Source organism: Phaseolus vulgaris, chromosome 4, assembly GCF_000499845.2.
Source record: "Phaseolus vulgaris cultivar G19833 chromosome 4, P. vulgaris v2.0, whole genome shotgun sequence".
Classification (NCBI taxonomy): Eukaryota; Viridiplantae; Streptophyta; class Magnoliopsida; order Fabales; family Fabaceae; genus Phaseolus; species Phaseolus vulgaris.
This window is the reverse complement of record NC_023756.2, coordinates 10,974,435-11,046,523: the sequence shown is the minus strand read 5'-3', so window position 1 is coordinate 11,046,523 and position 72,089 is coordinate 10,974,435. Positions and strand designations below refer to the sequence as shown.

The 72,089-nt window shown below is 34.8% G+C and overlaps 3 protein-coding genes across 12 annotated transcripts; 2 read left to right on the top strand and 1 right to left on the bottom strand.

Moving 5' to 3' along the window:
- The first annotated feature begins 1,738 nt into the window (after window positions 1-1,738).
- Window positions 1,739-12,821, top strand: LOC137837256 (transcription factor ICE1-like). Of its 9 annotated transcripts, none has more exons than XM_068646210.1 (5): window positions 1,739-2,518; window positions 3,107-3,331; window positions 11,372-11,573; window positions 12,090-12,156; window positions 12,333-12,821. In XM_068646210.1, exons 1-3 carry the CDS (start codon window positions 2,423-2,425, stop codon window positions 11,570-11,572), a joined length of 522 nt encoding a protein of 173 aa, XP_068502311.1. In that variant the 5' UTR covers window positions 1,739-2,422; the 3' UTR covers window position 11,573; window positions 12,090-12,156; window positions 12,333-12,821. The 9 variants fall into 9 exon arrangements, 6 of the variants coding, with proteins under 6 accessions (XP_068502311.1, XP_068502310.1, XP_068502308.1 ...); XM_068646209.1 differs by having other exon boundaries at window positions 11,372-11,916; XM_068646207.1 differs by having other exon boundaries at window positions 11,372-12,156.
- Window positions 12,822-38,452: 25,631 nt separating this feature from the next.
- LOC137837254 (aspartokinase 2, chloroplastic-like) lies at window positions 38,453-49,455 on the top strand. Of its 2 annotated transcripts, none has more exons than XM_068646206.1 (14): window positions 38,453-38,677; window positions 38,851-39,325; window positions 39,437-39,519; window positions 39,643-39,683; window positions 40,763-40,917; window positions 41,074-41,223; window positions 41,343-41,438; window positions 41,519-41,635; window positions 43,735-43,854; window positions 43,946-44,038; window positions 44,116-44,232; window positions 44,430-44,546; window positions 48,572-48,634; window positions 49,039-49,455. In XM_068646206.1, the coding sequence occupies exons 2-14, from the start codon at window positions 38,948-38,950 to the stop codon at window positions 49,138-49,140; spliced, it is 1,632 nt and encodes a 543-aa protein (XP_068502307.1). In that variant the 5' UTR covers window positions 38,453-38,677; window positions 38,851-38,947; the 3' UTR covers window positions 49,141-49,455. The 2 variants fall into 2 exon arrangements, with proteins under 2 accessions (XP_068502307.1, XP_068502306.1); XM_068646205.1 differs by having other exon boundaries at window positions 38,496-38,677; window positions 44,116-44,238.
- Window positions 49,456-60,647: 11,192 nt separating this feature from the next.
- Window positions 60,648-65,089, bottom strand: LOC137838286 (uncharacterized). Its single transcript, XM_068647536.1, has 5 exons — window positions 64,881-65,089; window positions 64,087-64,833; window positions 63,495-63,980; window positions 62,537-62,777; window positions 60,648-60,662 (listed from the first exon to the last, which is right to left on the bottom strand). The coding sequence occupies exons 1-5, from the start codon at window positions 65,087-65,089 to the stop codon at window positions 60,648-60,650; spliced, it is 1,698 nt and encodes a 565-aa protein (XP_068503637.1).
- Between the last annotated feature and the right edge of the window lie 7,000 nt (window positions 65,090-72,089).

Below are 72,089 nucleotides of genomic sequence, written 5' to 3'. Positions count from 1 at the left end.
ATTTTAACTGAATATTTCATATTACTGATGTTTCAAACATTTATATACAACTTTTTTTTGGACTCCATATCGAGTGGATTATGTTAGGCGCTTGATCACTATTGAGGTTTCCCCAACTGCACGGGTTGTAGTTCCTCTCATATGTTTTGCAACTGTTGAATTTCATCAGGTTGATAGGATTATGCGTCAATTTGGATTTCGACAGAGTATTCCAAGTAACCCATTCAACCTTGATCAACTTCACAAAGAGGATATGAGAGGACGAACTGATCGATACTGGCCACAATATCATGTCGCATGGATAACTATGTGGAATGACCGTCATAATCATCTAATTCACGAAAATCAGTTTAACGGAAATGGCCATTTGCATGACAAGTCAACATACATGCAATGGTACATCAATCATACTATCCGCTACATCATGCCTATACGGTCATCGTCCGATGACGATGTAAGTTCAATTACAAAATTATTTATTATTCTTCATTCACTCATCCAAAATTAACACATATTTTCAAAACAGTATGATATGCCACAGGAGACTACACAACCTCACCATCAACATCATGTCGAGTCTTCTTCTCAAGTTCAATCATTTGAACAACAATCTTTTCGTCCACCAGGTGTTCAACCGAATTAGTTGTTCGGATATAGGGATCAATCTCACATGTCATTCCAATCATCATTCCATCAACCACCTTTCAACTACTCAACATTTCCATCTCAACAACAATTTTTTGTTGCCCTATCAAATCCCTTTGCAACCTCTACCATGACCCCCCATTTGCCTACAATCCAATGTCATTTATGCATTATTATCGACCAACAATTCCTTCATAAGTGTCCGCAAATCAGAGTGATGACAATGAAATCGAAGGCACTGACAATGATATTTCACCTCCGCCCCCTCCTACCCTTCCATCCGAACAACAACCACAAGGACGACCACGAAGACAACGAAGAAGACCACCATGTAGCACAACTTCTCATAGATGACAACTTTTCCTATATTTCTATTTTCTAATCATGTATAATATCATTTTATAAATATTGTTTAAACGCTATCTTTTTTATTTATAATTGTATCAACTATAAACGTTACTTCACGAACATAATTTCAATTTTTTAAAAACAATAAAAATATTTTTAATTTTAATAATATTTAAAAAGTACTAAATATTTTACATTTATTACACCACCTATTTTAAATCCAATTTAATTTTAGGTAACTTTGTTTTTTTAAAACAAAATTTAGTTCAATTTTTTAATATTAATTATCTATAAAAATACAAATTTTCTCAATATTCTTATTCACTTCATGTAATTTGAAATAATTTTTAAATTATTATTATATACATCTTTTAATTTTAAAAAATATTAATTATTTAAAAAAATCAACAAAACTTGCCAACATAATTGAAAATTTCAATTGAGATAAAATATACCTAAGTTGTGAATCCAATATATAATCTAATTGAAAATTCTAATTAAAAAAAATAAATAAGAAATTAATGAATTTAATTGATATTGATCTATTCTTATAATTTTTTTTCTGTATTCCATTTAAGTAAATATAAAAAAAATACCCCATTTTAGTAAATCTAAAAAAAAAGTGCACAATTTTAGTAAAAAAACCGGAAGACAAACATTTTATTTTATGCCAGGTGAAGATTGTTTCTGAAAAGTAAAAACTGCAATTATATATTGAAAACAAAACAGGTACATAGATAAACCTTCAAATTTCTCATAATTTTGTTTCTGTGACCTTTCACCTTCTCCAAATGCTTCCAACTAAAACTTTAACTCGTACTTTCCGCGTTCCATGGTTGGAACCCCAACAAAGCGACGTCGTTACGGGGACGGGCGTTCTCTTTCATTGCAAAACAATGCTGGATAGTGACTGGTATGTGGATCAGTCTCACCACGAGTTTCTCCAAAACGACGCGTTTTTGTTAAACTCTTTGGACTCTTCTTCGTCTTCTTCATTGCCGCAGCAGCACCATATGGTGCCGCAGAAGCCGAGTTTCTCCTCCTTCTTCGAGGCCAACGGGAACGGTTTTCTCGACGGTGGGTTTGATTTCGGTGAGGAGAGCTGTTTCTTAGCAAGTTTTTCGGGGAACGTGCCGAGTTTGAATGCCAAGTTTGCGGAGAGGCGTGACAGGGCAGCGGTGCGGTCTCTTTACGAGCTTTCTCCGCCCACTCTGTATCGGAAGCGGATGGAGCGGTGGCGGGAGGCCGGGAATTTGGAGGAATTGGAGCTTCAGCCTCCGGCAGCGGAGGTGGCCGAGAGGAGGAGGAAGGGTTGAATTATGAGTCTGATGAGTATGGGAAGTTGTTGGAGAATGTTTTTGATGCAAATGATAACGATGATAATGAGAACAGAGTTGGTGGTGGAGACCACAAGGGAAAGAAGAAGGGGATGCCGGCAAAGAATCTCATGGGTGAGAGAAGGCGGAGGAAGAAACTGAATGATAGGTTGTACATGCTTAGGTCTATTGTGCCCAAGATTAGCAAGGTTTGAAAATTTTGGATTGTAACTTTTTTTTTATTGTGAACTAATTTAATGACAGTTTATGTTTTTAGGATTGGTTGGTTGTGTGTAACGATGGCAAAGTGGACCATCTGGTTCGAAATTATTACACTAGACAAGGCTTCAGCTTTAAATCCCAAGTCTGAATTAAACCTGGATAATTTTGGCCCCAATCCAATTAAACTTGATCTGAGTTTTGGCCGAAAAATTGAGCTTTCACTGGACTTAGGGATGTTTTAGAAGCTCAAATTAAATTGAGTCTTATATTTTTGTGTCCTTGGTCACTATAACCCACTGCTTGCAATGAGCCCCATAATCAATTTTGCCACCTCTAGTTATTTAGAATTATTAGATGTATTTCAGACATTTTAAGTATCTTGTGATGTGAGGTGATTCATGGTTGTTTATGTTTGAATAATCTTATATGATGGTGGTTTTTATGAATCTGAAATTTAAGCTGTGTGTATGTGTTGGCTTGGCTTGGTTGTTGTTGATTTGGTTAATGACATCAATAGTTTTCTCCCTTGATGTGTTTGGGATGGTAGAAGCTGATTTCCCTTTTTCTTTTGGTAGATGGATAGGGCTTCAATACTTGGGGATGCCATTGACTACCTGAGGGAGTTACTACAGCGGATTAATGATCTTCATAATGAACTAGAGACAAGCAAGCTTGACTCATCCCTTCCACCTTCTGCTAGTTTTCACCCTGTGACACCCACAGTGCCTACCCTTCCCTGCCGGGTGAAGGAAGAACTATGTGCTACCACTCTGCCAAGTCCTAAACATCAATCAACGAAGGTATTTGTTTGTCACAGTGCAAAATTGTATTTCTTCCCTGTCAGTTGATGTGCCAGACCCAAAAAATATTCCGTAGTGCTTTTCATTATTTGGATATTTGTCAATTTACTTAGTGGCTTATTAAGTATCTGAATTATTTAATGATTCTGTCGCCACCCCCTTAAAGTTTATTTTTAATTTAGGAGGGTTAACTCGTTTAGATTAGACTGTAAGCCAAATGATAGTTCTGACCCTTCTGAATCCCTTGTTAGATTCAGATTCTTTAACCTGCAGACTAGATAGACCAAATGGCCCTGATAGCTCCACTGAATTTAGTCGCTTGTTGCTTCTTCCAATACCATGATATTCTGTCACTGCTATGATTGTGACTTCTCACATGTTCAATAACTATAAAGAGCATTGAATTTGAATAAATACCCCCTTTGTTTCTGGATGAATTGCATCATATAGTGTGTCGACCGGCCAAAAATATTGATTTTCTGATTCTGCGTATTTCATGCATATGGACTGCTTACAACCTTATTGTAGGCCGAACATAGAAATTACACAATTTACGCTCTTTTGCTAGTCTTGTGCTACATATTACATTTTGGAAACATGTTTTTAACACTGATAATGGGTCCTATGTTTCATCTGTCATTGTTTTGATGGCTTCATTTTTTCTTTTGAAACCCATCATCATTGTTTTTTATGGTTTCAGTGTTTTTTTTTTTTTCGAAATCCATCATTGTTTTCATTTCTTTCTGTTATTGATTTGATGGGCTTCAGTTTTTTGGCACCTGTTAGGCTTTTGCTACTGTTAATCTAAAACTAGGGTTACCAAAAACTTCTCTGCCCTCTTTTTTACTATTGCTTAGTCCCCTATAAGGGTAAAAAAGGGTCATGGGCCTTATAAAAACCTTTCAATAATAAAATGGCAGACATTTACTAAGGACACATGAGTCTATCCTATTATAAAGTCCTTCATCCAGTTGGGCTGTCTTTTTGGTCTTGTGCTTGTGTATGGGCCCAGTCTAACATTACTATCCGCGCCACTAGACACTCTGTCCTCAAAGTGGGATCTTGGAATTAGTTGGGCCGTTGGACGGTGACTGGGTTGTTGTGGGTTCTCGTGGGTTTGGATATGGGGTGGGGTGTATGCAATCTGGCGCGGGGGTGCAGGAATTGGATGGGCCATTAAGGGTGAGTTGGGTTGGGTATTGGTTGTTGAGTCATTAGGGTTTGTAGGGAGTGGTGCTAAGGTTTTAGGGTTTTGAGGGGGTGGCGCCGTTTAAGGTGCTTTAGAATTAGGGTTTGTATTGCGTGGAGTGCTAGCGTTGGGCTCGAGGCGTGGGGAAGCTGCACCAGCAGTGAGTGGGACGCGCGGCTCGAGGTGTGGGGAAGCTGCACCATCAGTTAGTGGGACACGCGGCACACTCTTGTTGGCTCCGTCAGGAAGCGCGTTCAGCCCATTAATGGGCGTGGGAAGGGTTTGCTGGTGCGCGTGGGGCTCGAGGCGTGGGAAAACCGCGTCACCAGTGAGTGGGACACGTGGCGCTCTGTTGTTGATTCTATCAGAACGCGTGTTGAGGTGATTATGAGGCGTGGAGATGGCTTGTTGGTGGGGCACGTGAGCGTGAGGCTCGATGCCAGCTAAGTCGGTGTGATTTGTGAGTGTAACACATGGCGTGTTGTCATTGGGTTCCTGATACGGTGAGTTCAGAGCGTTCTGATTTGGGTTGGGAGATGAGTTAAGTGGTGTTGGAAGTGCCAAGTTCTTGGATTTGGTAGGAAGACCCTGATGTTCTCCCACAGGTCCTTTGAAAGGTCTGAGCAGCGAAACGTGAAAAACCGGGTGGACCCGCGTCGACGGTGGCAGTTGAAGCTCATATGCGACGGCACCGATGCGGCGTAGTACCTGGTATGGGTCTGAAAAACGCGGGCCAAGCTTTTGGTGTGTTCACCGTTCCAATGAGTGTTGCCGGTAGGGTTGGAGTCGTACCCACACCCATTCTCCTGGTTCGAAACTACGATCTGTGCGGTGGCGATTAGCTTGGTCACACATGCGCTGGCGTGTGCGACGCAAGTGCTCCTTGAGGTCGTGGAGGATGACGGTGTGTGCCGACAGTGTCTCGTGGATGGAGGTTCCAGCGTTTGGGACGCTTAAGAAGTCAACTACTGTGGGTGGTTGTCGACTGTACAACGCATGGAACGGGGAGGTTCCAATAGCCGAATGGTACGTTGTATTATGCCAAAGTTCTGCCAAGTGAAGATATTTGTACCACTTGTTTGGTTGGTTTCCCACAAAACATCTCAGGTAGGCCTCTAAGCCGCGGTTCAATACCTCTGTTTGACCGTCCGTTTGGGGATGGTATGACGAGCTAAATTTTAACGTTGTTCCTTGTGCTTTGAACAGGTGCTGCCAGGAAGTGCTAACAAACAAGGGGTCGCGATCTGAGACAATGGTTTTTGGTAGTCCGTGGAGGCGACAAATTTCTACTGAGAAACGCTTGGCTAGTTGCTGGGCCGTGAAGTGTGTGGGCAGAGCGATGAAGTGCGCATATTTTGTGAGTCTGTCGCACAATACCCAAATGACCGAGTGTCCGGATGAGACTGGAAGGTGAGTAATAAAATCCATTGATATGTCCTCCCATACTTGTTTTGGAATTGGTAATGGTTGCAGTAAACCCTGAGTTTTGGTTGGCATATACTTATTTGTTTGGCATGTGGAGCATTGTTGGACAAAACGATGGACGTCTCTGGTCCATTTCGGCCAATAGAATGAAGCGGCTATGTGCTTGAGAGTTGGTTTGATGCTGGAATGGCCGCCATAAGGGGAAGCATGGAACTCTGTCATAATGCGCTGGCGGAAATCAGATGATGCTGACACGAATATCTGATGGCGAAAAAACAGTAAACCGTGGCTAGTGAAGAACAAGCTTGGCTGTTGTTGACTGCTTGTGCACGCCTGGACCACTCCCTGACCTTCTGTGGTGGCAAAGAAAGTTTGGAGTTCTTGAATAAGCTGCGGGATTGGGGACGACACTGCAAGCAGTATGGTAGAGGAATCATGACCTTGCCTTGAAAGGGCATCAACCACAACATTTTCCTTCCCAGGTCGGTAAATAATTTGAAAATCATATCCCTGCAATTTAGCAATCCATTTCTGTTGTTCTGGGGTCTGAATGGTTTGGGAGAGGAGGGTGTTTAGGCTCTTTTGATCTGTTATGATTCTGAAATGTTGTCCTATGAGGTATTGACGCCATTTTTTTACTGACTCTGTTATGGCATACATCTCTCGGACATATACGGAGGAAGCTTGGAGCTTGGGATTCATCTTTTTGCTGAAAAAAACTAGTGGTTGCCCAGATTGGCTGAGGACGACTCCTATGGCCATTGCAGAGGCATCTGTTTCGACCACAAAGGGCAGCTTAAAATCTGGAAGGTGTAGTGTGGGCATTGTCTTCATGTGTAATTTTAATTTTTCGAATGCTTTCTGCGCGAGCTCAGTCCATGAAAATTTGTGGTGTTGTAATAAGTCGGTGAGAGGAGCGGCAAGAGTGGCGTAATGCTTTATGAATTTCCTGTAAAATCCGGTGAGGTCGAGGAACCCCCGTAATTCCGTGAGTGATCGTGGTTGCGGCCAGTCGTGTATGGCTTTGACTTTCTCTGGGTCTGGTTGGACTCCCTGTGCAGAAATAATGTGACCCAAGTAACTAACTTCCGCAGTTGCGAAACTGCACTTTGAAAGCTTGGCAAAAAATTGCTGAGTGTGTAGCACTTCCAATATAGTTTGTAGGTGAGCAATATGATCCTGCAAACTTGGACTATAAATCAAAATATCATCAAAAAAAACTAAGACAAACCGGCGGAGGTATGGTCTGAGAAGATCATTCATGGCTGCTTGAAAAGTAGAAGGAGCGTTAGTTAAACCAAATGGCATCACTAAGAATTCATAGTGGCCGTCTATAGTGCGAAACGCTGTTTTGTGAGTGTCTTCTGGGAGAAGCAGTATTTGGTGGTACCCTGAGTGTAGGTCTATTTTAGTAAAAACAGTAGCTGAGCCTAACTCATCGAGCAGTTCATCAATGGTGGGAATGGGGAAGTGGTCACGAATGGTGGCTGCATTTAAGGCTTTGTAATCCACACAGAAATGCCATGTTCCATCTTTTTTTTTATTAAGAGCACCGGTGAAGAGAATGGGCTTGTACTAGGTTGAATAATGCCCTCTTGCAGCATTTCTGATATCGGTGTTGTAATAACTTCCTTGTGGTGATGTGGGTACCGGTATGGTTTCACTTTGATTGGTGGGGTATGAGGTAAAAGAGGAATATGGTGGTCATGTGGTCTCTGTGGAGGTAACCCTCTTGGTTTTTGAAAAATACCTTGGTATTCCTGAAGGAGGGATTGGATGGGTGAGGGTAGGTGAGATAACGGGGATGTGAGATTATTAATGGTAGTGGCTAAGGTTGTATGGGGGCAGTGTTGGGTGTCCACCGATAGAAGGTGTAAAGAGGCAATAGAGTTATTGGATAGATAGTGGCAAAATTGGTGATAAGTGGTAGCTGATGGGTTGGGTGAGTGGGGGGCTTGCAATGTAATATGTTGGTTGTTGTGGGTAAATTGTATGCTGGGGATTGAGAAATCTGCTTAGATGGACCCTAACGTGCTCAACCATTCCACACCCAAAACAACATCCGCACCTTCAATCGGAAGAAGGTAAAAGGGAACAATGAAGGTAGAGTTCTGGAGAGATATGTCCACCAATGGACAAATACCCTGGCACTTAATGAACGCCCCATTTCCAACCATTACCGAGAGGGGTGGGCTAGGGGATATGGCTAGGTTTAAGTGATGGGCAATACGTGGTTGAAGAATGTTGTGGGAGCTTCCCGAGTCAATGAGGACGGTAACAGGGAGGTGATGAATTAGACCTGTGAATTTGAGGGTTTTTGGGGAAATAGTACCTGATATGGCTTGAGGTGAAAGGTGAAAGTGGATAGTGTTGGCGTGGTCATGTGTGGGGGAAATCTCCTCATTGGGTTCAGCTAGGAGTTCTAGGTAAGCAAAAATCGAGAGGAAGTGCATTTATGCTAGGGAAGAATTTTTCGTCACAGTTGTAGCATAACCCTAGGGCTCGTCTCTCTTGCATTTGTGAGGAGGATAAACGTTTGATGGACATATGGGCTGGGGGTGTTGTGGGTGTGCTGGTTCTGTTAGTGAATGAGGGAGTGGGGTTAGGGTGGGGATAGGTAGGTGCTGGAAATCGAATTTGTTTAGGTTTAGAATCTCTGAGTTTGTCTTCAATAAGCTTAGCTAGACCTATGGCTTGGGCAATAGAATATGGGTTCAATATAGTAAGTTCTCTGCGGATTTCAACATTCAGACCAGATATGAAACAATTAAGTATAGTTTCAGGAGTGAGACCCACCACACAATTGCATAAGCGTTCAAACCTGCCTTGGTATTCAGTGACCGACGTGGTTTGCTGGAGTTTGAACAACTCCACTTGATGATTGATATAGGTGGAGGGGCCAAAACGAAGCTCCAAAGCCCTTGTGAAGAAGTGCCAATCTGTGAGTAGGTGGTTATTGTGCAGCCATTTAAACCATGAGAGAGCGTCTCCCTGCATATGAAACCCCACCATAGGAATGCGTTGGTCCAACGGTATTTGATAGAAAGAGAAATATTGGTCCGCTTGAAAAAGCCAATCTAGTGGATTTGTACCGTCAAAGAAGGATAGGTTGAGTGTGGGTGGTCGTATGGAAGGGGTGTTGGGTGGTTGCTGGTTTGAGTGATTGGAATGATGGCTACTTTGCTGGTTTATGTGTGGAATTTTAGTCTCCGTTGGAGTCAATAGAGCAACCTGGTCCAGGATGGACGTGAATGTAGAGTGAAGGTGGTCATTTTGAGCCTCTAAGGTAGATTGTCTGCTAGTGTGTTCGGCCAGTTGGCTTTGGATGTTGGTGAGATTTGTTTGGATGTTGGCTAAGGCCTCGTTCAGATCTGTTGATGGAGGTTGGGGAGCCATGGTAGGAGCAATGAAAGCACCAAATTGTTAGGCTTTTGCTACTGTTAATCTAAAACTAGGGTTACCAAAAACTTCTCTGCCCTCTTTTCCTATTGCTTAGTCCCCTATAAGGGTAAAAAAGGGTCATGGGCCTTACAAAAACCTTTCAATAATAAAATGGCAGACATTTACTAAGGACACATGAGTCTATCCTATTATAAAGTCCTTCATCCAGTTGGGCTGTCTTTTTGGTGTATGGGCCCAGTCTAACAGCACCCATCATTGTTTTTATTTCTTTCTGGAATTGTTCTTAGAGTACCCATCATTGTTTTTATTTCTTTCTGGAATTGTTCTTAGAGTGTTTCTTTCTGCACCCATCACAATTCTTCCTGTACTCCATTAATTTTCAGAAAGACTGTTTTACCCTTTTTTTAATGACTTTCAGATTATCTTTTTCGAAAGTTTTTCAAAACATTTTTTGGAATAAACTTTCTGGATTGTATATAATATATTCTAGAATGTATTTTTTAGAATAACTTTTTTGGAGTATGTTCTGGAAAGAACTTTCCAAAATGAGGGTGAATTAGATGGAACATTTAGTTATTTCACCAATTTGATGGGTGCAGAAAGAATTTTGATGGGGTGCATAAAGAAACACCCTTGTTTTGATGGCTTAAGTGTTTTGAAACCCATCATTATTTTATTTCTTTCTATTATTATTTTGATGGTTTAGGTTTTTTAGACATCATCATTATCCTCGTCTCTTTTTGTTATATTGTGTTTGGACGAGGAATTTAAAAGGTTTCAGAGAATTTGAAGTGATTTAAATTCCCTGTATCTTTAAATACTTTGTTTAAATAAATCAAATTAAAATTTTTAATTTCAAATTCTCACATTCTCACGTTAGACAGGGCAATTTATTTTCTGCTACATGTAATATTTTCTGATATATATATATATATATATATATATATATATAAATTGAAATTTTAATATCAAACATTAGTTAATTTAAATATTTAATATAAGAGAAGAGTATGAAGAATTTAAAATTTTTACTTTTTAGATGAAATTTAAAATTCTACAATTTTAAATAATCAAATATTTCTAAAATTTTAATTTCTTTTAAAATTCTCGATTTAAACAATTGCTAGAAAACATTTTAAATTAGGTTTTTTGACACCTGCCTCGATTTTCTTTCTTTCTATCATTGTTTTGATTTTTTTTACACCCATTAAGTATGTGATGTATCAAAGATTTATGTGACCATGGGAACCGAAAAGTATTGGTTTTATGATTGATTTTTTTTAATACACAAACATTTGACCTGTGAATGTATTAATAATTAAAATAGTTGAAATATGTTTTTTAATTTTTTTGACATAAAGTTGAAATAGGTTAGGCTTATTTTTACCATTTTGTTCTATTGCCTGTTCAGCTACCAATAATAGTATTTCATTGACCATTAAAACAAACCAATAAGAATTCAGGTCGTACTTATTGATTCGCAGAACTTAATGATAGTGGTGAAACGGATGAAATTGTTTTGACTGGACTTAAGTTTTTCTGAAACTTATGTAGGTGGATGTTAGGCTAAGGGAAGAGAATGTATGAAACTCATACACTTATTTTAAATGGCGTGTCGGTGTCAGATACAGTAAGATGTGAAGCTGTTCACTCTGCTTTCCCTGGTTCAGATAGATTACCAAGCTAACTCATATCGGATACTCGTATGACACTTGTAGGATACGTATCCGTGAAGTGTACAATTCAAAAAGTATTTGTTGGATTTCTGACACTTATAGTATGGTTCTAACATAATTTTAAAAAGGAAAAATACATTAATTTTCTAAAAACGCAAACTTATTATATAAATTTTTATTATGATTACAAAAACAAAAAACAAACATTTTTGAACCAATCATGAAAAACATCTTTCTGCTCAAAAAAATAATCCGGAACATATTTGTGTACATAAATCTTTATTGTTAATTTATATAATTCATAATTATATAATATATTGATCCGTGTTCTCGTGTCCTATATTTTAGATATTATACATATCTTCGTCTTCGTGTCCGTATTGTATCAGTGTCCGTGTCAGTATCCGTGTCAGTGTCTGTGCTACATTTGTGCTCGAGACCAAGTTTTTTACTTTCTACCATGAGGGCATTGGACAACCTTGGATTGGATGCTCAGCAGGCAGTTATCAGCGGTTTCAATGGTTTTGTTTTAGATGTGTTCAGAGCTGAGGTATGTAGCTTTATTTTTTGATGGAAGTGTTTTACACAAATGTTTCCTTTTTAATTTCCCTGTTTATTGTTGTGCTTGCCATTGTTTTTGTTCGGGCAATAGCACATTGTACCATAAACATAATATTGTTAGTAGAGATATGCATGATGTCACACTTTGAGTACTAACTCCCACTTCTCAAAACTATTATTATTTATGAACTCATACTCCTGGTACAATAACATAATAGCGGTCTCAGCCCTATCTTCCTCTCCCTCTGTTTGATTGATCTATGTACAATATGCATGAAGCTTGTCAGTTATGAGAGGTGACCACTGGATAAACTTGAGCTGGAGAATTTAAGGTTCTGTCCTTTTTTATTCAATTGTTGAAACTTTTTAAGCATGTGTTATTTATGTGAGTGGTTGTCACAAGTGTTTCATCTTTAAAATTTGGCCTCAGTCTTTCTTGTTGCTGTCTTATGTTTTGCTTCTGATATCTAGTCTTTTCCTGTTTCTTGCCAACAATACCGAGAAGGCCAGGATGTCCTCCCAGAGCAAATTAAAGCGGTACTGTTGGAGACAGCAGGTTCCCATAGTATGATGTGAGTGAAGTTCTTGACAAACGCTATCCCAATAGTGGCAGTAAATGCAGTTGTTATGGCATGCAGATTAGAAATGCCATTGCTTATTCTTGTATATATAGCTTTGCCTAGGCTAATGATGACTAATGATGGATTGTGTCTTTATGAACGAATTGATTTTTTTTTAATTTTGGAAGGATTTGCGAACGCACAAGGATGACTCTCATGGAGCAATGGATTCCTTGAAGGTGCATGATAAGTAGGGAGAGTGATTGGTTGGGTCATATCACTTGAGCTAGGTGAAGAAGAAGATTAAAGTGTTTATCATAGAGAGGCAAGACAAGAGAGTGAGATGGCTAGCAATTTTGGCAGCAGTTCACTCATTCATTAATCTTACAAAAAATTAGCCAAGCACATCAATTTATAGGAGAGAGGGCTGAACATTTTGAAACCAAAGTTTAAAAATTCAAAATAAAACTCTCTAGTAAGGAGTCATATGAAGTCATGCTTTTCATATTTAGCTCACACCTTCCATGCTAAATTCTCTTCATTTCTAGGTTGTCATAAGCTAAGATCAAGGGTTTACTATAATATCTGTGTTGGGAGGAGTTAGCCCCTTTATTTTCTGAATTTTAGCTAACTTTTAGTGTTAATTATAGTCATGGAATAAATTGTTTTTTTAGCTACTTTTCCGTTCCTAGAATAGTTCTTTAATTTCTTTCTTGCCTAATTAATTTTTTTGACACTTATATATAATTGTAGTCTCAGATTCGGAGACTTCATAACCATTATGATGCAATTATGAGGAAAGTGGTTTTGAGAGCATTCAGAACATTTTCAAAGGTTGATGGTTGCCACGTTAAAGGTTCTTCTTAGCGCAGTAGCATGAGGGGTGACCGGGATTGTTTTTGCCGATCCGTGAATCTATTTAATTAATATTACTTTTTAAATAATAAAAATATAAGGAAGAATAATAAGATTGAATTATACTTTAATATTTTAATAAAAAAAATTTAATGTTTAATAAAATAAAGTGAATATCAACAATACTTTAATAAATAAAATAATGTATTAAAATATAAATGTAAATAAAGTTTTATATAAACATTAATTATCATTAATTTTAATTTTAAAAGTATGAGAATCTTTTTTAAAATGTCAAAAATAAAAAAAGAATGAGTTGGTGGGTTGGCTCGTCTCGTTCCACCCGTGATTTGTTACGTTGACTAATTAGGCGGATGATCCGTTTTGCCATCTCCTAAGTAACGTTAGATGGAAACAATAAGTTGGACATGCTTCTTACAACTTTTTAGGAAAATGATTAGCCATAGAGGATTGAAACCATTGGTTATAATGAGTGATAGGCATGTCTTAATTGAATACAATTAATTCTAATTTCTTTTCTAACTTGATATTTTAAAGTTTGTATTTTTTCAGGGACTACTTCAAACAATTGCAGATATTACGCCTAACACAAAACATAGGGTTTATTGTAGGCATTTGAATAGTAATTTTAAGGTTGAACATTCCAAAGTCATGCTAAGAACATTATTTTAGCAAGCAAAATAACAACTTTTGAATGGGAATTTAAGAGAACAGTGACATAAATAAAGAGAATAACATGAGGTTTTTTATTGCCTAAATAATATTCTATAAAACTTGGTCTAGACATGCTTTTACATTACCAACAATACGAGTAAGTCCTTTAATGCATGGATAGGTGGTTTGAAAAGTAAACATGTACTTGCATGGATTGATTTAGTGGTAAAGTTTATGGAAAAGATGCACTATAGATAAGAAGAGAGATGCATTTGTCAACACGAGTTAAGTAGTAAAATAAAGAAAGGGATAAATAAAATCAAATGCCTTAAAAGATATTATTCTATTATTATTGCATGTCATTTTGCATTTTCAAGTGACTGATAAGGATATAAATTGAGTCGTGATTGATTTAAAACAATGACATTGGTCTTATGGGTCTTACAAAATTAGTGAATATGATGTAATAGCTTGCATGGAATATAATGGACGTTGAACAGTATTGCCATAATATAGTAAAATTACCTAAGTGCTTATAGTGAGGCTATTCACGCAATACTTAATATGAATATAATGGACAAAGAGGAATCTCCTAAATATATGCTTAAGCCACCACTGTTAAAAGACTTCTAAGTGTAAGAGGTCAATTGACATAAGTTGTGACAATTACAAAGGCGATAATATCAAGACTTGACAAAGAGATCTTCACGCATGACTTCACTCTTCAATTGTAATTAGGACTAACACTTCACAACGTTGTTTCGACTCCTAACAGTTGACCAACCTTCGTCTAGGTGGTCTCCTTTGGGCACTCTTATCTCGGTGGTAGCGATTCCATCATAGTTCATTTGGTGGTTTGATTTACTTTCCCCTCTTCTTAGGTTATATTATTATTATTATTTGTTATTGTTATTATTGTTGTTATTATTATTATTAATATTATTTATTAATATTATTATTATTATTCCAAATTTCAAGAAAAAATGTCTTCCAACACAACATCAATCTTCATAACAAATTTTTGCATCTTCTTTAATCATATTGCTAGTATTGAGAAGATGAACTCTTAGGTTTCCAAAATCAACTTATAGTTAAGTGGGTAGGACAATAAATCCTATCTCATTATACCAGTTGAATTTTTTCCTACAAAATAACGTGAACAATAGATAAAGATTGATGTAAAACTAAGTAGTGATGTTAAATCCACTGTTCGTACCTCACTCAAACTTTTCTTTTCTCATAAGATGTGTACATCAATTTGGAGTGAGGTTCGTGCTCTTTATACTAGTGACACAATGTTTGTATGGGGTGTACCGAGATCACTTAATACTTCTTGCTCCATGATGATTTGAGGGTCTTTTTGTTTGTATATTTTATTCGACTTTTTGTTACCTTACATAATTTTGATGAGCTTCTTTTGTCATATATAAATGTTAAGAAGGAACATGTAAACTACAATACGTTTTATATAACATTGAACTTGATGACTTGCCACAAGAGTGTGTTTGTGATCAAATTTTGGAATCACCAACAAATCCTACAATAACGTATGCATAATCTACTCCTTTTGTATCCCTTAGAAAATAAATATGGAGGCACATCCTTTGTCTGTAGGGAAAAGCATTGTCTTCGCATCACATAGTAATAATTTTGGACGTTTACACATGTAATTCTAAAAGTTGTCCAAAATGTGAACATTGTCACCACATTGGACATGCCATTTATAGATGTGGGAAGTTGCATGGGAAACCCTTTTTCCCTTGAACATTGCCCAGACATCTACTATTTGATGGGAAAAACGCACGCGGAAGCAACACATACAATCACGAATCAACTGCAGAAAAATAAACGACACAAGATTTAACGTGGTTCGGTCTCCAACTGCAACCTACATCCACACGGGCAACTATTAGGTTTTCATTATGTCCTGTTGCACACCAATTACAAGTACAATGATATCTTTAAATAGAGATTATGAAAGGGACACAATGATTAAGCCCACCCACTAAACTAGGTGCCTAGTCAGCCCTACTCAATTGGTCCTGACTTCATACCCAACAATCTCCCACTTGAAGCCACAGAACAATGTTCACCTGCGCTTCAATTGTGTACAATGATTAAGTCCACTCACTAAACATGGTGTCTAGTCATCCCAACCCAATTGGTCTTGACTTCATACCCAATAATCTCCCACTTGAAGTCACGGAAGAATGTTCACATGTGCTTCAACTGAACTGTGTACATGTACTTCTGTAATCTGTCGACGAAACTCAATGTTCCACCTCTAGTTGCCACCAGCCTTCTTAATCATTTTGAAGACTTCGTTAAAACTCCCCTGAGTTTCAACACGTCAGTCACTGACCCGTTCTCTGTTCCTACCGACTCCCACTTACAGGAACTGCGAATCCTGGAACAACCTGAGAACAAACACTCACCATATTCAACAAGAAATTTTCTGGAGAAGTTTCAATCGTTGGAATACTGGTTCTCCTAACCCACTGTCGTCTAGGAACCTCAGTTGAAGCACGACCCGTGCTCCCATTGCCACAAGTACCTCTGACTGGTCTACCTGAACCTTTCCATGCTCGTTCTCTTGTAAAGACAACCCTTTTCTGCCCACGAGATTCTGTGAACCGGACTTTGTTTATCTTCTGAACTGGGATGGTCACTCCCTCAGACATGGTAATCTGACTATATACAACGAACCTTTCTTTCTTTCGCAAGCCATGACAAGATTTCCCTTGATGACCTTCCACTGCTGATTTCCAAACTTCACTTCATGTCCCTGTTCGTCCAACTGCCTAACAGAAATCAAACTTTTCGTCAAGCTTGGAACAACTCTGACATCCTTCAAAGTCCAGAAACCAACTGGTGTCTTCAACACTATGTCACTCATGCCCGTAACCTTAAGAGTTTTGTTGTATGCTAGTCTTACCTTTCCAAAGTCTCCAATAACTAGATTCTGCAATGCTTCAGAATCCATGACCCAGGAATCCACACTGCTATCCGCACAACAGACTAAAAAGTCCTCGTCCGCGAAATCTTCTGCAATGTTGACTTATTTATCATTAGGACATTGATTCCTGAAATGCCCCACCTCCTTGCATGCAGTTCCAACATGTTACACTTGAGCAATCCCGAGTCTTTGACTGACTCCTTCTTTTGTTCTTCCTCCCACTATCTCTGATATTTTTCTTACTCTGATGACATATAGCGATTCACTAGATAATTGCCTAGAACTCCTTCTTCGGACATCCTCGTTAAGAATGAGATCACTAATTTTCTCAAAAGTGAATCCATCTGATCCTGCTGAACTGGTAATTGCTGTAACCGTTCCGGACCAACTATTAGGCAAAGAAAATAGCAATAGTAAAGTTTGAACTTCATCATCGAACTTAATGTCCACAGACATAAGTCTGGCTAAGATCATATTGATGTGCTCAGTAACTAAACTCACAAATCCTCAATTTGCATTTCCACCAACTGAAATTTGTACCATTGAATTTTCAATTCGGAACCTCGCGTCTTCTGCCATCTCAAATGACTAAACGAGATACTTGGTGCAACTAATTTCAGATCTTGGCAATTTTTTTTTTTAAATCAAGAACACAAAAATTGCACCACCCAAAATCACTCACCAACAGACTTGGTCGCAGTCCCCACTACATTGGCGCTCCGCACCACCACTGTCGCTGGTCACCGCTGTTGTGAAGTAGATCTGGGAGCCTCCTCTTTGCACCGTTGTGAAACCCTAAGCCTTGGGACGCTGCTGCAGCCCCTGCAAAACCCTAGCTTTGGGACACTATTGTCGCCTCTGTGAAACCCTAACTTTGGGACGCTACTGCATCCGCAATTTTCACGTCTCGTCGGTTAATTTTTACTGATCGGTTCTCTAGTGTGTAAACGAACCAAAGCTCTTGATACCACTTGATGGGAAGAACGCACGCGGAAGCAACACACACAATCACGAATCAACTGCAGAAAAATAAACGACACAAGATTTAACGTGGTTCGGTCGCCAACTGCAACCTACATCCACACGGCCAACTATTAGGTTTTCATTATGTCCTGTTGCACACCAATTACAAGTACAATGATATCTTTAAATAGAGATTATAAAAGGGACACAATGATTAAGCCCACCCACTAAACATGGTGCCTAGTCAGCCCAACTCAATTGGTCTTGACTTCATACCCAACACTATTAAGTCATTTGTTGCTCCTATAATATTAGGTGATCTATCTCCACAACATATGAAGACTTTAGCAAATGTTGTGAGATACACCAATCCACAATAACATTATTTCGATGGCACACATCAATAATTCATATGCTTATCTTTCTCAATCTTCTTCCATTTATCCTTAGGTCATTGACTATGGTACAATTGATCGTACATCTAGAAATAATATTTATATTTTCTCCTTATTTACTATTACTGCCAAATTTCCTTTTATATTGTTGCCAATGGTTCACAAACACATCCTTACAACATTGGTACTACCTAACTCCTCTCATCCCTTCCTTATTATTGACTTTGTTCCTTATTGATACAACTCAACTAGACAAGCAGATGACCAAGGACACAACAAACACTTCACAATTAGGTTAGTCATCTCAGCATACAAGACCAAGCCCCACTAAACCTCAAGAGTGCCTTAGCAGAAGAAGAACTATATATAAACTAGAATATCAAATTTTTTTCCTTTTAATCTTTTCACAAGACAAGTTATGTAATTAAGTTAGGCTCACTTTGGGGGTTCAAAGCTAGATTGGGGTGTACTTAGTAGATTGGGCATGTGCCAAGCCCACCTTTCATGACATGTGTGTTGAGTGTAATAGTGCCAAAGTTCAAAAGGGGGGTGAATTGACCTTTTAAAATCGATTTATTTGAAATTGAACAGATTTATTTTGGCACTGTTTGTGTTTGAAAAACGTTTATACAGTCAAGTTTATCATAAGATTATGCAGATTGATTTTCCAGATACACACACTATAAGGAAGAAAAACAGTGAATCACAAAACATCAAGCTTCAATTTTAAGCAAGTGGTTAAGGTTTAATTGATAGCTTGACACTTAATTGAGTAACCTATTACAATCAACATGTTCCAGTGGCTTTTAACAGATTATAGATGTTCTTTTCAGAATCAAACAGTTTTTCTAGAAATTAAGAATAGTATGAACCGAGCCCAGAAAGAACAAATTTATTATTGATTGAACAGATTTATTTCTTGACTGTTTAACAAATATGCAAAAATTTAAGTGCAGAGATTAAGGGAGAATGAACACAAGGCAATTATACTGGTTCATTCAACTGAGCTACATCCAGTCTTCACCTAAACCAAGGTGAAATTCACTAAATCACAATTCAAACAAACACAAATTCCACTGTTCTTGAACCCTACAAGAACCTAGGTACACTTGCTGAAAAACCCTATTTCAGCACACACACGCTCTTCAAGAAACCCTACCAAGAAGAGTGTACAACCAAACTTTTACAAGAAAAGAAAAGTGAAACGACTACACCTGATTGAGGATGCAGAAATCTGCCTTAAACCAGTAGAACATATTCCTAGAACAGTAGCAGCACCTCTCACCAAGCTTTTGGAACCAAACAAGAACAAGCACTTTGTGATTTTCGAAATCTTTTAAGAACAAATGTTAATTCTTTGTAAATCCTCAATTCTCTGATGCAAAACTTGTTTTCTCAATTTGTATGATTGATTTTTAAACTCAGAAACAAGTTTTCATTTTATAGAAAACCAACTTATAACAGATTTTTGAAAAACAGTTAAAGTTGTTATAAAATGAACAAATTTATTTTCAAAAAGCAGTTAGAGAATTTGTTATGTGAGGAGACTTAGTCAGCCATTCTGGTGCAGGGACAAAACTGAAAACCGTTTAAGATAGCCATGGCACCAGAGTCAAAAAGAATCTATTCATTTACAGATGAACAAATTTATTTTTCAAAACGATGACAGAAAAAGCTTAACTATTAGAACACAGTCGTTTTGAAAGGTACAAGACTTAGTCAAAATACTTGATGCACAAAATCTAATTTTCACAAGACTTAGCCAAGGCATCAGTTTTAAAAATGAATCTGTTTATTTAGAAAAAGAACAGATTTATTTTTATGCAGTAAATGTAAAACATGTGAAAAACAGTTTAAGAAATTTTGTGCTTGCTCTTATCACATGGTTAGTGGTTAAGAGGTGAGTTACTCAACAAAAAGTCTACTCTTAAACAACCTCTAAACACTACCTAAGACATTCTTAAAGCAAAAAGAAATATACAAGAATTGTACATAAAAGTCTTCATTAAACACATGTCTTGAAGGGGCAACAACCATCTTCAACAATGTGCACCTAGGTTTAGGGTTTCTTTGACCTACCTTCTAGAAGGTTTCTCACAAATGATGCCCCTACCCCTCTCACTCTTGCTACCCAAGTCATTCTCTTCTATATAAAGGGTGTCTTGCCTCATGTATTTTGACATTGAATTTTGAAATAGAAAGGAAACTCTGCAGGAGTATTTAGTGAGTCTTTAGTGCTCTCAAATTGGGTCTTATCTTGAGTGTAGTGCACCTCAAGTGGCGACTCTTCACCACTCTGAAGTCTTTTCCCCCTCCAAATGGCGTGACTACACCTTCATCATCTTAAGCATCTCTTCCCTTTTCATCTTTTAATTTCTTCCCTGGGGGCACTTTTCTTCCATTCCTTATGTTATCGTGTTCTCTTTTCCTTATATGTTTTTCATTTCTGCCATCATCATCTAAATCACCATATAATTGTGTTTTCCTTTTTTACCTCTAGAAGTGAACCTTCACACTTATTTAAGAAATTGGTTAAGTTCGTGTCCAGTGGAAATTTTCTTTGGGTTCTTACCATATTCTGCCTAAAAACAAAACTCATAAACAAGCGCAACCCATAAAATGTGCTATCTTAAAATCAACTCACATCATCTATGACCCTATTCTTTTAATTTACTGTTTGTTAATCGATTGACTCAATCCCAATCCCACGATATTATCCTCATTTTAACTAAAAATTATGTTACTTTGTACTATCAAATATCAGGCTAAGCTAGACAACATTGGATGTGAGTCACATGACCTTTACTATCTTTCTTCATCATCGTTGTTATGTGCATCAACGATCTCTCCAATATTCATGTGCAATTATGACATTCCGAATTGACAAAGTTCCAGAAGATGGTGTCAAGTTTAAAACATTTGTCTACTTTGAATAGTGAGTTATATTAGTTAGGAAAACATATTCATCGATCCTTTGTTGACAATCCTAATAAATGAATTTTGTCTCCTTTTTCTTTGGTTCACTCTTTATATTTGGGGTCCTTTTCATACTCTTATCCCATTTAGTTTTCAATATTTTGGTATCTTTATTAATGATAATTATCATATATGTATTTGAATTTGATTAGTGAAGAATTTATCAGAAGTGCTTTCTATATTTTAAACTTTTATAAAAGAAATCAAAATGCAATTTGGTATATCCATACATGTTTTCGTATTGACAATGTTTGTGAATATTTGTCTCACCAATTCCAACAGTTCATGACATCCAATGGTATTTTACATCAAACTTCGTGTTATTTTTCTTTAGTTCACTCTTCTCATACTGTTACCCCATTTGATTTTCAATATTTTGTTACCTTTATGGATAATTATTCTAGATGTACTTGAATTTGATTAATGAGGAATCGATCAGAAATGTTTTCCATATTTCAAACTTTTTGAAAAGAAATCAAAACAAATTTTGGTATATCCATATATGTTTTTTGTAATCACAATGTTCATTGATATTTGTCTCACCAATTCCAATAATTCATGACATCCAATGGTATCTTCATTAAACTTCGTGTCCTCGTACTCTTCAAAAAATGGAGTAGCCAAATGCAAAATCAAACATTTATTGGATCTATTCAAACACTTCTTCACAATCATTTTCTTCACCTTTACTAGGGGATGTTGTCCTTACAACATGTAATCACATTAAATGGATGTTCTCATCTCTCCTTAATTATCATGTACCATGTTGTTCTTTTGTCCTCATTTCCTAATCTATACAGTCTTCTTCCACATGTTTTTGGTACCACGTGTTTTATAGATAACTTCACAGTTGGTTGAGATAAACTTTCACATTTATCATTCAAATGTGTCTTTATGAATATCATTGTTCCCAAAAAGGGTATCAATGTTTCTCTCTTGATCTTTATAGATATTTTATGTTTATTGATGTCTCTTTGAGAATGTTCCATACTAAACATTTGTTCCTTCTAATGCATTTTCCCACCACCGTCAATCTTCCTTCATCACCACCAAAGGACTTTATCATAACTCGAGATGTTTCTTAGACACCTATTCATGTATATCAATGACATTCATGCCCTATTGAAACTATAGTATGTGACCTATCTTTGGTGGATAGTAATATAGGGGACCTCATGTTTGATCCTTCATCAACATTATTTTTCGTACCAAATTCGATCTCTTCTAACAATGATTAGTCTATTGCTATTTGAAAAGGTACTTATTTTACCCATAATTCTTTTTCCCACTATATGAACCTCAATTATCAGTGACTTTTCACCATACATTATATTTATTTGTCATCATTATATTTTGCTAAAAAAAATTATTTTCAAGGACCTAACAAAAGTGCACAATTGTTGGATTTTACTATGAAAATATGCAAAATATATACAAGAAGGAAGAGTTGAATTGTGTATTTAAAATTTTTGTAATTTACGCAAAACTAACATATGATGAACACGGTTAGACAAAAAAAAAAAAAAAAAAAACACGGTTAGACAAGGTTTTAACTTGATAGACCCACTGTTAAGATGTTTTTGTAAATGAGCGTCAAAGAAAGATAGTCAAAGACAAATTTAATTTGACAGATACACTTTCAAAAATAATCTTTATAAATATCATTTTAAAAAAAGCTCTCATTCTTTAGTTAGTTGCATTTCAATAATATGCAATTCAAAAAGATTAAAGTAGAGAAAATTTACACTTGATGTTTTTATATTGATTCATCTGAAAATCCAAACCATGTCCAGTTTGTGATCAACATGATAGAGTTCCACTAGCAAACTACTATTGCAAAATAAAAGGTGAGTATTCTTTGGACTGTAGTCACTCATAGCTAAAACTGAGTATTATTTGGATCGTAGTTACTCTTGGATAAGGCAAAGTATTATTTGGAACACAATCACTAATGGAGCTTGCTCCATGCTTGGACATGATTTTCATCGAATATGGAAGAGGAATGGTAACGAAAGGATTGGTTTGGAAGTGTAAGTAGTTGCACGGTGCAAATGTGACGTTGCTTCATGTAGAAGCTACTTGAAAAAGAGGTTTTTCTTCTCGAAACCCTATGCCACGAATTGAGCTTCTAGCTTACATGGCAAGTTAGGGTTTGTAGAGGTTCTTGTTCATGTCCTTTCATCCCTACTCAATATAATTCTAAATATACAAGTGGTATAAGGCTCTATTTATAGCCATGGAGGAGGAGTGGACGTGCAAGGTAACTTCCATAACCCTAGCTTACATGGCAAGTTAGGGTTTGTAGAGGTTCTTGTTCATGTCCTTTCATCCCTAGGTTTAAATTCTTATTTCTATTCTACTCTATACTCTTAGCATTGAGTTGTGGTGGTTGGTTGTGTTTGAGATGGATCTCCATCAACCACTCTTGACTAAGACAAAGTATTATTTGGAAAACAACCACTCATAGGTAAGACCACCGAGTATTCTTTGGAAAACAATCACTCCTGATTAAATAAATTTGTTTTTACAAAGAGTGCGATATAAATGATCACATGTTTGCTAACTAAAAAAGGGTAAGTTCCTAAGATGGATACAAGATCAGTAATACTATTTTAGGTTACTAAGGAAGATAACAATATTCTTGTGTTACAACTAGGAAACAAGTATTTCTTAGAGATTGTAAGAGTGTTAGATCATATGTTTATCATCATTAACCTTTCTTCTTCAAGAGATCTTTGATATATATAGGTTGAAAAGAAAGAGTTGTTGCAAATCCCCCCTAGTCATTAAGATCTATAGAGAATGTCTATTATTTCAAGCTTGCTTTGTCCATGTTCAAACATAGAGATACATTAAATTTTCTACATGCAACATGAAATGCATATCTCTTCTTCAAGCAACATTTAGATATAAAGCATGCCTTATCAAGCTTAGGTCAAATAGATTTTGTCCAACCTGGAGTAAAAATGCAAGATTGTACAAGGTTGTTGTAGTCTTTTTAGAAGAGTTGTTGGTGTGGAACAATTTTAGCGTTGAAGCAATTTCAGTGTTTTCTTCAAGAGATATTGATGTTGACAAGTCTTTGCGAGACCCTCTTATAAAAAGGAATAAGCGAACTTCCTCTAAATACATAGAATAAGTATTTATAATATTAGACATGTACTATGAAATGCTCAAAATTACATATCTCTATCATTTTTTTCAAGTATTAATTTATCGAATGAAGATATGTCTGCAAGATAATGTGTTTGTTAGTCGAATGAAGAACTTGTGTTTGTCATGATCTGATGCTTAAAAATCATGTTTTATACTTTGTTGTAAAACATTTAATTGAAATCAAATGGGGTTTATTAGATTTTACTCTAACAATACTTAACATCATGAGAGGTGGTTGAAGTGGAAATCAATGTTTTGACAAAACAATTAAAAAGTTTTGTTCACAAAAATTCCTAGTAAGTAAATTATCAACTACTAAATCTTAGCTCTAAATTAAATTTTCAAATGTTTCAACTATCTTTTAGTAAATTTTATTAAATATAATTTATGTACACAAATATATAAGACCTTACAACCTATTTTTTCTTGTTTTCCTATCCATGTCTTTCTCTTTCTAATTTATTCCCCTACCTTCTTTATTCGTTCATGAATATATAACACTTTTTCTTTATCAAAATCCAATTTAACGTAATTTTTTTTTCTCTCGAGAATATCTTTATTCTTAATCCTTTAACTTTATTTGTAAGTATTTCAAAATGTTAGACTTTTTTGTTGAGAAATGTTATTTTCTCAACAATTTATCTTTTAATTTTTATTTTGGTTGTTCAGATACTATTTTATTAGGTTGCTAAAATTATTGTGTATTTCCAACTTCTTTTTGCTATTGTTTGGGACAAAAAAAACTTTCAAAGAGAGGTTATTTAATTAGTTAAGTTTATTTTGAGTTAAAATGGTATGCGGAAGAGGAAAAAATTGGATTTTTGTTGTTGGAATGAGCATTGTATTAGTACTTGTTAATAAACTAATTTGGTGTTGATTAAAGAAAATGTTATGAGAAATATTATTGGCGAGAATTTTGGGATGATGAAATTAAAATTAATATAGATGGAAGGAATTTTGTAAATATGAATAGGGTTTATGTAAAATTTCGTGATTGAGATGATTTGTGATCTAATTTTGATTTGATGAAGTATTGAAAAGAAGAAAATATATGTTTGTGTTTTCTTAACTTTGTTTTTAACATTGTATTATAATTTTGTAGCCTAAGATTAGATGACAAATAAATAAGACTAGAAGAGTGTGAACTTTGACAACTTCATTGTGGCGTGTGATTTATTTTGTGCATATTAAATTATGCATTTGGTTAAATCTAAGGATTTTTTACCTTTCGAATTTTTTTTTGAAAATAATATTATGATGTTATTTATGTTTCTTGTTTGATGTTTTGATTGATTGATTGAAAAATTTGAAATGTTTAATTTATTGTTATGTTGTTTGTGTGATATTGTGAAATAAGTTCTTTTTTATTGGTTTTACATAATTTTTCCATCAAATGAAAATTTATGGAGAAAATCTCAACCAAAGAGCAATAAGATAATTTCTTATTTAAATATGTCAAGTGAATTATACTTCACCTAACAAATTTGTTTAATTTAAGATGATGTGTTATATTTAAGATACATGAGTTATATATAAATTGAAAATGTTTATCTATATTGATATATGCATTGAAATGAGGTTAATGTATGTCTATGTTCAATTAATCAATTTATATGTGTTAAATTATTTGATGATGCAATATTTGATTTGTGAGCTAACGTTTGAGCAATTATATTTGAGGGCATTAAATCAAGTATGTTATATTGTATTAGATTATTTGAGGTTATATACATGGATGATATATTGAACTAATACGGGGTTTGTAGTATTAAGTACAATAACTCCTTATTGAAAGAAGATGTTTTTGCTTCACTAATTGTCTAAATCACATAGATTAAGATATTAAAGTTGCAGGAGAGTTCTTGCATCACTAGTACATATACTCGGTTGAACAATTATTTATACAACGAATTTATCATGACTTATGGAACTAGGGTTATTGTGTAAACCAAAATTTCTTAAAATAAGTCACATGTTAGTGTCTAATAAGATATGCTTAATACTAGTTTTATGGAAAAAATTATGTGCTATTTTGTATCCATATTGTATAATATGTTTGATATAAACTAACATAACTTTGAAATGAATGATAAATTGAATTTGATTTGATTGTATTGAATTACATTAATTTCAGGGAGTTAAGGTTTATGTACCACTAATAATGAATAAGGTGTAATTAGTTAAATATTGTGATTTTACTGGTTTGTGATCATAAATGTAAATATAATAATGAATAAAGTGTAATTAGTTAAATATTGTGATTTTACTAGTATGTGATCATAAATGTAAATTTGTATTTGATAAGTTCGATCAATTATAAAAAGAGGTATTGGTGTTATAAATTTATATGTATACTTATTATTGAAATCAATTCAAGTTAGCTTACTCTTGTTTGATTTTTTTTTTCTCATGAATGAACTGTTATGATTGTAATTAGTATAGCATCAATTCCAAACAAACCTAACTATTCAATTTACTTCCTTTATAAAATCTTTTTATATATAATTTTTAATTCCAACGTTATATAATATATATATGTATACACAATGTATTGGGTAATTTTGTATTTAAAGTTGGAACGGTAAAAATTACATTTTCTTTTAAATCAGTAAAAAAATTATTAGATTAGATAAAAGAGAAAACTTACTTGTATTATCATAAATAATGTAGATGTTGATTTCATTCATTTTTAGAATTTCTTTTTGATACCATACTATATATTTAATAAAATACAATTCAACATAGTAAAACTTCAAAATTTAATTAAAGAAAAATAATATATATAAGTTTTGTCTTTAGATAAAATCTAAAATAATTTTAAATGTCCCTTTTTAGTTATTGATTGCTACATTTTACATTACTATAATAAGATCACGTTGGGTGCTCACTAGTGACAGATTTGGTGGTCAGTATTAGGAGTGAATCTGTGGTGGAATATCTCTTCTCTCGTCTCACCCACTAAACCAAACGCCATTCCGCGCATCGTTCGAACACAAAATCTGTGGTCCCTAGCACGTTGAAACTAACCCCACTCCCAATCACTACAATAGTCCAATTCTTCCTCTTTCAAAAGTAATTATATAAGCTTTTCATAAAGTAATATTTTACTTTTAAATGGTTCTATTCTATTAAAAAAATAATATAACTAAAGAAAAAAGGTTATCTAGATCCCTTTCAACATTGGTCGCACTCAAACTATCTTTGTATACGGTTAAATATATTTTTCATCTATGTATTATATTTTGAATTTTTTTTAATTTAAACTTTAGCGCTCTTGGACACTTGTAAGAAAGAAACTATTAAAATAGGTACTTGCATTTTATATGTAACAAACAGAATGTTAGGTAAAAAATTAACAAAGATCCATTCTAGTAATCTTTTTACTAAAAGTATCCAATAAGTATAAAGTTTAGATTAAGAATGAAAACCAATTTCGCGTGAAAGCATAAAAATAATTAGTTGGTATAGTGACTAAATTAGAGATTAAAAAATGGTTTTTAAATTAGTTTCTATTATTTTAAATAGTTTTTAAATTGGTATCTAATTAGCTACCAAAGTTTTAACTACCAATTATTTAGATTCTAAGTTTGGTAGCAAAAACATTGATTGTTAATTAGATATCAATTTAGAAACCATTTAACAATAATAGAAACTAATTTAGAAACCAAAAATATTTTTAGTCTCTAAAATGGTCTCTAATCTAATCACTATGACAACTAATTGTTTTTTGTCTTTAAAATTTGTTTCTATTCCATGATTTTCTTGTAGTGATAGGAAAAAAAACATATTTAACCCATATGGTTAAAGTCATCGCATTAATAGCATTAAGAGAGTGTTTAAACTAATTTTATTCTAAACTATTAAAAAATATTGAACCTTTTCATATATAGAAAAGGTTGTTTGAAATTAAACAATTCTGCTTAATAAAATTTACTATTTAAACATATGACGTGATATTATAATTTATATTTTTTATTTAATTTTTTGTACTGTTTTTCTTTTCTGTTTTCAAAATACATTAATTTTCATATTTTAAAATACATTAAAAGTTTTTTTAATATACTAAAATCAATGTACTTTTGAAGACATGTTATATTGCTTACACAAACACTCTTATGTTACTTGTATCAGTGTTGGTTTTAAAAAAAATGTAAAAAAGAGAAAAGTTAATAATAAAAAATTATGTAATTAAGTATTAATATATAGATTAAGTACAGAAACTATAAAATTAAATTGAGAATTATCATTAGCCATCTTAATATTTGTTAAAAATTTGTATATTGCAGTTAAAGTTATGTGGCATTTTAAAATAATAAATAAGTGATTCATTTAAACAACGATCCTCCAACATGATAAATACAATAGCTGCATGAATATTTTGACTTTTTTTAATGGTTTGAGTCACATACGAACGGAGTCAGCAAATCTTTATGTGGATATTATTGATTTAAAAAAGTGGGATTAAGATATTCTTTACTAGATTAATACATTTTCAAACAAAAAAAAAACATCTTTCTGAATTTAGCAATTTTAAATGATTTTATAAAAGATAAATTATTCTAAGGTAAATATATAATCTCACATGACTTAGAAATAGATATCAAATATAATTTAAATACATCTTTCTCCTTTAATATATGGAAGTGTCATTTAAAATAATTCCCTTAAACATGGAAGTCTCTTTTAAAATAAAATTATGATAAAACTCAAAATTTTTAAAATAAACAATATCTTCACGTCATATCAGTTTTTCCTAAATAAAGCACTTTTGTATTTGACATCAACGTAAAATTGTAGAAATAAAGTTCTACCATTAAGTAATGCCATGTGCTACGAATAAATGTTTTTGAACTAAATATTTTAATAAAACAGAATTAATGAACAAATTTAGTATAAAATGTTTCTTCGATACCTTTTTCAAATTATGTCTGTGGGGTGCTGAAAAATAAAATGTTTGGTGCATGATAATTTTTTTATTATTAGTTAAAATAAATTAAAATTTGTGAAACTATTAGCGATATTGGTTAAATAATAAATTATTTTAACAAAGTCTTATGATTTTTTTACAAGTTTCATTGAATTGTAAAGAAATTTGTTTAAAAAGTTTATTAAAGTACAAGTAGAAAAAAATATAGTTTACGTCTTTACATGTGCCATATGAGAATCAATGTAAAAATATAGATAAAATTCTCATAAATAAGTAAAATCTTTTAATATAATTCTAATTTAATCCACGTAGAAAAATAACTTTTAGATCTATTAAATTCAATTTAAAAATTATATTACAACATTAATAGCTCTCAAATATCAAATATTAGTGTTAGAGAATCTTTTTCAGATACACTTTCGACCAAGAGTCAAAACCTGAACATGAGAAGAAGAAGAGGAAGGAAAATGTGATCGAAAGAGAGGAATCAATTGTCCAGCTCGTAACACGTACTATCTTAGTCCCCCTTACAAGTACATGAACTAATTTAAAATTTTCAATATAAATCCCTTATTCCTATTTAGTTTAATGATGTTTTCTTCACTTTATCCCTTCAATATATATCTTTGAATGAAATGATGATTAAGTATGTCATTTGTTTATGTAACACTTTTACTTACTGAATGATATTTCACTAGGTAAACATATAGTTATTTATAATATTAGCAATTATGATATTAGCAATTATGATACTTTTGTTGAGTGAACAAGTTTTCACTATATGACTTGAGACTTAAAATTATTATTAGAAATCTTCATGATTTCCTTAACTAATTGTGCTTCCTTGAGTGAACTTACTTTCACACCAAAGTATTTTTTCCAGACTTTTATCTCCATTTAGCTAGATCATTTAAAGCATATGAGGTTGCACCGATTTGTTGAGCATATGAGATTGCACCCAATGCACCATTCGAGCTTTATATAAAGCATTTAAACTAACCAGTTTCACTTATGCTCTCATTCAAGTTCTCTCCTAAATCCCTTTTTCCCTATAATTTTTATCACTCTCATTTCATTTCACTTCAAGCATCTTCTACTACATATTATTCTACTCCAAAGATTTCATCTAAGAAAGCTTAAGATCAGGTAAGTCAAAAACCTTCCATGAATCACTCTCTTGTCAGTTATAAATTTGATTCAGAATGCGCTTAATGCACATGTACCTGTAAGAACTGAGGTTTTTCACATATTTGTTGTTTACTCATCCTTTACATTTGAAATATTGTGTTATTTCCACTTTAATCAACTTTTAAGTTTGCATGGAGATTTCAAATGTGGATAACACATGGTTCTTAAAAAACATTTTGATAAAAAGGGTATTGATGCCTTGGATGAATCAATATCACATGCATAAGAATCTATAATTTAATAGTAAGATAAATATGTTATTGTTTTGAATTTTTGAAAATGTTGTTAAGAATGTGCAGATGAAGAATCCAGAAAGATTCACTCATAACATCCCGACTTCAAGAAAGAGGAAGAAAATTGCCTCTTCGTCAGGAAATGCATGGATTTATTCTACAGTCTTGAGAGAAATAAAGGAAGCACGAAGAAATGATGATGGAATGGAACAATGAGATAGATCAAGATTCTTGACCAAAAGTAAACGAAGAAAGATATTTCAAGCTGGAGTTAAGAACAATTTTAGCTTAAAGAAGGATAAAATTACTTCTTGGTGAATATGAGGAATTTAAGGCAAATATTTAGAGAAGGCAATAAGATAAATTGATCACTACATGTCCCTACTTCCACAAGGATACAATTAAGGGATTTTATGCAAATGTCTACCCTGTTAGATTTAATGAAACAACTAAATATCCTTGGGTAATAGGAGTGTAGGTTTGATATAAAGCTACAACTATAAGGAGACACATTCATATTAATCTGGATTTAATTGAAGAATCAAGAAGGAAGCTTAATCGAGAAAGGAAGGATATTCCTTTGGCTGTGACAAAAGAGAATTTCTATACTCCTGGACATACATTTATAAGAGGAAGGATTGTCCATTCAAGAAAGATATATAGATCAAGTATGAGTACATTAGCAAAAATTTGGACAAGCTTGATGTTTACCAACATCTTTCCTATGACTCATGTTTCATATATGACATTGAATAAGGCTCAATTACTTTACTACATCCTTCAAGGAATAATAGTGGATGTGGATGAACTGATTTCAGACGAAATTCATAATTTGGGATATCACAAACCACTATTAGAGGTACTGCAAAGCCTCTTGGTTTTCATAGTTTTATTTTTGAATTATGTAAAGAATATGAAGTGCGAGTACCAAGTTACATTGTTTACATGATTAGACCTCCCATAAATAAGTCTTATATCTTGACCCACTGCACCAACCCAAATAATCAACATCAAGTGTCATTGAGACCAGAATTTACAATTGAGCAGATCACACCAAAAACTATTCACCCTCAATCAAGATTTTAAGTTTAAGTGAAAAAAACAACAGATACTGACTTTTTTTTATCTCCCATTGCTAATGTAAGGAAATGAGACGACTCTTTCTTGAACTATATAATAAAAAGATCTTCCCCTTCACACCAATCACGAGTTTTTCTCCATTCCTCTCATGCGGATTCGATAGTGCCGTTTTCTTCCTTTACACAAGGCCATGCCTTTTATACGACAGGACCAATGGCAACTGATGAAACAAGAGAAAATGCATACATTGGAACACATACAACAGCTGCTGGATGCAAATAATAAGGTTTATACTGTGATTTGTGAAGCCTTCTTTTTGTAGTCTGAGTCTCAACAACAGTACCAACCAATGATTCCCTTTTGTTTAAGGGAATTTAAGAGGTTTTTAGCTTGGCTTGGAGACTCCACTAGCTTCCAAAGGAGAGACAACTTTGATGAAGAACCAAGCTTCAATATGGCAGTGAGAACTGAAGTTGAAAATCTAGAAAACATTGCAAATGTTAAGATAGGTACTGAAGAGATGCGACCACAACAATCTACACATTTTTAGGGAGCTGAAAGTACTGAAAAAAGATATTGATCAACCACTGACTACAAATGAGAATGAAGAAGTTGACTCCTCTGCAATAGACATTGAAGAATTCATGAACAATATCCTTGAAACCTTGAAAACACCTCAAGAAGCTGAAAATTCAAGTAGAGATGAGGATGATGAAACTACTATTTGCTAAAATTATAACTAACTTTAATTGTCATGAGTATGTGTGATAGAATAGTAAACTTAATACATCATATGTTGGTAGTATAGAAATTTGCTCAACATGCTTGAATGAAGAGTAACGAGGAGCTGAGCTGATATGAAACAAGATATTAGAGCACTTCAAAGATAGCATACTAAGTGCAGTACACACAACATGGAGTCACTCAAGGTTCTGAACAATGGCACAAAGTGAGAATCCACCTAGTGAGATAAGAAAAAACTCTTCATTCATGGGTTGTCATGTGTCCATGTGGATGCCAAGTAAACTTCCCTTCGAGCTCTTCAACTCTAATATAAAAAAATTGGCCCAAATATAAGGCCTAAAAAGTCTAATAAAAATTTTAAAGACAGAAATAGAAAATCCTAATTACTATATACAAATTTACAAGGCTTCAAAAAGAGAATATTATAGAAAAGAATCTTCTATTCAAAACTTCTTCTCTTATGTGCCAGATGATTTAGGTGGTTGTGATGGTCCTCCATCATTGTTGTTCTCCCAAACTTAGAGCCAAATAGGAAACCTAAAATTGTTTGAAACTACTTTTTAAGCATGAAAATGGTTTACTCATACCCTAAAACGCAATGGATAAATCATGCTTTTACTCACTCTTGAGGAAAAGAAATTGTATGAAAAGTAGAAAAAGGAAAATAAAGTAAGTTGGTTACAAAAGAAAGAACAAAGGAGGTAACAGATGTCTAGGTTTAGAAATGTATACCAGAAAGGTCTAAGTGCAAAAGTTGATACACCTAAAAAGGAAAAGGTATAAATGAAAGAATTATAAAATCAATTAAAACTACATTGTATCCATTTTTGGAGTGAATACCTACGTATCTTTGAAAAATGAAAACCTCTTGATGATCCCAGACACATCACAAGTCTGCAATCAATGCTTAGTGTGTTAACTTGAGTATTATAAATGTTATACAAAACTGTTTAGGAGCTTTAGAAATCACTGGAGTGTAAACAACTAGTTGGGATGAGTTTATGAGTAAAATTGGGGTAAAGAATGAACCTTATGCATTGTTAAGAGTTTTGTGTGATGAAATTGCACATGTACTGATATTTAGTATGCTTATGCTGAGGAAAAATCTATAAGTATGGATATCTATCAAATCTAAACCAACTTTGACCAATTCAAGTTGTGCTTACATTGCTTCTCACTACCTGCATTTGCAAGACCTTTTGCTTGAGGACAAGCTAAGTTGGGGGGAGTTTGATAAGGGTTAAATCATTGTAAATTTCATAGTAAGCTAGGCATGCATTATGTGTAGAATGTATAAAAAAGCAACATCAGAAGCATGCATAACCTCCCACAAAGCAAGGCTGAACTAAAAAGGGAAAAGAAGAAGAAGAAATTGAAGAATTCTTGAAGAAAAAGAAGAAAAAACAAACAAACAAAAAGATAAGAAAAGACCAATCCATCTAGTGCATGAAGAACGACTAAGTGGATTGTCTTTAAAGAGCAAACATTAAAGAACTTCCCAAATTGTTAAGCGTTGGCGATAAATGCTAAGCAGATTGAGGTTAGAAGAATTAAGAAATACCAAGTTTATAAGGTTGAGTGAATTAAAAATAGTCCTTCACCATGAAGAAAGCTCAGATTTTCTTACAAAAGGCTTGAAGCCAACCTGAAACAAAGAGAGAAGGATTCAGATTTGCTTAGGCTTAGCTTGAAGCGAATCACAAGCCTAAGAAGACTTTATGGTTTAGAAAGGGTTTCTTTGGGCTTAACTTGAAGTGAATCCCAACCAAATCCCTAGATATTTGAATCCAATAGATTTTTATAGCATGAAGAAAGCCAATCCAATGAGTGGATTGACCTCGTCAAGAGGAAACTAAATCTACTTGAACCCCTCACTAAAATATATAAATAGAGGCCCTTGTGCCTTATTCTAAATCATCGAGGGTTCAAGAAAACAAAGTTCTGAATAGAATTTTAAGAGCAACAAGGCTCAATAGAGGTTGAATTATAGAGTTATATCAGGTCACCAGACCAAGCGTCAAGATTGAAATAGAGACAAACTTTGAAGGAGAGGATCAAAAGCCTAAGTTGGCCAACAACATCCAGGAATCCATGTTTGTTGTTCTTAGCATCTCATTCTTGTGCTTCACTATAAGCCTTATCCTGTTGGGATTGAAAAGCAATGTGATATTTCTTAAGTTATTGTTATTTATGAATGCATGTTTTTATTTGAGATTCAAGTTCTATTGGTTTGATAGTATGTTTAATGTTTAATGGTGAGGAACGACCATTGATGCCTAGAGCATGAATTAGGCCAGAGGATGATTTCATGCATTTGAACCAATCAAATCAACTATATATGTCAATTGTCAAGAATGGAGTTGAGTATATGGCTTGAACTATTTCATCTTCATGTAGAAATAAGCTATTATGATACAAGGAATTTATTGTGATAGTTTATGGTTGTATATAACCTCGTACAAGAAATTGACTTGGTTTGGCCATAAGGAACAATGAACATGAACAAACATAGCATTTATAAGTAACAATAATGAAAGAGATTCACAAAGTTCTTTGAATCCCAACTCTTATGTTGTATTGTTATCCTTTTAGTTCATTTGTTTGTCAAACTTTCTTCCTTGCTAAATATTATATTAGGATTAGTATAATTATTTATAAATATATGAAACCAACTTGTATCTCTGCCTCACATAATCTTGAAAGTGAAAGTAAACTTGAATTCCCTGTGGATACAACAACCATCAATTATACTACAGTTGACTTAGTGTGCTTGTCGAAAAAAAGATTTTAAATGCACTGCCATCATCCATCATCATTACCTTTAAATTTTGAAGTCTTCTTAAGTAATTTTTCCCTTAAGTATCTATCACTTAAGTTTATTTTTCAAATAGAAGCTTTTTCCTTTTCATGTCCACCTTAATATCATCAAACCCATCATTTTATCCTCCTTTTCACTATCTCAAACAAAACACCAATTAAATTTTCATTATGAAACATTTTGGCATTCTTTCAATTGCTCACGACTTACAATCTCTCCACACCCATTAACACCAATAACAAACATTGTCACTTCATATCTTGAATTTCATGATTTCAAGAAGAAAGAAAAGAACATGATAGTGCGGGCAAGGAAGAAGAAATAATATTATGAAAAAAATGAAACTGTATTCTCATACTTTTTCTGATACTCGTAACTCTTACATAGATAATGTTTTATACATACTAAAGAAAAAACTTAGGCTTTGGAACAGAGCCATACATGTCCAATAACATAAAACTTAAAACCCTCCCTCAAGCTGGATAAGTTTTTGGAAACTGCTTCGCTCGAGGGCTTTTGTTAGAACATTTGCAGGTTGCTCTGCAGATCAAATGAGCAAGAGATGGAATAAATTCTGTTGCAGCCTTTCACGAACAACATGACAGTCAATGTCAATGTGTTTTCTACGTTCATGAAAGCTACTATTAAGAGCAATATGCTTGGCTGCTTGTGAGTCGCAGTAAAGACATGCAGTGTTGGAGGTGGTGACATGGAGATCTCTTAGTAGAAAGGTCAACCATTGCAACTCACATGAGGTTGAAGCCAAGGCGTGGTATTATGCCTCTACGGATGATCTAGAAATCGTGCTTTGCTTCTTGGTTTTCCATGAAATCAATGATTCTCCCAAAAAAATGCAGAAACCAGTTGTTGAGCGTCGAGTCATGGAACATGGCGCCCAGTCAGAGTCACTAAAAGCTTTTAAATGAAAAACAAAATTCTATGGCGATATTCTGGAATCCAGTTCTTCCCACAATATTATGGAATTTGTGTAATACTAAAAAATGCTTATCTCTCCTTGCCTGATCGAATATATTTCTTGAAGGAGATCAGAAGTGTGAAAATGGTTGCTTTTGGAAAATCTCTCCTTCAAATCTTCCCATAAAATCCCTTGCGTGTAAATGGCACTTTGAGCAATTTGTGTGATAAGACTTCGATTAATCCACGAAATCATAATGACATTACAGCTTTCCCATGCTTCGTATTGCTTGCTCTTGCCTGTCGGTTCTAGAATTTCACCATTGACAAATTTAAATTTGTTTTTCGAGAGCAAATCCCTTTTCATCGCACGACTCCATGGATGATAGTTACTACCGTCAACTGGAGGCAAAACTAGCACCGATCCCGGATTCTCTCTAGGATGAAGGTACTAGGGACTCGCTGGGTCTTGTGAAGGGTCCTCGGAAGCCATGGAAAAAACAAGACAAGAGGATACAAGAATAGAAAGAAAAAGAAGGTGAAACAGAGTATTGGAGCGAGCGTAGGTCAGAGCGGGTTAAACCCACTCTGATACCATCTTGAATTTCAACTCATACTTTTTCTCTGATACCCATAACTCTTACCTAGATAATGTTTTATACATATAAAAAAAAAACAAACTAAAACTTTAGATACAAACCTAACATAAAACTTAAAATCATAAGTAATGACAAAATCAACCAATTTATACACTCTTTATCTCCAATAATGCATTCAAAATACATTCTTCCACTAACCACCGTACCCTAAATTCACCAAAGCACTACACATCTCCTATAGTAAACCAATCAACTAAAAAAAAACTATTTATCAAAGTCTAAATTGGATACCAAGATATTCTATTTGGCAACATAATTCAAAGATGGTTCAAGAACCAATCGTACATACATAATTCACAACATGTTTCTCTAATTAAGTGTTTTTCATTATAAATTGTTTAACAGTTTTTTTTAAAAAATGTTTGACAATTTTATTGTCAGAATTGTTTAATAATTTTATAATGAAAAAAAAAACAACAAAACCTAATTCAAATTGATCAATAAAATATTGGTTTAGATTTTATATTAAATTTGAACGGAATCGAATTTAAGTGAAATAATTCAGTTTTATGTTTGATTAAAATCACTATTTTATGTAAAAATAGAAAAAAACTGAGTCACAAACACTTATAATTTTTAAGACATTTTTACAAGTTTAATGAACTTATAAAACTCAATTTTTTTTATGATTTTTATTTACAATATTTTTTTACAACTTCAAAAATTAATTTATATTATTTTCATATTGAATTTCTCGATGCTACATTGGTATGCTCCAATTAAGTTTTTTTAAAAAAATATTTATGTTATAACCTCTGCATTAATGGCAAATTTATAGAAAAATATAGACATAAAAAATATCATGAAAATGTAAAATAAAGGAAACCTTATTAATATATATATATATATATAAATAATGGAAAACTTATCATTTAAAAATTAATATAAGGATTCTAATGGAAGACATAAATCTTCTATTTTTTAGTATAAACACTTTTAGAAGGAATATTGTGATAGAATATACTTATGTTACATCAAAACATACAAGGTCCAATGCATAATCCAAAAGATATTTAATCCAAATAAAGCTAATTAGTCTTACTATTAATATCTTACTCCATCACTAGGAGATGTCACCCAAACTCACTTGGTTTTGCACTAGTATTTGAGAAATAAAAGGTTTTTTTTTAAATTTTTTTGTGACTTAGTGTTTTGATAAAAAATAAAATAGTTAGATTTGTATAAAGCATGTCATATTCTACTCTTTGCAGATATTCCATATACCATTGTTTATACTAAAAATGGAAGATTTAGGTTTCCATCCTATCCTTATTAATTTAAAAGTGATAAGTTTTCATTTATTTAAAATTGATAAGTTTTGTGTCCTTGAAATAAATTGATAAACATTGTTAGCATTATATAAAACATATATTTAAATTAATTATAATATGATACAAACCATTTAAATTAATTTATTTTGAAACTAAAATTTCAGAAGAAAAAAAATATTTTTCAAAATTAAAAATCTTCCTAACCAAAATCTAATTATGAATTTTTAAAATTTTTGAAACTTAGGAAAAAAGAATTATGGTTAAGATATTAATTATTAATTAGAAATATAGTAAAACCTTTTATAAATTTATTTCAACATGGTATAGAAATTTTAAATTGATTTATTTTAAAACTAAAAATATAAGAACACGCTTATTTTTCAACTAAAAAATGACCCTAGACTAAAATATACTTTTTAGAAACTAAAAGAATTTATAATTTTTATTATTTTAAAAAAAATTATAGTTAAAAATAATTTTAAAAGGCCTTAAATAATAAATCCAGAACACTTTAAATGAAGCACTTAGAAAATTAGACATAGATTTTTTGTCGCGTATATATAAAACACATTTTGGACCTTTCATGTACGCGGTGAGCGAGAAGACATAAATAAAAGAGGAGTGCCGCCACCATTGCCCCACACCTTCCTTCTCATTCTCAGTCCCAAAACTCCTTCACTTTTCTTCTTGCATTTCCACCTTCCAAAGCTCCATCTCTCAAGGTTTTCTCTTCTCTTTTCACTTTTTTTTTTCTCCATTCTTATAAGGTTTTGTCGTTCCAGAAGACGAAAGAAAACCAATGAAAATTGAATTTTTAATCATAATTTTGTATAATTTACCGTTTCCCGCGATGCTGTGACGAAATGGAGTAAAGGGTGTTTTTCTTTTTGTGCAGATCGAGCTTTGGAGAACTTGAGAAAGCATTTGGGTCGCAAGGCTTTCTCAGATCGCCCAAGTGTTCATTTGTCGAAATAGCTTGTTTGGAAAAAAGCATGGCAAGCGCGTTGCAGTTTCAAGGGGTTCAAGGGAGCCTTGCTGTGAGGAGGAGCATGCATCATTGCAAGCCCGAAATTGGGTTTGCAGCATTTGGTGCTCCTGTTTGTGCAAGAAGAGTTTGGGGCAATAGGGTGGCATTCAGTGTCACGTGTAAAGCCTCGGCAAATGATGTGATTGAGAAGAGTGTAACTGAGTATGAAAAGGTGAGTAGTGAGGGTGAAATCAGTTTCACATGTGTCATGAAGTTTGGTGGCTCCTCAGTGGCTTCTTCTGAGAGGATGAAAGAGGTGGCTACCCTTATATTGAGTTTCCCAGAGGAGAGACCTATAGTTGTTCTCTCTGCTATGGGAAAGACAACAAACAAGCTTTTGCTGGTATTTTTTGGCCCACCTTTTTTTGTTATTTATGTTGGTTTTCCGCTGTTTTGTTTTGTGATGATCAAAGACTGTTGTTGAGTAAAAAATGTTTGCTTTCTGTTTTGTTAGGCTGGAGAGAAAGCTGTGAGTTGTGGTGTTACTAATGTGTCAAATATTGAGGAACTCAGCTTTATAAAAGACCTGCACCAAAGGCAAGAGCAATGAGTATTCTGTTTTAACTTTTTCTGGTGACATTTTCTCGAGAAAGAAAATTCACTTTTTATCCCAGAAGAAAAAAAATATTTTCTCACTGCATGTTCTTACCTGTCTCTCAGGACTCTGGATGAGCTTGGAGTAGACAGATCTGTTATTGCAAGTAAGCTGCTTTATTATCAGTATATCATTCGATGGTTAAGTTGGATCATTTGAATATTATTTTATATGTTTTTAGATAAAAAAAAGGTATTGTCAGATCATTTCACCTACCCATTTCTGGGTACTCATTTGTGTGTAGCAATAGTACCACTTCGCCTATATGGTTGTGGAACATGCATTTGGTTAATTCGCTAAATTGAATGATCCCTGTTTGCATATTTGTTACTGTTTGACTCTGTATTGTCTTATGTTGAGAAATATGAACATTCAAGTTTATTTTATATGATCATAACCCGAAGAAGTTCGTGAGTTGAATTTCTGGTGTTCTGTCTTTTGACTGTCTCGACATTAAATATGCCATGCCAGTCTGGATGCTTATGCTTTAGGTGTTAGTAGAATTAACAAGTCTTTGGTGCAGTGGAAGAATGACACACTTTGGCACTCAAATGAAGAGGAATTTAATGATAAATCACAGAAATTTTACTCTGATTACTGCTAAACAATTACAAATCAAAGACTTTAAATGGAATGCATAAGAAAAAGGTAACTAGTAAAACTAAATTCGAAAAGGAAAATAATCAAGTTAGAAAATAATTATAACATGCCGCATTATTTTATATATAACCTGAAGCAGCAGCTACATTGTATATGAATTATTTTTTATGATGAAATTGACCTTGTATAAGTGAGATGAAATCGTACGCTGTAATTCTGATTTTGATATGCTGCGACAAAAACAAAAAGGCATTTCATACTTTAAGTTTGTTTTGTCATGCCCTTTCTAGATTGAATGATGGCTTATCAAACAGTTCAGAAAAAAATACTGTCACTGCATATCTCTCAATTCAAGAAAAAGCTGAGACTTTGTCATAGATTTTGCTTATAATTGTAACATTAACCATGTTTTTTAATTTATAAATTCATAGTTGCTGCATGTTTTTTTCATTTTATTTTATCACCTTATGGACTAAACGAATTCTATCATATGCCTTCTTTCTTCTCAACATTGTTGTTTGGTAATTTTCACGTTTGGGCTCATTTTTGTGACTGATTTCATGTTGCATGTGGAAACATTTCCAGAGCATCTAGAAGAGTTGGAGCAACTTCTGAAGGGAATAGCTATGATGAAAGAGTTGACTAAAAGGACTCAGGACTATTTAGTTTCCTTTGGAGAATGCATGTCGACTAGGATCTTTGCTGCATATCTTAATAAAATAGGTGTCAAGGCCCGCCAAGTATGTGTTGTTATTCACCTATTTAATAGATAATAACAAAAAGCTTGTTAGTATTTTTATTGCTCGTGTATGATGGCCCAATTCTAAGCAATATTTCAGATTTTGATTTATTGTCTCTGATTATAGTGATTTGCTGCTAATTTTATTGTTTGACAGTACGATGCATTTGAGATTGGTTTTATAACAACTGATGATTTCACAAATGCGGACATTTTGGAAGCAACTTATCCGGCAGTTGCAAAAAGATTGAATGGTGATTGGCTCTCTGATCCTGCAATTGCAATTGTTACAGGCTTCCTTGGAAAGGTATTTGCGGTGTCATGTTTTATCAATGCTTCTTTTCATTTCTTTTCTTTACTAGGATTGTGTTACTAAATGAAAATTCTCTAATTAGAAAGGCTTTTGGCTTTTTTTTCTTCTTGAAGGCCCGAAAATCATGTGCAGTGACAACACTGGGAAGAGGGGGCAGTGATTTGACTGCTACAGCAATTGGTAAAGCACTAGGGTTGCCCGAGATCCAGGTTTGCAATTGTACTTAAAACACATTTATGCATGTCAAAATGGATACAAAGAAAAACAATTAATTCAATCTCTTAAACAGGTTTGGAAGGATGTTGATGGTGTCCTAACCTGCGATCCAAATATATACCCAAAAGCGGAACCTGTTCCTTTCTTGACATTTGATGAGGCTGCTGAACTAGCTTACTTTGGTGCTCAGGTATCATTACAAAATTTACATTCACTTATCCATATGGAACATTTCACTTTTGAGAAGCTGCCATATGCATTCTCTATGGTTTGAAACAAATTGTAGATTCTTGATCGAATATCTCACAATATCAATATTATGAGAGTCTTACAAAATAGGTTTTAGGATTAGTTTCCTTATTTTCTGAGTCATGCAACACACGTCTGAACATAATGCTAACAAGTTAACAATACAAATGCTAGCACCGAGATAGACTTTTGCAGTGGGATATGATGGAAATTAAAAGATTTTGGAAATACTACTTTTATAGACCAAAATAAAAAGATTACGGAAAATAGTGATTACAACTGGACATAACAAGAAAAATATTAGAAAGTTTACAACAAAATTAGGTAAAATATCTCTTAATTCCCAAAACTCAGACCCCAAGCCAATGACTGCACCATACTCAAAATCCCTAACTTTTCCTCTCCCCTAATATTTTCCTCTTTCTAGTTTAAAACTTACAAGACCTTGGCCCTTGACCGCATTGATCTACAAGTGGGTCCGTTCTAATTTTCAGATGTGCGTTCTGGTTTTCAATGTCATTCTTGAAATCAAATATTCTAAGTTTTTGTCTATGATTTGCATTAAAGAGCACAACCTAAGCTGCTTCTCAGAGGACACATGTATACTGTATTCATTCTCTAATATTCTTGTTAATTTGGAGGTTTAGAGATTGAAAAACGTAAAACTAAAATTGAAAAACAAAACAATTTGCAAAGCTGAAAATAGAAGATGATTAAAGGTTGTTGGAGATCCCACATCGACTAGAGATTAAGAATATAAGTGGGTGTAAACCTCATCTTATAAGCCGTTTTTATGAGATTGAGTTAGGCTTAAAGTCCATTCTTAATATAGTAACAGAGCCATTTTGAGCTTATCCTAGCGATTATTTGTTGGGCTTATCAGGCCACCCACTATTGGGCCGTTATCGGACCACCCATAATATATAGCTCACACACAAGTTGGTAGTCTCGGCGTGAGGGGTGTGTTGGAGATCTCACATTGATTAGAGATTAAGAATATAAGTGGGTGCAAACCTCATCTTATAAGTCGGTTTTATATGGTTGAGTTAGGCTTAAGTTCACTTCTTAATAAAGGTCAATCCACAAAATCAAGAATCAAGCAATTCCTTTTATTATTGTTCTCTAAATAAGTTTGAACCATTAAATCGATCATACAAATCAAATCAAAGTATCATTTAATCTTATCCGTATCTAATTACCAAATCATGATTCAATCGATTCCTAATCTGATTTCTAAAATCAGAAACATAAATTGTAATTACAAAAAGCAAAACCGAAATTAGAGAAGAGAGGGCAAAACTCAATTCGGCTTGTTTGATCTTGATTCCTTTGATTGATCCTCAAGAGTTAGTTCTCCCCAGATGAAGAATATCAAACAAAATTCACAGAAATTGAGAGAAGAGGAAGAGTCAAAACAGAATTTGAGAGATAAGAGAGAAGAGATGAATAGACAATTCCTAAAACTAAAAATTAAGCAAATGAGGTTTGTGTTCAATTTTAGAGCACATTTAGGCTATTTAAATGCTCTAAAATCTGAAGTTAACATGAGCCTAAATGTGGGTTCTAATTAGGTCCATAAGCCTAATTACAGAAGTCCAAGGAAAAACATGGAAAAATGAATGCATAGGGGTTCTTTTACAAAAATTCATCAAATCTGCCTCAACATCTAAAAATTATAGAAAATAGTTGAGAACTCCAAATCCAACAAACCATAAGTCCATTTTGAAGCCCTGGAAATGTAGAATCCAATGCAACTGGAATCAGCAAAAAATAATATCTATAGAAAAAGTTATGCTCAAAACAGTGAGCAAAGGTCACATGAGCTGAAAATACAAAATTAAAGCAAATATGTACATTGAATGCCATTTATTACTTCTAAAGGAAATGAGCTAAAAGCTGAAAATAAAGCATATTGAAAGTGCTTTCACTTTACAATAAATCTATAGACATGCATACAAAATATGTCATCTAGCTCCTATCAGGATATTAGAATAATCCCATCAAGGGTGAGTCTAAATCTTTTAGTTCTCTAATTCTCAGGTTCTACATCCACAATCTATGAGACCTGCAAGAGAAAGTGATATTCCTGTAAGGGTTAAAAATTCTTACAACCCTAAAGCTCCAGGTACTCTTATCACCAAGGCAAGAGATATGAGCAAGGTATGTAGAGTTTAGTTTTGGCATAAATAGTAAATCCCATTATCTCAAGTAAGACTCTCAATGTGTTTAAGTGTTTCTTTTCCACTTGCAGGCAATATTAACAAGCATTGTTTTGAAACGTAATGTGACCATGTTGGATATAGTGAGCACTCGCATGCTTGGTCAATATGGTTTCCTTGCTAAGGTGAGAGCTAATACTCATCAGATATGTTCTCTTTGTGGTTGAATCTCTTCCCATTTTCATATTCCATGTGTATACAGGTATTTTCAATCTTTGAAGATTTAGGCATATCAGTTGATGTTGTAGCTACAAGTGAAGTCAGTGTTTCCTTGACACTGGATCCATCAAAGCTATGGAGCAGAGAGCTAATTCAGCAGGCAAGTGTAAGCATGCATATTATTGTGATTAGTTTTTTAAAGTGATAATACTTTTGTGATGTTTTAAATTTTGTCTTCCTCTATGTTTGACAATGTTATCGTCTATCTGGTTGGATATCACCTAGTTTTATACAAATGCTTGAAAAATGATTTTTTAACTCAAAAATGAGCTATTAAATGTCATCCTCTTTGAGCAGGAACTTGACCACGTTGTTGAAGAACTGGAGAAAATTGCTGTGGTAAATCTCCTACAGAGTAGATCCATAATCTCTCTCATTGGAAATGTTCAGAAGTCATCACTAATATTGGAGAAGGTTCAATTTTAATCTCTATTTAAATGCAATTCCTATCCTAAGTTTATTTTTTGTACGAAGATTTAATTGCTTCATTTCAATATTACTATCTAGGCCTTTACCTTCCTCCCATTTGCTTTGTGAGGAATGTAGTTTTTATTTTCTGGGAGAAACCTTGGGGCATTTTTTGTTTTGGAAAAGGCAAAGCTAGAGGTTTTATAATGTGATTCTAGGCACAAGTTAATTTATGTCCACATTCAAGACGATGTTATGTAATTTGTCCATGTTTAGCTCCTTCTGTTGGTGACATAATGATAGAAACCATTCCTCTAGGTGGAATAAGCCCATTCAGCTCAATACTCCTAGGCCCAAGAATAAGAAGCATGATTGATTGTTAATGGTATTCTGTTAGAGTTGGTTTAGTATAGGAGGGGTATTTGGGGAATGGCTGATTTTGTTCAAAGGGAGTGGGGTTGGTTATATATTTTCCCTTTGTAAGAATATGGAGGATTATCGGGTGAATCCTTGGAATAGATATTTGGGGCAAAGAGATTCCTCTCTTGCTTCAGATAGCTCTACTTTTTGGAAACTTGCCTTGCCTTTAAATTCTATTATTTTAATTTTCTGATTACATGTACCTTTGGTACACACTGTATCATTGGTGCTTTCATTGAGAGAAGTTGTCCTTTGGCAAGTCAAGAATGACTCTACAACGTCTCAACATGGTTGAAATTGACCTTGCAGCTAGTAAGCTTGCGCTTGAGTCCCATGGAGCCTTCATTACCGCCCAATCCACAATGACATGTGGACCTTCCCTTCTCTGGAGAGGAACTTGTGGGATGCTTTTCTAAGGTTGAGCTGTACTTCTCCATTTAGAATACGACCCCAAAAACGCGTAATCAATTACACCAACTCTACAAGGAGTGCTTTAGAAAATGGTCATTGATAAAGATCATATTATTTCAGGAGTGAAAGATCTTTTGCTAGATTTATGTGAAGTCTTAACCACGATGAGGTTGTCTTCCAATTGAACCAAGGTCTTTCATCCAAGTGAGCTTATGACCATTCTATCACCTTCTTTCCAGGGACCAAGCTAGTCAACGTTTGACTATACCTATATGTGTATCACCATAAAGACGAGATTGAGCATCAAGTGCTCGAGCTCCTTGTAGATGAGATTATTAAACACTCAGTGAGCCTATTTCCTATTCGATAATGATGGTTAAGGATGACTCTCGGAGGATGTGTGGATTTTCGTGCCTTGATCAAGGTGATCATGTTTGATAAATATCCTATTCCAACTATTAATGAATTGATTGATGAGCTTCATGGATCCCAAATCTTCTCCGAAATAGACCTCAAGACGGGCTTACACCAAATTCAAATGCAAGATGCAGATGTTCACATGAAGGGCACTACAAATACCTTGTTATGCCTTTTAGGTTAGTCAATGCCCCCGACTACATTCTAATCAACCATGAGCATGATATTTCAAACTCTTTTGTGCCATTTTGTTCTTGTCTTTTTTCGAGGATATCCTTGTGTCCAGTCTAAATTGAAGCACACATTTGTCCCATTTGCATGAAGTCTTGTCTTTGCTGGAAACATCCATTTTTAGCAAATGGGCAGAAATTGCTCATTTGGTTTGTCCTCTATAAGCTATCTAGGACATGTGATCACTGCTCATGGAGTTGAAATGGATCCCAAAAAGGTCCGAGTTGTTGTGGAGTGGCCGTTGCCCACTACTACTAAGGAGGTACCGGGATTCTTAGGCCTCACTTCACTAGTTATTATTGTTGGTTCAACTTGGATTATTGAATAACCGCCCAACTTCTTATTGTCTTAACTAAGAAGGATGGGTTTCATTGGGGAATCAAACAAGACGAGGCATTCTCTCGATTAAAACAGTGCCTAACATCCTTTCTTGTTTTGGTGTTACTGAATTTCCTATAGGAGTTTGTCGTTGAATGTCATGCATAAGGAAGGGAAATTGGGGTGGTGTTAATGCAACAGAAACAACCAATTGCTTATTTTAGAGAGGCACTCCTTCCAACTAATCAAGCTAAGTCCATTTATGAGAAGGAGATAATGATGCCCGTGTTGGTGGTGCAACATTGGCGTCATTGTTTGTTGGGAAGAAACTTCAAGGTGTTTATTGACCATAACAGTCTTTGCCATTTTCTTCAACAACGTTTGATCACCATAGATCAAGAGTGCTGTCTCATGAATCTTACGAGGTTCCAATTTGAAGTAATATATAAGCCTGGTCTAGAAAATAAGGTTGTGGATGCCTTGTCTTGACAAATGGAGCCTGCTGAATTAAATACAATTTTTTGGCAGATTTTCCCAAGGTACGTGATGAGATTTAGTAAGATCCTAAGCTGGTTAAGCTGAGGGACCAGGTCCAAACTGGTATTGCTACTACTCCCAATTACTCTTTTTGGCACAATGGGTACTTGTTCTTCAAAGGCAGATTGGTGCTCCCTGCTAGTTTTGCCTTCATGCCCACTCTTTTGAAAGAGTATCATGCAACGTTAGTAGGAGGACATTCAGGTTTTAATAAGATGTATAAGCTTATTTCTCCCAACTTCTTTTGGAAAGGAATGAAACAAGCTATCATGGCATACATTTGTGAGTGTGACATATGTTCGCATAACAAATATCAGGCTATGTCTCCAGTTGGGGTTACCATGACATCTCCCAATCCTTAATGTTGTTTGAGAAGATATTTCCCTTGATTTCATCACAGGCCTACCAAGCTCGCATGGATTTGTGGTGATACTAGTAGTTGTAGACAGATTGTCTAAATATGCATATCTTCTTCCCCTGAAGCGTCCTTTAACAACAAGTTCTGTTGTAGAAGTGTTTGTTTTTGAAGTAGCCAAGTTACATGGGTTTCCCAATTCTATCATCAGTTATAGAGACCCCCTTTTCTTGTGTTGTTTTTGGAGCAAATTACTTTTCCTCCAAGGAACTGTATTATGTATGAGCGCATCCTTCCATCCGCAAACAGAAGTGGTGAATCATTGTTTGGAAACATTTTTGTGGCTGTCTTTGGCCCAATTCTAGTATAACACCTCTATCCATACGACTACAGGTTCAACCCCCTTTGCAATTGTCTGTGGTTGTTCTCTCTCTGTAACCTAGTACCTTCTTGTTGATACTCTGGTGGACTCGGTTGCTGGTGTCTTGATTAATCGGGATGGGGCACTCTGGCAATTGAAGTACCATCTCCATCAAGCTCATCAGACCATGAAGAAGAACGCTGACAAGCATTGTCAGCAACTTGAGTTCCACGTCGCTAATTGTGTTTATGTCAAACTCTGACCCCATCATCAAATCTTAATGACTTGCCGCATCAATCCCAAGCTTGTCCCCGCTTCTATGGACCATTTCAAATCCTCTATAAGGTTAGATTCGTAGCATACAAGTTGTAGTTACCCGACCAGGCTCAAATTCACCATCTGTCACCCAGGGATCTCCTTTATCTGCCATTACCCCGGTCTTATATCTACTGAGCCCGAAGCCTCCAACACTCGAGGCAGTGTTGGCTGTTCAAGACGACAAAGACTCAACACGTTCTGCAGAATGGCTCGTCCTTTGGAAGTCACAACCTGTTGAGGAAGCCACGTGAGAACCATTTGTGCCAAGATTCCAAATTTCAGACTTGAGGACAAGGCTAATTCTATTGGACAAGGTCCATTCAGGTCTATAGTTAAAGGTCAAAGAATAAAAAACAAGATTAACTGTTAAGGGTATTCTGTCAGAGTCAGGTTAGTATAGGAGGGGTATTTGGGGAATGGCTGATTTTGTTAAAAGGAAGTGGAGTTGGTTAATATTTTCGCTTTGTAAGAATATATGGAGGATTATCAGGTGAATCCTTGGAATACATATTTGGGGCAGAGAGATTCCACTCTTGCTTGGGAGAGTTCTTCTCTTTGGAAACTTGCCCTTTCTTTAAATTCTGTTATTTTAATTTTTGGATTGCATGTACCTTCGATACACACTGTATCACGTAAGAAAATCACTGATTGATTCTATTGCAGGCTTTTCGTGTTCTTCGAACTCTTGGAGTCACTGTGCAAATGATCTCTCAGGGTGCATCTAAGGTATCCCCTAATCCACTTTATATTGTCCCTTATATTTGCTGGAATGAATAATAGCCTTTTTCATCCCCATGCAAAGGCTTGCATCAACAGTTATTGTCTGCATTTTGCATGTGCTAGATGATTCCAAACCTAAGGCACTTGGGAATATATGATAGTGTATTATTATTGTGATTATGTTAATGAGAAGCATATTTATTGCATGGTAAGCACTTTCCTTGAAAATGGGAGGGGGAATGATCAAGCTTGTTTCATATTATTCATAGCATAAAATGATTTGAGTTTCTCAACTTAGTGTCGTATTCAGGCTGAGTATATCAAAGTAGAGGCATTGATTTTACATGCATGTCAAGACCCTTAAATGGTTTCATTTTCATGTATAATGTGTGTTCCTTGTTTTTTTGCAGGTGAACATTTCATTGGTTGTAAATGACAGTGAAGCAGAGCAATGTGTGAGAGCTTTGCACTCAGTGTTCTTTGAGAGTGAGTTGTCTGAGTTAGAGTCTTAGAGTCTTAGAGGAGGATTACAAAAGTGGGAATGGTTCTGTTGCTGAATTATCTTAGTGGACACTTGAGTGTGTCAATTTGTCCTAAAGATATGTATCCCAATCTTATATGCTAAGGTCTCAAGAAAGCAATTTTTACTAGTAGATGCTGGTTGGGAGGAATGGCAAAGCATTAGTCTTGGTAGTGCTGGTAGTTGGTATTATTACTATAGTGAACCTTTTTATTCTTTTGCAGCTGCTTCCAAAGGGTTAATAATCAGCTGCAAAGCAATTATTGTTGACTAAATTATTGGAAATCATGTTTGTCTCATTGTATTATTCATGTGTGCTCAGAAATAGAGAGAATGAATATAGAACAGAAAAAAAGTTAAGAAAAAAAGAAATAGGTAAAATATAAAATTAAATTTTTGATTATTTGACAAAGTATAAATATGTGAGAAATAGTAATGTATTTTCTTAAAAAGTTGTGTAATTTGATTGATTTTAAAGATGAAATAGTTATTATTCATTTTTCAAATTTTTCCATATTTTTTAGTAAACAATCAAATATTTCTCCTCCTTTTAATTTTCATCTTTCTCTCTGCCAAAGAAAAAGTTAAGACAATGTATATGTCCTAAGAAAAATAAAATAAAATTCCCACAAAGTAGTTAATAAAAACAAATTCCCATAAAAATAAAGAAATGATAGCAACACAGTTTTGATTGCACTCTCTTGAATACACTCTATTGAAGTTTATTAAAAGATCACATTTTTTGTTTGGGTTCTACTTATTTAATATTTTTCTCTCCATTTTTGGAGCTTCAATAGTTTTTAATCAATTGTAGAGGGTTGTCAGCATTTCTTAAAAGAAGACAAATTCTTCCTGCACCCCCTTGATTTGTCAGTGAAATGATGAAAATGCCCCTCCAAATAAAATAATAAAAATAATTTTAAATAAAGAAAGGTGTACATAAAAATACTTTCGAAATTATTTTTTTAATATATTTTTGAATTTTGGAAAATTATTTTAGAATGTATTTCTAAATTTTGTGTTTTGGATTTTTTCTAAAATGTATTTTTTTTTGTATTTGGGATTTTCTTTTCCAGAATAAGATTTTGATTTTTAAATTATATTTTTTTATTTCTGAATTTTTAAATCTGAAAGGATAATTTTAAAACATTTGAAAAGTGATAAAGTGCAAGTTTAAATTGGTATGATGCACGAAGAATTTGCCTAAAATACTAATAATTGAATAAAATGGGTTTATTAATTTCACTAGTTGGTCAAATAGATAGTAAAATGAATCAAATAATGTGGTCAGTTCAAATTTTGATTACTATAGATATTACTGAAAATAGTACTCTTTTATATCCAAATTTAAGTCCATTAGTACTTATGTTAATTAAGAAAGTTAGTTAATATTGTTTCAGTCCCATTGAAAATATAATATTTATTTTCCTAAAATGTTATTTGATACTTGAAATTGAGAACAAGAGTCCATAGAAAATAGCATATCAATTTTAAAAAATAGTTTGGAATGATATCATTATAACGAAAGTAGTTAAATTTTGTTTGAGTGTAGTAATAATTGTTTGTAATTGAGTCAGGGGAGTATTTTTTTAATACTATAAAGTAACAAATAAATCGAGGCATTTTTTTTCTAGAAGTAACAAGTAGAATTTCTTTATTTTAGTTTCCATATATAAGTATTCGAAACTGAACTGATTGAAGAAAAAATAACTGAAAATGGATCAAAACCGAATTTTCTATTAATTATTTAGCTTTACTTTTTCTTCAACTGAATAGTTTGGAACTGTACCTCTTATAGTTAGTTTTATGGTTTGATTTTCTTCTTAAAAAAAATGAATTTGGAGAGTGTTGAGGGAAAGAAAAGATAATTTCTTTATGGACCAAGCTCTATCGTGTTGATCGATCACGAAGAAAGGAGGAAAATCTACTTGGAAAATACTCTTTAATGTTTAAGTTAGTAAGAATGTTTGAAGTATATAAAGGAGTAATAGTACTTCCTCGAGAGTATCACCTATTTATAGGTCTTCTTGAATTTAAACAATTAAGAAGACATTAAATAATTATTATGAGATATAAATGGATTTTATAATAGTAACATATAACCGCTAGTATTCTATAACCAAGTTATGATCTGATTTAAAATGTTTTAAATATTATATTAAATGAGTGATTATTAGACTGAATGTATATAATTTAAGTATGTAGAGATTGTATTTAACTACAATGTATTTATGCTCATCAAAATAAGACAACACATTGTATTTGTAGACAGAGCGCCCAATGCTCAATGCTCGGTGGTCGGATCTCGATGCATGACACAGGCAGGTCAGCTCAGCTGTTGGGCCAATATAGTGGACCATGTGATTGGGCACAACTTGGTTGGTAAGCCCGTTATGACATAATTTAACCTTTTATGCAACCATTAGTAAAGGGTATTTTTGAATTTAAGGGTACGCATAATACATGTGGTTCCTAGGTAAAGTAAATGTTTCTTTTAGCTTGAGTACGTGTGTTCTAGTGCACATAGGGGCTAAGTTGCATGCATGATAAAAGATAATGTTGCATCACGAGTAGGGTGCCCACGTAAACGTTGTGTCGTGAGTAGGGGGCCCCCATAAGCAGAATATTCCCCTGATGTTGGTGCCCTGTTGGCAGGTGGTTGTTTTGTTATTATTTTATGCACTCCTTAGAGATAAAATTCTTTTCTGTTGTATCACCTTGAGAGAAGGTGCCCATATGCCCATAAACAAAATGTTTTCCTGGTAAGTATGATTTCAGTTGAGATTAGATTCTCATGAGAGAAAGCAGACAAATTCCTGAAGAGATAGAAGGAGATAGAGCTTGTCACCAGAGTCAACAGACGAGCAAGTCTATTAAGAAAGTGGACTTTAAGCCTAACTCAACCCCATAAAACCGGCTCATGGGTTGAGGTTTGCACTCACTTATATACAAAGAAATATTCTTATCTCTAGTCGATGTGGGATCTCCAACACACCCCGTCACGTTGATAATTACTTATGAATTTGGATTTATAGATAATTGAGAACTTACATACGAATTTTACATATGGATTACTATTTGTAATACAAATTTTTCCCTATAACTCATAGGTAAAATTCATACGTAACTTTGGTGCGTGATGACATAAATTCTGTTGATAGATATTATCCGTAAGTAATTGGATCGGTATATAAAGAAAGTCATGCGTTACCTACTGATTTTACATACCAATTCTAATAATAATATTAATATTATTAAAAGTAATATTCATAATAATATTAATAATAATGTTATTAATAATAACAATAATATTAATATTACTGTTAACAATATTAATATCATCAATATTATTATTATTATTATTATTATTGTTGTAACATCCCTAGTTACATCACCTAAATAATGTTAAGATGATTAAGTCTTAGATGAATCCTTAATGCAAAACTTTTTATGTATGTTTTGATGAATAAATCATTGAGAACATCTTAGATGCAACAGGATGGAGTAGACGAAGTCTACAAAGAACTAAATGGACCAAAGAATCATTTACAACGTATCAGACGAAGTCTAAACACCAAAGAGCTCAAAGATAAATGCATAATATGATGATGCTGAACACACTACGCTGAACGTAAGAAAAAATGAGCCTTACACATACTAGACGATGATCAAGTGAACATAGCAGATGAAGATCATGCACTGGACGAATTAGTGATAGGGAAATTTCTTTACTTAATCCTTTCACTATTACATATGCTCTAAACGTGTTTTGATTGTGTTAAGTTATATAAATCATAAATCAAAATGCAAAGTTTTAAATGAATTCAAAATGTTTTCAAACAAGTTTCAATGAATAAATGATGCAATCCTAACTTGCATTTTCATTTGTAGATCTTCTTCTTCATTGTTTTGATTTTAATATCTTCTATGAATGATGAACACTATTGTAGAAACATGAAGAATTATAGAAATTTGGGAGATGAAAATTAGGACAGTGAATCTAAGTGAGGTTAGGCCAACACTTAGTTTCTAGAGTGAGATTGGGCCAACACTAATAGGATGAGTCTAGAAAATTTTCTAGCAAGAAGACAACTTTAGAGAGAACTTTGAACAAGTAAAATTGTCTCAAATTGGAAAACATTTCATTACTCAAATTAAAGTTAAAAATCAAGTACAAGAGACTCCTATTTTAAGGAGAAAGTCTTTCAAAACCTCTAAATTGAGAGTGTGACAAGTGTCACCACCTTATTGGTGCAAATCCTCTCCATTAGGAGAGTGACAAGTGGTAGGTATAATGGTAGATGCTCTGGACCAAGTTAATATTATATCTTTTTCCGCTTTTGTGTTAAGCTTATTTATTTTTCTTAATAAATGATTCGCTACAAAAGGATTTTTTTTAGTGAACGCGTCACAGTTAATTACTCCTTTTTCTTGTAAAGACGAAGAAACAATTTCTATTTTCTCTACTATTTAGTACGACGACGAAGAATCAAATTATCACTATATTTCTTCCTTTTTCTACTTCTTCTTCCAAGTGCAGGAAAACCCCAAGGAGTTGCGGGTTTTTTTCTACCAATTGGGGCCCTCCCTTCACCACCCCCATGCGGATGGTCTACAGGGTTCATAACTACTCCTCTTACTATAGGACGTTTACCTAGCCAACATTTAGATCCGGCTCTACCTAAATTTTTCTGGTTTACCCCAACATTTCCCACTTGTCCAACTGTTGCCGAGCAGTTTTTGGATATCAAACGGACCTCCCCAGAAGGTAATTTTAATGTGGCCGATTTCCCCTCTTTTGCAATTAGTTTCGCTACAGCACCAACTGCTCTAGCTAATTGTCCACCCTTTCCGAGTGTGATTTCTATGTTATGTATGGCCGTGCCTAAGGGCATATCGGTTGAAGTAGATTCTTCTTTTTGATCAATAAAAACCTCTTCCCAAACTGTACAAGCTTCTTACAAAGCATACGGCTTTCTGGATGTAGATGATGATATCTATACAGATGGATCTTCTATATATCGCACAATGAAGTACCGCACGAGTGGGTATATAGGAATCCCTCCATTGGAGTAAAATCCTCTCCATTAAGGAGAGGACATGTGGAGCCTCATGCCTTCCTTGCCTACATTTCTATTTGCACCCTTCTTTTACTATTTTACACTTTACTTTCTTTTTCTATTAACATCCTTCTCTACTTTGGCCCAAAATACAAGGCCCAAAACTTCCTAACCACTCTATACAATTATTACATGGCTAAGAAGAAGAAAATACTTTACAATCCCTTTTAAGTTTTTTCAAAATATAATCTGATAAATATTTTCAAGAGCAACTAGAAGATTTATTCTAAACTTGAATATATTGATATTGTTTGAATTAATATCTAAGAATAAAATAAATTGATAATTCATTTGACATTGAAAGATATTAAGAAATTATTCAATGATATATTTGATCAAAGAAATTGAATATATCAAATCACTGGTGATGTGATTCCACTAGCCATATAGAGAAAGGTTCTTGACCTTCTTAGGAATCACCTTGAGTTGGACATTATAGAGGCACTTTTCTTAGAGTTGGATCATTTGTTCTAAGACAAGAACTCACCAAAAACTAGTACCAAATCCCAAACTCATTTGGATGAACCAATTTTAGTCAAATTGAACCAAAAAAGAGGAGAAACTAAAAGGAACCGAACAGAATTGAAATTAAAAGGCAAGAACAGAACATTGGTGCTGGAAAAACAGAAAAACCGAACCAAAAAAACTCAAGAACACAAGACAACATGAACAATTGAAAGAGAAGAAAGGAAGGAGAAGAGAGTGCTCATGAAGATGGAAGAATGTTGGATGATCTCGCCACTAGAAGTGTGGAATGCTCCTAGATGAGAGTGATGCCGCCACTTGAGGACTCCAATGATCCATCAAGATAAGACTAGAGAAGAAGGCTCCAAAAGCTCTCCAAAGTTCACTCAAAATTTGAGTAGAGTTTTCTTAGATTAATTCCAATCTGAATTTTACAAAGAGAGCACCTCTATAAGAGATACAAAACATTATTCAATAAAAACAAAACTTTATTTCTCCACCTTTTTGAATTCATCAAAAAGAGTAGGAGAGAATTGAAAAGAAATCATCACTGCAGAAGGTGTGGTGACTGAGAGGTTTGTCTAGAATAAGGATTTTACACCAAGAGCTTGGTTGATCTGATGGGTAAAACTAAGGGTTAGATCCTCTAGTCTAGATTTCCATCGTGTCTCAATCTGTTGGATGGTATACAAATCTCCCTTTTTGTTTTTTCTCACTCTCTCTTCAAGCCTAACAATGAGTTGAGTGGCTTGTTTTCGTTCATTGTAGGCTTCCCTATTGATCATCTCTTGGGTTTTATTGATTAATCGTTCTTCATTGTCTTCAATATCTTCTTCTACATTTTTTAACAAGGCTTTAAGAGCCTTATCAGTGCTATTTTTGATGCCTCCTAGCCTAGCTCTCTTAGGAAGAGAGCTTTCATTTGATATGCGAGCTTCCTTTACCTAGTTTGTAAATATGGAGTCATCCTAACTTTGGGTCCCTTGGTTTGGGACAAATGACTTAGAGGGTACAATAATGGGAGAGTTTCCTTCATTGGATTAACTGATTTTGAACTTTTGTAGAGATATGTTTTTAAGGCTTTCGATTTGGATACTATGGCCTTGGATTGACTTTGTTTATATAGATATTGGTTGAGTCCTAGGGTAGCTAAGATATGTTCTTTTGGAAAGAAAATATTTGAAAACATTATTTTTTCAAGAATCTTTATATTTTCATGAAACAAAAGATATTTGGTGGAAAGAAAATTTCTAATTTTTAAGAAAATAAAGACTTTGCGTGATTTACGGTTTTTGTGAGGTGGATCGTCTGTGATATCCATGTAAAGACTTCATCCTCTCAAAAATATTTAGTCTTAAATAATTAAATTAAATCATCCTTCAATAATACTCATGCCCAAAAGGTCTTTAAATTGCGAACACCTCTCTTCTACAAGAGGTTTAATGAAAATGTCTACAAGTTGATTCTCAGTAGAGATACAAAGAACATCTACAATTCCCTTTTAGACATATGAAGTGATTTTTAATTTCAATATGTTTAGCCCTTGAATGCAAAATTGGATTTTTAGATAAACTAAAAACAACATTATTATCACACATAATGGGAATTTGTGTTTCATGAATGTCGTAATCCTCAAGTTGATTCTTGATCCACAATAGTTGTGTACAACAGGGAGTTGCTGATACATATTATACTTCTAATGTGGACAAACCAATCGTTGTTTGTTTCTTACTATATCATGAAACGAGATTACCTTCGATGAAGTGACCTCTTACATTTATGCTTTTCCATTCTACTTTGTCTCCAACATAGTTTGAATCACATAACCTTTGAAGGTTGGATTTTTCACGAGCTTTGTAACAAGGCCTAGATTGGAAGTTCCTTGAGGTATCTGAAGATACTTTTTTACAACGCTAAGGTGAACATCTTTTGGATTAGCTTGAAATCTAGCACATAGACATACGCTGAACATGATGTTTGGCCTTTATGTTGTTAAATATAGTAGAGATCCTATCACCTATATGTAATCAATTGTGTCTACTAGTTTTGATTCTTTCTCAAGTCCAAGGGACGTTGTGGGATGCATTGGAGTGCTCATGGACTTAGCATAGACTAATTCGAGCCTTTTAGTAATTCTTTAACATATTTAGTTTGGTGCACTAAAGGGGTCCTTAGGATTCTTAATGTCGTTCTTACACAACTGCATCCAAATTCTTGGGTGACTCTTCAGGCCTTTAGGCTGATTTGTGACGCCTTTAGGTTGAGGTCGTACCCTCAATCTTTTCTATTTTATTACAATTCTCGGTCGGCCCTCCTTGTGGGTTGGATACCCTATCTAGTTGTCTGGGTAGTATTCTCTTCACCCCTTTTTGCCTTTTACAAAAACTTCAAGGAGAGGTACTTTAAAATATTTGTTGAACCGAATGACAAACCATATTTTTATGACTCCGAGGGGAAACCTAAATTCCATATTTTTATAAAATATGTTCATGGTGTGTTTAATGTTTTCTTGCCATGCAGAAATTATGACGCAAAAAAATGTTATCGTTGCTGTTGGGTCTATTAATGTCTAAGTTCAAGAGGGGAGGAGTGAATTAAACATATAAAATTTTCGCCACCACAAACTGTTTTCAGTATATCAGGGGTAAAAGAACATATTGATTTTAGAATGAACAGATTGATTTTTACAAAATAGTCTAACACAAACACAACTGCACCAGATTGGGATTAAGATCAGATAGTGAAAAATAGCTAAATCAGATTGGTTCACTTTAGACAGTATTGAAGAACACACACTAAGCCAAAAGAACAATCCAATTTATTCAACACAAAGCTTTATAGACAATGAATCTTTTACATGATTTTTATGAAGAAACCTGTTGGTTCTTAATTCAATTACAAACTTATATTCAGAAGCTTTGTTTATGATTAGAGAACTTTTCCAGATTAAGAAGAATAGTTTTTATTAAGCCCAAAATTAACAAATTTGATTTCAAATGAACAGATTTCGTTCTTGACAGAATTAAGCAGAACCAGAAACAAGTGCAGGGATGAGAAGAGAAAGACAAGAGAGTTTTTATACTGGTTCACTCATCAAGAGCTATGTCCAGTTCATCTTACTCCAAGGTGGAACCCACTAAAACAGATACAATCAATTACAGCATACACAACAGCTCTTGAACCCTTCAAGAACTTCAACAATCACTGCTGAAAAACACTATTCCAGCATACCTTGCACTCCAAGAAACCCTATCAAGAGTGACTAACACTTATACCTATTACAAGAATGAGTAACGAAAACATTACACCTGAAATTGTGTTGCAAGAATATAAACCAGTTGTTCTATTTGCTCCAAGACAGTACCAACACCTTCATCCATCACAAGGTTCTTTAAGAATAAGCACACATCTATTGAGAAACCTTTGCAAAACCTTTTCAATTCTCTTTCTCACACAAGAAATGTTTTATCTCTGTTAAAACTATGATTGTCCAGCATTCCTTCACGTGAGAAGAGCATTTTATTTTATAGAGAATAATTTCTAACCACTTTTCAAAAAATAGTTTCAGAGCAGTTAAAAAACCAACAGATTGATTCTAAAAACAACAGGTTAAATGTTAACAAAACTGCCAGCTCAGCTTAACTGAAATAACAGACTGAGCTTTACCTTTGGTGCCCTAACAGAATTTCGAAAACCCTTTTAACAGAGTAGAAATAAACCGATTGTTTCTCAATAAAACAGATTTATTTTTGTACTGAATCAACCTTTTAAGAAAACTTTAAAAAGCTTTTCCAAAACCATTTAACCTCATTATGTGCTTGATCTTACTACCTTGATTTGGCATCTAGGATGGGTCATGCAGCAAAAGGCAACCTTGAATACACACAAACCTAAAATACAGGATCATCTAAGACACATTGCAACCTTCAAAGCAAACTAGCTAAAGACTACATCAAACACACCAATGCAAGGTAGAGATGAGCTTCATCCATCTCCAACAATCTCCCCCTCTTTGATGGAGACAAAAACCCATTTGCTTTGCATACTTGATGATCAAAACTGCACTGTACTAGCTTCCAAGCAAACTGCACAACAACATTTAGAGATAAAACCAGAATATAACAATATATGAGTTTTGTGCTACCTCTCTGCAGCTTGAACCAAATCATCAACTTATGTGAACAATCTTTCATCTGTCCTTCTCCCCCTTTGGGTTTATCAAACAGAGTAGAACATTGAATAAAAGAAGCACACCATAGACATGCATAACAGTTCAAACTAAAACCAGTTTATAGGTCTATTACAAACCAAAACAGAATGAAACCGGTGTAGGAAAAAAAAACAGAAAACCCAATTGTTCAACAAGACATAAATGATAAAAGCTTTGAAAAGATCACTTGTTATAGTGGTAGAGCTCGTCTATCTTCTCCTGAACTCCTTCAATTTGGTCATCCAAGTGTTGAAACCTGGCTTGAGTCATCTCATAGTATTCCTTTTGGTCGTATGTGAGTGTATCCAACCTGCTTAGAACTTGCCTTTCGAACATGGATAGAGGTTCACCTTTATGCACAGGTTCCTAATATGCTACCAATGCATTTTGGCTTGTAGCAGCAACATCCTCATTTACGAAAGAGTGAACTGGTGACTCATCCATGTGCTGCACACCATCAACATTTTCTTCTTCTTCATCTCTTGGATTAGCTGCTTCATTCTCCGCTGTATTTGTAGCATTCCTTCGAAAGATCCAGTTGTCTTCCTCCTTTTGTAACCCCATTTTCAAGAGAGTGGAGTTGTCTATTTCACTTGCTGCCTTAATGATGTCATTTCTCTCATTTGCAGTATCAACTTCAAAATAGTCAATTAGTTTTGATACAAAAAATTGCATATGGAAAGCGATAATCGGGAAGCCTAGTGGATTTGAGCATATGCTCTAACATTGTACTTACCCAATTTACCTTGAGTTGATTCATTGTACAGTATAGCACAATCAAATCCTCTTCATGAAGAGTAGCATGATTGCTTCCTCTAGGAGTAAGTTGCCAAGCAATTATGTAGGCTAGGAGTCTTGGAATTAAGGTCAGATTACCAGTATGAAATCTAGCTACTAGTTCAGTAGGATTTCTAACACAGCTCCTATAAAACTGCATCTTGTTGAATCCTTGAATTCCAGCAGTATTCCCTTTGCTAACTTTCATTCCTGAATACTTGATTCCTCCCACATTGCTCCATATTTCCTTTGTAATTTTCAGCTTCACTCCTTTCACATGGGAAACAAGGTTCTTGCCATCTTGAATGAGGTTGCTGTAGAACACCTTCACTAGGTCTGGATAGACATTTCCAGTAATTTCCAAGAAGCTTTTCAGTTTTTGATGCTTGAGCAGAGTTTTTGCTTCAGTCAGATTTTCTTCCCGCAACCATGACCATTCCAGCACTTTGGGCACATTGACTTGCTTTCTGCTTGTCTCATGTATGAACCTTGTCATAGCTTCAGAATCTCCAGCAAACCAATTTTTCAGAATGCCTTGGCTGCTGTTAGGTTGCTCTTTGAGTTTCTTCTTTCTGTGTGATGAGGATGTCATGCTTTATCTGTTGTTACCTGCACCTGTTTATCAAAGGACAATCCCAGCTAGAGAGAGAATCAGTAACAATTCACATGTTCAAGGAACACAGAAATTAATGTTGAAAATGTTTTGAACCTGGACAGCTTGTAGTAGGAATGAGAGAGTGAGAAAAACAATTGATTAATATCAGATTTATATAAGGCTTAAATCAGATTTCAAAAAAAATAAAATCACAAGTTTTAAAAGAAATCAATTCAATCAGATCTTCTACAGATTTTATTCTTGTGTGGTACAGCAGGTGCAGGTGTTGATTGACGCAAGAATATATTGGAACCAGATTTCAGTTTAGCAAATCAAATCTGTTGCACCTACAAGATATCCAATCAGTTAGAATATCCACATATGATTGTCATAGACCTGCTGGTTAATAACCGTAAAAGCAGTCAAAGATCAAGGAGAGAGAGAGAGAGAGAGAGAGAGAGAGAGAGAGAGAGAGAGAGAGAGAGAGAGAGAGAGAGAGAGAGAGAGAAAAGTAAATATTTCTCTTTCCTAGTCACAGTTGTGATTCTAAAACAGAGAGAGAACACGTTAAAATATAAAATAACAGATTGTAATTTTTACTGCAGAGGACAATTTAAGCTAATGATACCCAATTCATTTAGAAGAAAATAAAACCTATCTTTAGCAAGAGTTTTAGTAAAAAGATCGGCCAATTGAAATTTTGTGCCAATGAATTTGATATCATAAGTTCCATTAGTTATATGTTCTCTTAGAAAGTGATGTCTAATTTCAATATGTTTAGTTCTTGAATGCATGACAGGATTCTTAGACAGATATATAGCACTAGTGTTATCACAATTTATAGGTATCTTGTTTAATAGAATCCTAAAGTCACTTAGCTGTTGCCTTAGCCATAAGGTTTGAGCATAACAACTTCCAGCAGCTATGTATTCTGCCTCTGCTGTAGAGAGAGCAACACAAGCCTGTTTCTTGCAATGCCAAGAGATTAGACTTGATCCAAGCATGTGACAAGTTCCACTTGTGCTTTTTCTATCAACCTTGCAACCTGCAAAGTCAGAATCTGAAAAACCAGTTAAGTTTAAAGATACATTGTTAGGATACCACAATCCAACATCCTTAGATCCTTGCAAGTATTTCAGAATTCTCTTTGCTGCATTGTAGTGTGATTCCTTTGGATCAGATTGATATCTAGCACATAAGCACACAACAAACATAATGTCAGGCCTGCTAGCAGTTAAGTATAATAAAGAACCAATTAAACCCCTGTACTTAGATTGATCCACTGATTTTCTCCTGTACAATCTTGTTCCAGCTGACAGCTTGTTGAAATAGGAGTGCTGATTGCTTTGCATTGATCCATATCAAACCTCTTAAGCAGCTCCTTGCAGTACTTTTCTTTACTTATGAAAATTCCATCCTTGAGCTGTTTCACTTGTAGTCCAAGAAAGAAATTCATTTCCCCTAACATTGACATCTCAAACTCACTCTTCATTGTTTTCACAAAGTTTTCACACATCTCTTCATTTGTGGATCCAAAGATAATATCATCCACATAGACTTGCACAAGTATAATGTCTTCTCTTTTCTTCTTCATGAACAGAGTTTTATCAGAATTGCCACGGTTATATCCTTGAGAGAGCAGAAACTCACTTAGCCTCTCATACCATTGCCTAGGTGCCTGCTTCAATCCATATAAAGCCTTCTTGAGCATGTACACATGCTCTGGATTTTTATGATCTTCGAACCCTGGAGGCTGAGATACAAACACCTCTTCATTAATGTAACCATTTAAGAATGCACTCTTGACATCCATTTGAAATAGCTTGAAACCTTGTATGCTGGAAAATGCTAGGAGTAATCTGACAGCTTCAAGACGTGCTACTGGTGCATAGGTTTCACCAAAATCAATTCCCTCTTCTTGGTTATAGCCTTTAGCAACCGGCCTTGCTTTATTTCTAGTGATAACCCCATGTTCATCCATCTTGTTTCTGTACACCCACTTGGTTCCTATGATATTCATCTCATGTCTTCTTGGAACCAAAGTCCACACTTCATTGTATTCAAACTGGTTCAGTTCTTCCTGCATTGTTGTTATCCAATTGTTGTCTTGTAGTGCTTCTTCCAGACTTTTAGGCTCAATCTGTGAAAAAAAGGCCACTGTTATGCAAAAATTATTAAGTGAATTCCTTGTTGAGACTCCTTTCTCAATTTTACCAATTACATTGTCTAGTGTGAGATCCCTGGGTGTCTTCCATTCTTTAGGCAATCCTGCATTCACAATGGATTCTTTGACAACATTTGAATTAGTTGTATCAATATCACTAGATTGATTCTTTTGTAGAATGGTTCTTAAATCATCCATACCAGGTTCATCCAGATCAGATTTATGCACAGAACAATCTGTTTCATCAAATACAACATGTATAGATTCTTCTACTGCAAGCAATCTTTTGTTATACACTCTATAAGCATGACCATTTATAGCATATCCAATATGTATTCCTTCATCTGATTTAGGATCAAATTTCCCCAGATTGTCTTTACCATTATTTAGAACAAAGCATTTGCAGCCAAAAACCCTAAGATGACTAATGCTAGGCTTCCTACCTTTATACAATTCATAGGGAGTTTTCTTAAGAATTGGTCTAATCAAGGTTCTGTTAAGCACATAAGAGGCAGTGTATACTGCATCTGCCCAAAAATATTTAGGTAAATCAGATTCATTTAACATGGTCCTAGCTAATTCCTCTAATGATCTATTCTTCCTTTCAACTACACCATTTTGTTGGGGTGTCCTAGGAGCAAAATAGCTATGTGTGATCCCATGTTTTTCACAATACCTATCAAATTTTGCATTTTGAAATTCTCCCCCATGATCACTACGAATCTGTTTTATTCTATTTTCATTTTCATTATGCAGAACCTTAGCTAGTTTCTTAAAGGCTTTATATGCATCATTTTTAGAAGCAAGAAACAAAGTCCATGTATATCTTGAGAAGTCATCAACAATCACCAAAGCATAGTAATTTCCAGCTAAGCTAGCAGTCCTAGATGGTCCAAACAAGTCCATATGTAAAACATCCAAAGCTTTATTTGTAGAAACCACATCTTTAGATTTAAATGAGGTTCTTATCTATTTTCCCTTTACACAAGCATCACACAATCTGTTATTTTGAAACTTTATATTTGGTAAACCAGAAACCAATTCCTTAGACTTCAGCTTATTCAAATGATTTGTATGGACATGAGCTAGCCTCCTATGCCATAACCATGACTCATCACTTTTAGACAATAAACATTCATTTTCAGAACAGCTATTCATAATATCTAAGAGATAGATGTTGTTTACCTTTTTTCCTGTGAAAAACACCTTACCAGAAGTTTCATTTGAGATTGTACATGTGTTGGTTTCAAAATTGACCGTGTAGCCCTTGTCACACAGTTGACTAATGCTTAGGAGACTATGCTTTAGTCCCTCCACATATAGGACATTCTCAATTGTGGTTGACTCTGCAGTACCAACATCTCCTCTTCCAAGAATTCTTCCTCTATTATTATCTTCATATGTGACGTGTCCTTCAACTTTAAGTTTCAGATTTGTGAATTGAGTAACTTCACCAGTCATGTGCTTTGAGCACCCGCTATCCAAGTACCACTGATTTTTCCTGTTGTTTTTATGCAAAACAAAATAGATTTAACACATATGGTACCCCTTTCTAGTTTAGGGTCCATCATGATTAATACCCTTCCTTAGGAAGCCATTTGGCTAACCCTTTGGGAACAAGGTACCTTCTAGCTTTACATGTTCTAGAGATATGTCCATTTTTCAAATAGTAAAAGCAAGATGCAGTATGCATAGTTTTTGAACTGCTAAAAGAAGAAAAACTTGTTTTGGAAGGAACAAAAAATCTGGATAGCTTTTTAACATTGTTCTTCATTCCAGGATTGTATCCTAGACCATTCTTATTAAAAACAACATTTTGTGAACCCAGCAGTGTTTCAAGATTTTCTCTTCCTTTGGTGAAACTTGATAGTGTTTTTAGCAAATATTCAACCTGTTTTTCCAGTTTCTTACAATTTTCACAAGTTTTTATTGATGCATGCAGACATGTTAATTCAAGGCTAACCAAGTCAGTTTTAGCTTTGTGTAATTCTTCTTCAAGAGCCTTAACTTTCAGTTCCAACACCCTATTTACTTTATTCAGTTTATTACATATGACAGCCAATCTATTTGCTTCGTCATGTGTTTCCTTAAAGGCAATTAATAGCTTATCATAATTTTCAGAATCAGTTGAATAGTCACTTACTGAATCAGATGTTGATCCTTCATCATTCACCATGAAGCACAAATTTGCTTCTTCGCTTCTAGTTGAAGAGTCACTTGTTGAGGATACATCATTCTCTTCCCAAGAGATATAAGCTCTCTTTCCTTTGCCTCTTTCACTCTTCTTGCTTGCTGATTTTTCTTTGTTTTGATTGTTTGGGCAATCAACCTTTATATGACCTGGTTTGCCACAACTAAACAAGTATAACTAGAAGAATTTGAGTCATTGGATTTAGAATACCTTTTTCTTTGTTGAGTTCTGTCTCGGTTCTTTCTTTTAAGAAACATGCTGAATTTTTTGGTGAGCAGACTCAAGGTCTCATCATGTTCAGGATTCTCTTCTTCTTCACTTGTATCATGTTCCATAGTAGTTTTAAAGGCAATTCCTTTGGCTCTCTTCTCCACAGTTTCTTGTTCTTTCAATCTTTTCAGCTCTAGTTCATGCTCCATCAGCTTTCCAAAAAGTGCAACAGTGGACATCTTGGATAAATATCTGGATTCTGAGATTGCTGTTACCTTAGGCTGCCAGCTTCTATCAAGGCATTTCAGCACCATTATGTTGAGCTCTTCCTTATCAAAGACTTTACCAAGGCCAGTGAGGTGATTTACAATATGTGTAAATCGTTTCTGCACATCTGCAATACTCTCTTCTGATTTCATTATGAACAATTCGTATTCCTAAATGAGTGAGTGCTTCCTTGCTCGTTTCACATCATCCGTCCCTTCATGAGTTACCTCTAGTACCTCCCCACATCTCCTTAGCTGAGTTACATTAAGAAACTCTAAACAACTCATCCATATTCAGTGCAGATGTGATGATGTTCTTGGGTAGAGAGTCATATTGAGCCTTCTTCCTTTCACTTTCACTCCATTCAGACCAAGGCTTCTTTTTGACAACCTGCATAGGTATAAAAGGTCCACTGACCACTGCATCCCAAATACCCATATCAATAGACTCCATAAAAATTTTCATCCTAATTTTCCAGAAAGCATAGTTAACACCACCAAACATAGGAGGTCTGTTAATAGACATACCTTCAACAAAAGGCATTTTAAACTCAGACATTATGCATACACTTGAGAAAAATACAAGCCCTAGCTCTTGATACCAATTGTTGGGTCTATTAATGTCTAAGTTCAAGAGGGGAGGAGTGAATTGAACATATAAAATTTTCGCAACCACAAACTGTTTTTAGTATATCAGGGGTAAAAGAACAAATTGATTTTAGAATGAACAAATTGATTTTTACAAAACAGTCTAACACAAACACAACTGCACCCGATTGGGATTAAGATCAGATAGTGAAAAATAGCTAAATCAGATTGGTTCACTTTTGACAATATTGAAGAACACACACTAAGCCATAAGAACAATCCAATTTATTCAACACAAAGCTTTATAGACAATGAATCTTTTACATGATTTTTATGAAGAAACCTGTTGGTTCTTAATTCAATTACAAACTTATATTCAGAAGCTTTGTTTATGATTAGAGAACTTTTCCAGATTAAGAAGAATAGTTTTTATTAAGCCCAAAATTAACAAATTTGATTTCAAATGAACAGGTTTCATTCTTGATAGAATTAAGCAAAACCAGAAACAAGTGCAGGGATGAGAAGAGAAAGAGAAGATAGTTTTTATATTGGTTCACTCATCAAGAGCTACGTCCAGTTCACCTTACTCCAAGGTGGAATCCACTAAAACAAATACAATCAATTACAACATACACAACAGCTCTTGAACCCTTCAATAACTTCAACAATCACTGCTGAAAAACACTATTCCAGCATACCTTGCACTCCAAGAAACCCTATCAAGAGTGACTAACATTTATACCTATTACAAGAATGAGTAAGGGAAAGATTACACCTGAAATTGTGTTGCAAGAACATAAACCAGTTGTTCTATTTGCTCCAGGACAGTACCAACGCCTTCATCCAGCACAAGGTTCTTTAAGAACAAGCACACATCTATTGAGAAACCTTAGCAAAACCTTTTCAATTCTCTTTCTCACACAAGAAATGTTTTATCTCTGTTTAAACTATGATTGTCCAGCATTCCTTCACGTGAGAAGAGCATTTTATTTTATAGAGAACAGTTTCTAACCACTTTTCAAAAAATAGTTCCAGAGCAGTTAAAAAACCAACAAATTGATTCTAAAAACAACAGGTTAAATGTTAACAAAACTACCAGCTCAACTTAACTGAAATAACAGACTGAGCTTTACCTTTGGTGCCCTAACAGAATTTCGAAAACCCTTTTAACAGAGCAGAAATAAACCGATTGTTTCTCAATAAAATAGATTTATTTTTGTACTGAATCAACCTTTTAAGAAAACTTTAAAAAGCTTTTCCAAAACCATTTAACCTCATTATGTGCTTGATCTTACTACCTTGATTTGGAATCTAGGATGGGTCATGCAACAAAAGACAACCTTGAATACACACAAACCGAAATACAGGATCATCTAAGACACATTGCAACCTTCAAAGCAAACTAGCTAAAGACTACATCAAACACACCAATGCAAGGTAGAGATAAGCTTCATCCATCTCCAATAGCTGCCAATGTATTGAAACAACTACGTCGTCAAGTGGCCAAACGACAAAAAGGATCCCTTGAGCTGATGGGGGCGGGATGTTTCGCCCCTGTGATTGACTTGGTGCCACCATCAAGCGACAAATGACCTTCAAAGGCGAAGAAGCGAGGGAGACCCGCTCGCTCACCTCAACCTTGATTCGAAGTGGGGTCTTCTTTATGTTCCTTCGCAATATTGGGTGAACGTCTTGATCTCGCTCAGGGTGTTCGGGTTGCACTCACTCCAGACAACGAAAACGGAGTTGGTGTCGGGTTTAATTGAAATTATGAGCAGAGCACTTGTCGTTAAACGAACACTAACCAACAAGCTAGAGAGGAACTCGACCATGGTGGTGGCTAAATTAAAAGCTGAATTGAGTGAGTCCTCGAGCTCTCTGAAAGCGACCCTAGAAGCCTAAGGTCGTTGGAAGAAAAGATGCACCAAGTTCAAGCTGAGTGTGACCGTGCCAAAGGTAAAATTTTTGCTTTGGAGGCTAAGTTGAAGACCAAAGAGGCCGAGCGGGTGTAGGACGAGGAGGAGGTAATGGAAAAACTTAAAGCTATTGCTGAAGAATTAACATACTACCAGTGGTTCCTCCTTCGAATTGGAAAGGAGGGTTTCAACCAAGGGATCTTCCAAGCGGCTTTCTTCCATAGAATCCTTGTTGATGATGATGTTATGATGAGACAAAAGACATCATCAACGACGAGTTGGTCTCGACTGACGGAGATGAAAAAGATGAAAGCCAAGATGAAGGTGGTGGTGACGCCAAGGCAAATGAGGAGGTCGAACAATTTTTGGAAGGGTTGTTCGACCTTTTATAAATACTTAAATTTACCTTTGGGTTAGGGGTGTGGACCTTAAACAATTTGAATACTTTTATTTAATTTATGCAATATTTTTTCTTCATGTGTGTGAATTATTATATCGTATTGTCGACTGAATTATATTTGTCGAACTTGAAGGCTCAGATAAACTTTAATAAAGTTGAAAATGATCAAAATTCCAATTGAATGTATGTTGAAATAATCTTGCCTTTTTTTTTAAAATAACTTGTAATCAAATAGTCAAATAATCATTTAAGATTAAGTTTTTTGGAATGTTGTTTGGGCGTTATGTAACTCTTGTTGTTGAGCGTGCACCTTAATATTTACTCACTTTTTAACATAGACTGGACATTTTCTTCAAACAAACAGTGTGTTAAGCTTTTAGGCTCAACTGAATACATTTGATGAATTGGTTGGGTGTTTTATTAATTGCATCATGTTGCCGTTTGACTAGGGTTGCTAATTCTTAAGAAAATTTCCTTGCTCGATATTCATGGGTTTTGAAAGCATGATGATATAACTCGTTTTAAGGAAATATCCCTGACCATGTCGGTGTTGACATGTCCAGTTGACAAGGGTTGCCATTTGTTAAGCAAACTACATTGATCGACTAGGTATGGTGGGATAACATCTTAATGGCATTTTCCTTACCACGTAGGCGCTTTTAGATGTGCGGTCGGCAAGGGTTGTCAATTGTTAAGCGAATTGCCTTAACCGATTAGGTTTATGTGGCCTCTTCCATTAAAGGGTAGTGTAGTGCTTTTGCCAAAAACTGAAATAATCAACATGTAATTTTAAAATGCCTCGTTAAAACCTTCTCGGTCGAAAATCCTCCTTAGGGATAAAACAACCAAGCGAGGAAAGAGTACACTATTCATTATATTAACTGTAATAAAATTTGAGATGCGTGACATTCCACGTTTTCGATACAATTTTTCCTAACAAATATTCCAAATAATAAGTGGTCCTTCGTAGTTGCTAGAAAATTTTCCTTCATTTTTCATACCCTCGTTACGCATTTACAAAACCAAATCTCGTTTTTGAAATCTTCGAGGTTCCATCATTGAATTGTATCTTCTAACCGCTCAGATCTTGCAAGCTTGTTCTCTTATTCTTCTCTTGTCTCTAAATTCATTGATTAAGTTGAGTCCATCAAATAAGCTCTCCTGGTTGATGTTAATGTCAAATAGTTGATGTTGTAGAGAAGGTTCCTTGACTTTTACTGGTATCATAACCTCATTGTCGTACATCAGACTATATGGAGTTTCCTGAGTATTAGTCTAACGTGTATAGCGATAAGCCCATAAGACTTCAATGAGTTCTTCGATCCATTTAATTTTCGCTAGGCCAAGTCTTTTCTTTAATTCATTGAGAATTACTTTATTGGCAGCTTCGAATGAGGGTATTTTACTGAATTGGTGATGTGCTTGATGTTGAGCTTTTCATAAAACTCTGCAAGTCTATGATCGATGAAATGTCGACCATTGTCAGTCATAATAACATGTGCTACACCAAAATGAAATATTATATTTTTCCATACAAAATTTTGAACATTTTGTGTTGTAATGGCTGCCAAGGGTTCGACATCTATCCATACTCTTGACACTTCAAACATTTGCGCCTAAATTCAGCACAGTCACCCTGGACGGTCAACCAATAGTATCTTCCCTTGAGTACTTTTGGCAACCATAGTTCGTGCTCCTGAGTGATTATGACATACACCCTCATGTATTTCGTGCATGACGTAGTTGACTTGATTTGCTGAGATACATTTTAATAAAGGTCGAGTGTAGCCTCGACGATACATATAAAAACCAACAAGGACAAATAGAGCGTTCGCTGCCTCATTGTTTTCTCCTCTTGTGCTCCACACTCATAGTTTTCTAGGAAGCGTCTAATGGGTGTCATCCACATTTCTTTTTCATAATGACCACGCACTCGTCCGTGGTGACATTAGGATTCTTGAGAACTACGTAGATGACCGAACGATGTAGTCCTTTCTTTTTAGTAGTGGCCAACCTTGAAAGCATGTCGGCTCTGTCATTATGCTCACGTAAGATGTATTCAATTTGAACCTTCTTGAAGTTAGACATAAGATTTAGAACGAGGTGATAATACTTTTGGAGTAAAGACTCTTTCACCTCGAATTCTCCTTTAACCTGTTCGACTACTTGCTGAGAGTCGCTTCTACATATTAAGTGTTGGGCTTCCATATCATGTGCTAAAGTAAGCCCGACCAAGATGGCATCATATTTTTCCTTATGTTTGAAGTTTTGAAGTCAAAATTCAATGATTGTTCTAAGAGGATACTGCCCGGGCCTTCAAGGACTATTCCTGCTCTACACGACTTATTGTTAGATGAACCATCCACATGTAAGATCCATTGGAGATCTTCATCCTCGATCAGTTTAGGACTAAGTTTAGCCATAAAGTCCTTAGGATTTGGGACTTGATTACTCCCCTTGGTTGATATTGGATGTGAAATTTAGATAACTCAACCGCCCATCCAATCATTCGTCCAGCCAGATTAGGTTTAGCTATGATCTTCATAATAGGATAGTCGGTCTTGACTATAATGTGGTGATTTTGAAAATACGTTTGCATTCTTCTTGTAGTAATAATAAGTGTCAGGGCTACCTTTTCAATCATGATAACGGACCTTTGCGTCGTGTAACACCCGGCTAATGAAATAAATCGATCGTTCTTCTTTTTCAACTTTTTGTACTAAGTTCGTGGTGATTGCTTCTTCTGATATTGCAAGAAATACAATAATTGGTCATTTGGCATCCAGTTTTTGTATGATCGGAGGAGCTGTCAAGAATGCTTTTAAGTGGAGAAAGATTTCTTCACATTCAGTTGTCCAGTTAAATTTTTCCACTTTCCGCAAAAGTTGGACGATTGGCGTAGTCTTTTCTCCTAGTTTTGGTACAAATATGGATAAGGCTATTATTTGAACGATCAACTTCTGTATTTCTTTTGTATTCTTAGGACTTCTCATTTTAGTGAGAGCCCTACACTTTTCTGGATTCGCTTTGATGCCACGATGGGTGAGAATGAAGCCTACGAATTTTCCGCCTTCCACTCTGAACACACACTTATCAGGGTTAAGGCGCACACCATGATCTTTGAGAGCTTTGAAGACTTCTTTGAGATCTTGGATGTGCTATAGGCATGAATCAGATTTGACAACTATGTCATCAATGTAAACTTCAACGTTTCGGCTGAGTATTCCTTTGAAAATTTGGTCCATTTGTATCTGGTAGATTGCACCAGGGTTCTTTAAACCAAATGAGATGACTTCGTAGTAGAAGTTATCACTGTTAGTCATGAAAGTTGTTTTCACCTTGTCCCTTGGAAGCCTCTGGATTTTGTTATATCCGGAGTATGCATCTAGGAAACTCAAAATACAATGACCGGCCACCCTGTCAACTTGGTGGTCGATGTTTGGCAAAGGGTAGGCATATTTCGGACAAGCCTTGTTGTGGTCGTGTAATTTGTGCACATCCTCCACTTACCATTAGATTTTTTGACCATGATCACATATCCAACCATGTGGTGTACTGTGCTATCTTTATGAAGTTGGCTTTGAGATGCTTGTCAGCTTCCTTGCGTGATGCATTGCACTTCTCTTCACTCATCTTCCTTTTCTTCTGGGCGACTGGTCGTGCCTCTTTATACACTGAAAGGTGATGTATGATAATGTTTGGATTTACCCCTGGCATATCAGAGGTCGTCCAGGAAAATAAGTCAACATTTTCAATAAGTGTCTGACTTACCAACATGTTGTCGGCCGACTGCAGTGATGTCCCTATGTGTGTTGTATGTTCTTCATCACGTAGGGCAATGGGTGAAGATCCTCACTAGGCTCAATACGAGTATCATTCAACTGAGGATCAAGATCTACCAAAGCAACCATATGTTCTTTTCAGGAGGATCTTGGTTCCCGAGACCGATCTCTAGTCGATCCTCGTGATCTAGGTGACCGTCCTCTTTTACATTCCTAGGATCGTCCACGTGGTGATTCTCTATAGTGGAGTCGACTGG

What these genes read in the sequence shown, in the direction of transcription:
- LOC137837256 (XM_068646210.1), top strand. Translation starts at nt 2,423, where the DNA reads ATGCCGGCAAAGAATCTCATGGGTGAGAGAAGGCGGAGGAAGAAACTG. An exon ending in TTGTGCCCAAGATTAGCAAG is followed by an intron (nt 2,519 to 3,106) that starts GTTTGAAAATTT and finishes TTCTTTTGGTAG; the next exon opens with ATGGATAGGGCTTCAATACT. An exon ending in CTAAACATCAATCAACGAAG is followed by an intron (nt 3,332 to 11,371) that starts GTATTTGTTTGT and finishes CCTATATTTTAG; the next exon opens with ATATTATACATATCTTCGTC.
- LOC137838286 (XM_068647536.1), bottom strand. Translation starts at nt 65,089, where the DNA reads ATGGAGCATGAACTAGAGCTGAAAAGATTGAAAGAACAAGAAACTGTG. An exon ending in AGGTACCTTGTTCCCAAAGG is followed by an intron (nt 63,981 to 64,086) that starts GTTAGCCAAATG and finishes TAAAAACAACAG; the next exon opens with GAAAAATCAGTGGTACTTGG. An exon ending in TCTGGTTTACCAAATATAAA is followed by an intron (nt 62,778 to 63,494) that starts GTTTCAAAATAA and finishes TCATGCTTATAG; the next exon opens with AGTGTATAACAAAAGATTGC.
- LOC137837254 (XM_068646205.1), top strand. Translation starts at nt 38,948, where the DNA reads ATGGCAAGCGCGTTGCAGTTTCAAGGGGTTCAAGGGAGCCTTGCTGTG. An exon ending in TTACAGGCTTCCTTGGAAAG is followed by an intron (nt 41,224 to 41,342) that starts GTATTTGCGGTG and finishes TTCTTCTTGAAG; the next exon opens with GCCCGAAAATCATGTGCAGT. An exon ending in TAGCTTACTTTGGTGCTCAG is followed by an intron (nt 41,636 to 43,734) that starts GTATCATTACAA and finishes TCTAATTCTCAG; the next exon opens with GTTCTACATCCACAATCTAT.